Raw genomic sequence first — 72,089 nt, forward strand, 5'->3', positions numbered from 1 at the left:
ATATAAATATATTATTATTTGCAAAAAGTAATAACAGCGGAGAACGCTTTAAAGGGACGTTTGGGCATAGTGCCCCCTTGTGGGCTCAAATAGTTAGGGGTAATCATTTTGTGTTCAGGTTAAATTCAGTTTTGTACATATTTTTTTTATGAATGAATGCACATATTTATATATTTATTATTTATGCATGTGTGTTATATATTATTTTATATTATATAATACATATAATAAAATACAATAATATATATAATATTTTATACATAAAAGTCAATAAGTCATATGGCTTTTTGAGGTGGAAGGGCGGAGCCATGGGTGGCCATGGCTCCACTCTGCCACCCCTTGGCTCCACCCCTACCGAGGCGAGTCCACACAATTACACGAACAGCCTGTAAGTTATATTTAATGAAAAATCTGGAGAAACCAAATCGGTTGTTCATTACTCCTTTAAAGGGTTACTAGCGGGGAATTCCCTATTTCATAGGGGCAAAATAGAAAAATGCCATTTGGACACATATAATAATAAATTAGGTTACATTTTTATTAAATAAAATAACTATAACTATATTATTATGAATAATAAATAACTATAGTGGGCCCTAATTTGGTTTAGGGTTGTCAACAAGTTAGGACTAGGTAGAACCAATCTTGAAGACTTGAACCAATTATCTAATTGGGATAAAATCATATACCTGATTATATTGAAAGCAATAGTTAAAATAATACTAAATTATTCTTATTTTAATAAGTTAAACATTTGTAACTAATATTGTCTTATTTATTATTTATCAAATATACTATTTTAAACATGAAACATGATAAAAATTACAAGAAAGATAAATAATTACATATTTCATAAAATATTCGGTTTCAGGCTTGAATTTAGTTCTGGTCAGGTAAGAACTATAATTGATCCAATAATTAATCGAGACAAATTCATGGAACCAAAACCGTTATAATTATGTTAATTCAATTTAGCTCCATTAGGATAGACCCAACCCATTTGTCCAGCCCTAGTTTTTCTTAAATAAATTAATATAATAATTTATTAAATAAAATAAATAAAAAATATATATATTGGGATGAGACTTCTATGGGCTATCTCAAACTCGACCCAACCTGTTGATAGCCATAAATATTGGGCTCAAGGGGAGAGAATAATTTGTTAGTAAATTATTTCTAAATAAACAAATAATTTAGTAAAATAAATAAATATTTATTAAAATCTCCCTCTCAATGTCTAATCTCCTTTATTTTACTGATTTATTTTATTAAAATAAATAAATTATTTAATTTTATTAGATAAATAAATGTTTAGATAATAATAAAAAATGAATAAATAAAAGTTGAGATAAAGAATAGGAGGAGAAAGAGAAAATCAAGCAAACAAGAATATGAGTGGCATTTTATTTATAGGATGACATAATTGTAAATAATTATATGTGGAACTCCTGTAATTTTCGAATGACATATAATCATTTACTTAAAGAGGTTTGTCTTATATGTAACAACACTCCTGTAATTTTTGAATATCAATTACTTGGCGAGGTAAAGAGGGTGCATTTGTTTTATATGTAGCACTTTTGTAATTTTCAATTATTATAGAGTCAATTATATAGGGATGTTTGTCCTATATGTGTTATTTTTGTAATTTTTTAGTACCGTAGAGTAAAGAAAGGTGGGAGAGAGAGAGAGTGTGTGTGTGTGTAAAAGAGAAACTGGATAGAGAAACACACGCCGTTAATTAAGAATATACTTGTCAAACCAACAACATATCATGTGTCAACCACCAAATTCTGCCATACTCCTTCCTAATGCTTTAAATATATACTTATTATAGATCTGCACCAACTTCTTTACATAGCTTATATTGAGTGCTTCAAAGCAGCTATACTAATTTAGTTGAACATTTCAGCCCTCTCAAACAGGTCCATGGTGGTGAACTAGTAATGGTAGTGGTGGGCTAAGGGGGTGAATATGTTTGGTTAATGGAAGTTAGAAGTGAAAATGAAACCTAGAAAAGATTTGGGATTAAATCCTATTATCACAAGAGTTTGGGGTTGGGGGACACACTACTCTCATTATGTTGCCCTATGAAACTACATAAGGCTATTATTATTATTAGCCCTACATGTAGCCCTAATAATAATAATAATAATAATAATAATAATAATAATAATAATAATAATAAACCAATGAATTCAGATCTTTAATGCTTCTTTTAGATACCTGATTTCATATTGTATATCTTAAATATCTTTCTATAAACTAGTAAGCGTGCATGTGGCAATTGTAGATGATGATAATGATAGTAATAATGTATCTAAAAATTATATATCTATATATATTAATTGGATGCAAATTGCAAAATCTAAGTCATTTTTGTTTATTTTCATCATTAAGTTCTATTAATTAAATTTATGCTTAATAAATTAATAATTCTAATAACATAAAAGCTTATACTTTTAAAATTTACCTACCAAAAGTGTTTTCATCTAGGTGGCGGTAAGAAATTAAATCATTTTAGGTCAAATGGGTTATCCATGTTGTCACAATTAAATAATAAAATCAAAAGAATAGAAATTAAAAAAAATTGGAAACATTTTTAACATACATATTAAACAATAATAAGTATGATAAATAAGATGTGTTTTTATTAATGTTGGAATTTAATGTAAAATTTAAAACCAATTGGAAACAAAATTATTTTCCTATTCTCTCTTATTTAATCCTATATTTAAGATATATTTTTATCATCATTAAATTCTTATAATTAAATCCACAATACTAGTTTTAATAGTATAAAATAAATATTTTGAAAATTAATTTAAAAACAAAACCATTTTCTTCCCTCCCGATGGTGGGCATGCAATTCAACCACTTAGGATCAAATGGGCTAGTAAATAATGTCATAGTTAAATAATAAAAAATTAAAATAAATAATTATTAAATGTAAGAAATATTTTTATTAATGATAAAAATGGAATGCCAAATTTAAAACCTACTTAGAAATGAAATGATGTCATAATCAAATAATAAAATTTTTAATAAAAAAATACAAAGAATCACAAAAATAAAAAAATAGAGAAAATTTTGGGCACATATCTAATGCTATATGTTTATAAAAAAATCAAATATTGGGTACATCTCTGATATTATGCATTCATTATATTGAACAAAAATAAGTTTTATACATAAGTAATAATTTTATCAACGATAAAAATGTAATACAAAATTTAGTGTCAACCTAGAAATCAAACTATTTTTTTAGATGGTGAGTTAGTGGTTTGAGTCAAATGACACCATAGACAAACAAAAATTAAGTGTGGTAAGTAAAAAATATTTTATATAATGTAAATGAAATATATAATTTAAAGAAAAAAAATTACCATAAATATATAATTTAATCCATGTTGGATACAATAAAAAGTCTATGCTGAAACTAGGTTTTCATTTTTCTCTCACACTCCATGTATCTCTTGAACTCACTTCCTCTCTCTCACTTTCACAATCACCTCTTGACCTCCTGCTCTCTCAGCTTCAGTCTGTAGCCAAATCAAAACCTCTCATTCTCTTTCTCTCTCTATTGTTCTTTCTCAATTTCTCTCATTCTTCTCCCTCACTCCCCCTCTTGACTAATATCTCTTTCTCCAATCTCTTTTGTCCTCTGGTTGGTGTAAATTTCATAGCCAAGATTTTCTTGTGAATTTTTATCAAATTAGTGTAATGATTTTTTAACAATACCAATTTGGTTTTATGTTCTTTTATACGATTTGATTAATACCATACAAGTGTGTAAGAAAATAAAAAAAAGAATGAAAGATGGAGCATGAGAGGAACTGAAGGAGAACAATAAAATTAAGGGAGAAGGAGAGATCGATCGAGAATGAGAATGAGAATGAGAGAGGTTGAGGGAGAACGATAGAGAGAGAGAGGGAGAATGAGAGAATTTGATATAGAGAACGTAAATACAAAACCAAAAACTTTTTTTTGTTTATTTTCAAATTACACAATCGTTGAGTAGATAAAGATGACTATGAGAGTGAGAGAGTGTGAGGGATAAGCTTTTGTTGTGTTCAACATGGATTAAGAGTCCCATGTTGGCAACATCCACATAAGCCTCTGATGACTTGGCAATGGTTTTTATAATTTGAAATGTAGAGCCTATTGTCAAAGTTTTGTTGGTTTATGGACCAACTCGTAGACTAATTTTAAATGTATAGCCAACTCCAACTATAATTTTTCCTAATTTAAAACTAATCTAAAAGCAAAGCTATTTTCTTATTTAGATGGTGGGTCAATGGTCAAACTTTTCAAAGAAATCCATGATGTCATAATTGAATAATAAATATTAAGAAAAGATAGAACACTAAAAATAAAAATCTATAGAATTTTATCAAAAACATTTGAGAACATTCTGATGTTATATATTTATCATATTAAATAAAAATAATTGTTAAAATAAAAGTTATTTATATTTATGATAAAAATGCAATACAAAATTTAATAATAATAATAATAATAATAATTGTTATTTGCTAAAGCATTTAAGTTTATTTTTAATTATATTATTACTTTTGCTGTTTTTAATTTCTATCTTAATTATGATATATCTAAAATTTAAATAATTAAAATAAAAAACATTTCTCATATATAACACACTAGGAAATTTAACATGTACGAAATATACCCATACTACTAAATATCCTATTTTCGGGATATTTACACGCTTTTTTTGCTTTCGGCTGATCTAAGGCTAAGATATCGATATATTGGTGCACATTGACTCCATCGACGTCTTTGCAAAAGATGTCAATGACCGAGTCGTGGGCTCGTGGCAGTGCTAGATGTCGAAGTCGCGTTTGGTAAAATATGAATCGGTCGTGGTCCAGGTTGAGAAATTTGGCGTATTGACTGAACTGTGTAAAGAAGACTGTGTTAAGGGTAAGCATAAGTTTGAATTTTCTTCTACTCCATTAATTTCGCTCCGACATAGGGAGATAACGCGGTGTGTGCAGACTATCAGTGTCTAGGAGTTTGGACCGAGTCCGGATCTGCTAATATCAACAATTGATTAATTTGTTCCACCCGACCCATTACATGAGATGAGATTACATGAGAAGGAAAGTGGCGAGACACATGATATGATAGTGATAGTGGTGGAACCCACATCTCAAGGCGCAGATGCTCATAAAGGTCCTTCAAAATGGAGGACTTGGAGCAACGGAGCAAGGTTTTAAAAATAGGATTAGATACGGAATCGTATTGGGGATTAGTTTTTGGGTCGAATTGTCTGATCGTTGGATTTGAATGAATGATCTATTTTGATTTATTAAATAAAAATAATTACAATAAAATTGATCAAATTAATGATTGTTGGCTTAGGAGTGGTTTTGGAGTAAAACAAAATAGATTATTTGATTGATTGTCAAATCAATTGGTCTGATCATCCAATCTGGTCCGGTTTTCAAAATCATAACTTGAAGACTATTTTAAGAGAAAAATAAGCAAGTATTTAAGTCTTTTCATTTTTTTTTTCGTTTCTTCTTTTTTTTTTCTTGAATGAAAGTAATGTAATGGAGTTTTTTTTTTTTTTTTTTCTGTTTATTCAGAGTGTCTTAGGCTTTTGTTATTGGATTTGGGTTTGTGTTGATTATAATGTAAAACTCTATTGTGCTAGTTCTGCAATAACTCGTAGATATTCTTATAGTAATATATAGGAATGAGGTAACACCATACTCTCAGGTCTCAATCACAATACATATATCTCTATACTCACGTAAAAAAAAAGTGAATTTTTTATCAATTGATAATAGCTCAATTGGTAAGATTTCTGGCTAGCTAGCTATAGCATAAAATATTTGAGATCAAATCTGAAATGCTGTTGCTAATTGCTACTAGGTTTGGGGGGTGGGTGGCTGTGGTGGATGGACTACCTCCAATTGTATAGTTTTATGAAGAAGAAGTGAAATATACTGCCTTTACTAAAATCATTCTACCAAATATGGGGCACTCATGTTATTCCTGTTACAGTTAATTATGTATTCTTTATTATTAAAGTACATCAACATGAAAGGGTTCTTTTTTTTTTTTGGAAACCTAGGTAACCTAACTTTTGCCAATTGTTAATTATCAAAAAAGTAGCTTAGCTTTTGCAAGTTCAAATCAGCCCCCCAAAATGTTCCACAGCACATCTCCTCCCTGTATTGAGAACATCTTCCAATGATAACATCATCATTTCTAGGATTACCATCGGGAGATGTTCCCAATACATGATAAGGATGTACTGTGGGCCATTGTGGGGTGCTGATTTGGTCTGAGCTTTTGCATTTTTAGGTTGTGAAAACATTTTATTTTATACCAACATTATCATTTCTCTTTCATATATAATTCAACTTGTCACCTTTTATCACTTCCCACAAATATTATTCTATCAAGTATCAATAACACCCTCAAACTAGACATATTTTTTTTTGTCAATATATCCTTCAAACTTCTAATTCAACTATATAAATATAATTACTTTAAACAGCTGTTCAATCAGCAGGGAAAGACAGAAGCTGTCCTTTTTCAATTCTCTTCATGTGCATGACAAACTTTACAAGCTGTGAAAGGAACCCATGCCATTTTAATTTATTTTTGTTTCTATTAAGATAACAAGTTTTTTGGGAGAATGACTATTCAATACATCTTAAGAATTTTTAATTTTATCATACAGTTGGGGTAGGTGTCAGCTCGAAATTGATATTAATATACGGGCAGGTATTAGTGTTTTAGGGTGAATATATTTATCATTTTGAATTGTATAAAATTATAGTAGAATTCAAAATTTCACGGTGTGATGCAATGTAATTTTTCGAAGTTGTTTTATATACCTTATTCTTTTGAGTAATTCCTTTTATTCACTTAGAGCCTTAGAGGTTCTATTTTTACCTACAATAGGATTTGGGTAGGAGAATGCTCCGAACCAGACATCTTATTCTTTGGAAGCACCCAAGCATATTTTAATCAATCTTTTGCCGTAGAGTTTACTTTGACAGTTTGCAGTCAAAAAAATAAAATAAAATAAAAAGAGTCTACTTTGACAGTTTTGACCGAGAGTGGTCAAATTATTTATTCTAAAAACTGAGTTAGTTACTTATCTATATTATTTTTTGTTTAATTTATTCGGATAAATGTATCTTTTGGGACTTTTTTACCATTTCTATATATATATATTTCAAATACCCACTACCTAAAAAACTTACCCAAGTCCGAAAATATGTAAAAAATCAATTTTACAATGGATTCTACATGTTTATGAAATAAAATGGGTAAATTAATTAAGGGAATCACAATCCCATTGAACAGGGCCTAAATTATAGTGTTGTTTTATTGTATTGATATTATACAATCGCAGAAAATAAATATATTATACAAATAATAACCGGAATATACTGAAATCAGGTACAGGAGGCGAGTCGAAAAGCATGGATACTATACCACCAGACTCAAATTAATTGTCCGTATCATCCGTGTGGGCTAGAGAGCATTAATATAAGCAGATTGATATGGTGTCCAGGGGCTCCTAAAAGAGTCCGGATTTAGTCTTTACAAAATTTGTTTTCACATTATAACCTTTTTCATTTTTCATTTATAAGGAGATGTTTTCAATGCATGGTTATAAAACGTTGTGAGCACAGTTTTGTCTCTCAAGCCCAGCCATTCATGCCATTTGAATTTGATGTCATTAATTAATATGAGGAATAATTAATAGGCTTCAAAAAATTATAATGTATTATGGTAGATGGAAGCAATTTTTACCTTTTATTAGTTTGTGTTTGTTTTGAGGGCTCAAGTGCAGTGGCTTGTGTTTTTCCGAGCTGGGCCTCTATGGACAGCCTATAAGATACGTTTGATGAAAAATCCAGAGACCCAACTCAGTACTTAAAGGGCTCCTCACAAGTTTGTTCTAGTCTCTTTGAATAGTTTATCTAGAGTGCTTCAAATCAATGATCAAAGTATTGATATTGGACAATTTAGATACGAATGTATTATGGAAATGTATGGATGAAAGATGTCAAAATGCTTGAATACCTTAGGAAATTTATACACGCCACGTAAGTACATTAATAATAGTAAATCTAAAGTTTAATTATCTGTAATTAAGGTATAAATACATGAGAATGTAGACTTTAATAGGTTATATGAAGAGAAAAAATACAATCAACAATACACAACTTTAATATATTATTTTTATAACTTAAAGTTTTTATTTTTTGGGAAAATGAAATCTTACATTATTTATTTAAGTTTTTATAATTATGATTTTTATTTTTTATTAAAGTTCAAAAATATCTAATAATGGTCAATACACAAATTTGTCAAACTAGGCATTGATACACTTCCATATCAATGTGTATTGGATTATATCCATTGATACAGTGCGATATGACCTGATATAAAGTCGTATTGTATCGATACACACAACATAATTGTAGTGTATTTCACATATACAAATATGATATGCCATGTATGAAAGTAACATATCAATACTTTAAACCTTGTTTCAAAGTTGAAAGTAATTAAACCAACATAGCTGAATTTTTAGCTCAGCCCTCCCAAATGGGCCCTTAGGAGGTAGGGCACAAATACACATTTGAAAAGTTAATAAAGAAGAAAATATTTACGCTTAGTTTGGGACAAAATATAAATCCAATGCAAAAATATAGTATACAAAGTTTTGCATTGTAGATATTTTATATTTGTACTCTTCTCAAATTGAGACTTAGAAATACAAATACAAATATGAAATCTTGTATTTTGAAATGTTTTATATGTATTTATACTTATATATATATATATATACCTGCAGTGTACGGTGTACATATTTGTATTTGTATTTTCACTCTTCATTGACCTTGTACAAAGAGGTCAAAGGGACAAGCCCAACAAAAATCTTTCAACGCTAACGAACGTCCGCTATGGGGGGGAGCAATGTTACCATATTAGCACAAGCAAAATCATGTGTCTGAACCGTCTGGTGTTGCTGAAATTGGGACCCGGTGACCGGTGTCGCTGACAATAATAAATGGGGACGGGTTCGAGTGTTATCAGTCAGAGTTCGATGATAATGATGCTCGGTTATACTATGAATCTCCCTTTTTCACCCATAATTCACGGTAAAAGGCTTTTGCGCGAATAACGTGTGCAACTGCTCTTTGCTTGTTTGCCCTTCGCATCCAAAGTCTGGTGGAAAAAAACAGCCTACAAAAATAAAATACTCAATGCTTCCTTTTGTTCTCACTCTCTCTCTCCGGATTGGTCTGGATGGCGTGTTATTCGTTCCACCAAAGTCATCGCTTCGAGTAGCAGCTCTTCTGGTCCAAATTTACTGTTGTTTTTGTTATTTTCTAACAAAATTCTGACTGAAGGTTCATCGAGATTTTTTCTTACTTTGCAATTTTTCATGGATATTTTTGCATTAGCAGGTTAGTTTCTTGTGCTTCTTTATTTATTTATTTTTTCTGAGCTCGAAGTAGCAAAAATCACTCCTATATCCCGATTAATTGCAATCTTGGTCGAGTTTCGAAGTGAATCTCGAATACTTCTCTCACCTGAATTGCTTAATTTTCTTGCCACAAAAAGGGTCAATTGCTTATTCCGTCAATTTAGAGTCTTCTTTTTTGCTTGTTAGGCTTTAATTTTTTGTTGATTCTTCCGCCGAGCTATTGTAGTGATTCTCCTTGAATTGTCAACTGTAAGATAGGATTCTCGCTAGGTGTCATCCGTCTCTGTGGTATTTTAAACTTCACATCAGTCTTGTGATGGTAGTCTGGTAGATAGTTGAGAGCCTCTCTCTCTGGTAGAATCTTCTCCGTGATGGATTGTCGAGTTTCACGTGGGCATTATGATATTAGGGTCTGAAGGCTTTTGTTTAGTCTCAATTTTGGATGCCATTAATAAAAAGAAATGAATGCTGGTTACTAGCTTATTTTTCCTGCTAAAAGAGATGGCAACAAATACCATGATTAATGTTTCACTTGTTCCGGCTTCAGAATTACTTGATCGGATAATAGAGACGATAGCCGAGACTGCAGAGTCTGCTAAGGATGTGCTTGTTGAGAAGGAAGGTTTTGCAAAGCTGTCGAGTTTCTTGGAAAAGGTTGTTCCTATCCTAAAAGAATTGACCAAGAAGAACATCAGTAACTCTGAGAGCCTAAATAATGCCATTGAAAATTTCGATCGGGAGGTCAAAGCTGCGAAGCAGCTAGTTCTGGAGTGCAGAAAGAGAAACAAAGTCTATCTCTTGCTCAATTGCCGGAGAGTAGTGAAGCGTTTAGAGAAAACTACGAGAGAGATCAGCCGGGCTCTGAGCCTTATCCCTTTGGCATCACTAGATCTCTCATCTAGTATAAATGAGGATATCAGCAACCTATGTGACAACATGCAGAGGGCAGAGTTTAAGGCAGCTGTAGCAGAGGAAGAGATATTGGAGAAAATTGAATTGGGTATATTAGAGAAAAATGTTGATCGTACTTACGCAAACAATTTGATGGTTCTCATTGCTGAAGCTGTTGGGATATCAACTGAACGCTCAGCACTGAAGAAGGAATTTGAAGATTTCAAAAGGGAAATAGAAGACACGCAGGTGAGGAAAGACCAGGCCGAGGCTATACAAATGGATCAGATCGTTGCATTGCTTGAAAGAGCTGATGCCACTTCATCCCCTAGGGAAAAAGAGATGAAATACTTCACCAAGAGGAAGTCTTTAGGTAATCAGCCATTGGAACCTCTCCAGTCATTTTATTGCCCAATCACTCGAGATGTTATGGTGGACCCTGTTGAGACCTCCTCTGGACAGACATTCGAGAGAGATGCAATTCAGAAGTGGTTTGCAGATGGGAACACCATTTGCCCCCTAACCATGATCCCCTTAGACACAGCAATTTTACGGCCCAACAAAACTCTACGGCAATCAATTGAAGAATGGAGGGATAGAAACATCATGATTACAATTGCTTCCATGAAACCCAAACTCCATTCAGATGATGAACATGAAATTCTTCATTCCTTGGAACAACTGCAGGATCTTTGCATGGAGAGAGACTTGCACCGAGAATGGGTGACACTGGAGAACTACATACCAATTCTTATTGGATTGTTATCCACAAAAAATCGTGAGATAAGGAACCATGTTTTAGACATCCTTTGCATACTGGCAAAGGATAGTGATGACACTAAGGTACTTATACTTCATCCTTGACTAGACTAGATTGTCTCTTTTTTCATTATCAAGGAAGAAGAGAAGAAATGGCCCTTCTTTTTGCATCCTCGTATAGTACACAATTTGGACACATTTTCTCTGAAAAAAACCAATCAGTACACATATTATATACAGATTTGTTAACTATGGTCATTCTAACTGGAAGTTTCAACGTCGTTAAGTTATCATGAATTGAAGGAACAATTGATTTTCCTTATCTTTACGTGTTTTTGTCAACTAAATATGTGTTTTGCAGGAAAGAATTGCTGAAGTGGAAAATGCAATTGAAGCTATTGTGCGATCCCTTGCTCGTCGTATTAGTGAAAGTAAGCTTGCTGTGGCATTGCTTTTGGAACTTTCAAAAAGTAATATGGTACGTAACTACATTGGGAAAGTACAGGGATGTATACTCCTCCTGGTGACTATGTCAACGAGTGATGACACTCAAGCTGCCAAAGATGCAAAGGAACTCTTGGAGAATCTTTCATTCCTTGATGAAAATGTTGTACAAATGGCCAAGGCAAATTATTTCAGGCCTTTGTTGGAGCGCCTTTCTTCAGGTACTCTTATTTATCATGCTGTTCCTTTCAGAATTTAAATAGAAGATTATAGTACTCTATTAAAGAGGCCACTGCTTAGGTTGACAAGTGTGAGAGAGAGCTTCCACTTTGTTCTAAAATGCCAAAGGTTGGGTCTGTATCCGGTCAACCCCTCCTAAAACCCTTGATAGCTGGGATTAGCATTGGGTAACTTTTTTTCATAGTACTCTGACATGCTATAGTGGCTATAATACATCCTGAAACATTTGGTGCAGTTGGAAGAGGACATTATTTCCCTTCTCTTTTTTTTTTTTTTTTTTTTTTTATTGTTCTTTTTCCTTTCCTTTAATGGTGAAGTGGAGTAAAAGTTATCCATCCTCTTTATCTAGTTATATTTTGATTTTTGAATAAATCCTTTGATGATGGTTAAGAAAAAGAATAAATCAACAACATTGATGGATGCTGCTGAGCAATCTTTAAAAGACAGGAAATTTTCAGGAAACACATAATTGTTACTGATAGTGAATTAATGATCAATTGAGATGATTTGATGACATACAACAGAGACCAATGATGGAACCATTAGAACTTCTGAGTCGGCTTGTAGGCTGTAAGATAAAGGTAAAGTGAAGATAGTGTGGATTAAATAAGAGAGGGGAACTCTAATGATGTGGTCCCCAACAGAAATAACTGAAGAACAAGGTTTGTCTAGCTAATCTCCAACAATCAAGATAGGGCTCTTATGATAACGGTAGTGGTTACTTCTTACTTTTTATTTTTTTTTCAATATGCTTAGGGATGTCAGTGGATCAGATTGAATGGTAAAACTGCATTGTCCTGACCCTATCGGGTTAGGTTGAGTTGGCTTTAATCAGGTTTTAGGTTGGGTTCAGGTTGATGTCAGCCCATGCCAAGCCCGACCCATTGACATAGTAACATTGAAATATTTGTAAATATAGCCTTGGTTCAATATGGGTACACTATTTGTGGGACGGGTCAGGATGGGTTTGGCATCCCATTTCCTTTAGTGAGTTCAGAGTAATTTTTGGTCAGGTGGGTTGAGGTGGACCATACCGAACCTGATCTGTTGACATTATCTATATCAAATATTCCTGTATTTCCTAAATATGAATAATAAGCCAATTAATCTTTGAACTTTACTTGTTAACATTCAAATTCTCTTATATCATCATTTCTTCCTACAATACCTCCATTGCTTAGTGCCATGTTGACTTCTTGGGATGATGAGCATGAAAATGTGGGTTGAAGTCTGAGAGCCATGTATCTTCATTAATAATGAAGCACTATCAACCAAACCATTCAATAAAGAATTAATTCAAATCAACATGATGTTAGGATAGTGTGTGTGGGTGGGTGGGAGGCTATCACAACCTGGTTCCAACTATATGAGGTTGGCTACATTAATTATCTTCAACCATTCCTCTGTCCATTCGTTGCCATATCTATTGTTAAATTTATGGGGTGCCAAATTATTTCTCACTACTTTGCCCAACGTCATTTTTGTCTGCTCCTACCTCTTCTAGATTTTTTCAACTTGCAACAGCATCTCTTCTTGTGCCATAGATGGTTTTATATACACATGACAGAACCATCTTAGTGTACTTTCCCTTGTCTTATCTACTTACCTAGTTCTTTTTTTTTCCACTCATCCATCCGAACTTTAGCATTGTAGACATTTTGGCTATGTTTGGCTGCATGTAAAATGGAGGAAAATGATTGGTTTTCTAAAAATTACCATTTTATGGTGTTTGATTGCATGTAAAATGGCCAAAGAAAAAATTAGGTAGTATATGTAGCATTACTTTTAGCTTTCCTTGAGTCATCTTTCAAATAGAGGGTTGGTTCTCTTAATTGAAATGCAATAGCACCCATATATTTCTCACCCATTCACACTTATTTTCCATATTGAAACCAAACACCAGGAAAAATAGGAAAATTATTTGGTTTCCTATTGAATATAATTTTTCCTAGAAATTGTTCATTTTCCTTTGTTCTATGTGCAACCAAATGCATCCATTGTTCTTAAAAAAATGGAGCAATAAATATTTATGATGTTTTCCCCCATCCTCATACATACAGATGCACAAAAAAAAGGCCTTTATTATTTCTAGTGGTGTTATTCATGTCTCTTGATGATGCAGTGTCTGCGATACACCTTCTCCTACATTGAAATCTTTTTTGTTGACAAGTAATTGAAATGAATTTATTAGTAGATATCTGTGAAGATGTAGGATCCATATTATGAGAGTTTGGAAAAAGTTTTAGTGGCAGCTGCCAACCTGATGCACTCTCCTTTATCCAGGCTTGTGACCAGCTGTGTAAGACAAGTTCACACTGGCGGATTTTTTTTTCACTGTAACCCTTTTGTGTATCTTCACAGATATGATGATGATATCTGTGAAGATGCACAAAAGGGGTACATTGAAAAAAGGAAAAAAAAGGCAAAATCTCTTAGATCTAAAGACAAAATCCACAAGGAGGTACCTACACCTAGCTTTTCTAGCCAAGCCAATTGTAACCAAATATCTATTCCTCTAGAACCTATTGAGAAGGAAGGCCATAATTGATGGTACTACGAATTAATGAAGCAGGTGCCTAATGCAGATATCAACAGGAATTTTTCATACTTTTTTTCTGGGTCTAGTAGGCACAAATAGATGGTAGCTCCAGGGAGCATCATGGACATGCTAATATGCTATGTTGGGAAAATTATAATCTTGGAATTGGAGGCAAATTATACTTCAACATAATAATATCATGCATTCCTGTCTCTGCTGCAATTTTATTGTTTAAATAGATGTTAGGGGCATTGCCTTGCTTTTTGTTTTTAATTACTACAGGATACTTGGCAGAACTGCAGAAGTACCAAGAAACCTTTTATCACTTAGCAGAAGAGTTTAGCTGTATTTGTTTTTTGTCCAATACCTATTCTTTAACTAATTCAATTGTAGTATCTTACCATAAAAACTTGTTATTAGCATCAAGCACATGAATCTTTGGACAGTTTTTTTTTTTTTGTTTCATCTACAATATTATATCCATATTGAATTTATTCATTTCTTCCTATATGATCTTTTGTTTATGCCATGTCAATGCATGAACAGTAAAGCTTTCTGATTCCCTAAACTTGTATGAAATTTAAATCAGCAGTCATGGACATGTTGGTGCAGGGCCAGAAGATGTCAAGATGATCATGTTGACCACTCTGGCAGAAATGGAGTTGAGTGACCACAATAAATTGACTTTGTTTGAGAATGGAGTACTGAAGCCACTTCTTCACTTGGTCAAAAATGGCAACGAGGAGATGAAGAGAGTTTCTGTTAAAGCTATTCAGAATCTTTCCACTTTACCAAGGAATGCCTTGCAGATGATTCAAGAAGGTGCAGTGGGTCCACTACTTGACCTACTCTACCGTCATAATGCATCCATGATTTTGCGAGAACAAGTAGCATCAACCATCATGAACCTTGCGATATCAACAGCGAAACAAGAAGCCAAACAAACAGAAGTGACACTACTTGAATATGATGAAGACATTTTCAAACTCTTCTCCTTGGTCAACTTGACAGCACCTACTATACAACAGAAGATACTGAGGACCTTTCATGCTATGTGCCGATGCCCATCTACAATAGACATAAGGTCTAAACTTAGACAGGTATGCACCCTTACTTGGTCCTCTCTCTCTCTCTCTCTCCCCCCCCCCTCGACCTTATGCTTACCCAATTCTACAAAAACAAAAACGTGAGATTTTGGACAACTTCCTCTCTTGTGCAACTGCTTTTAGTCTGAAACATTTTGTTCTGGTCATCTTTAACTGCTATTCAATTATGCATTTCCACTCTGTAACTCAAACATCCATGAAGAAAAAGCATTAGACCGATCTGAAAAAGTGAGATTTTGGACTTTGCTATAATGCAACAGCAGCTACATACCCATTTGTTTTTGGTGGTTGGTTTGTGGCTTCAGTTTATGGACATTTTGTTCAATTTTTTTTTTTAAAGCAACATTTTGGTCTATTGAAACTTTATATGTTATTTCCATTGAATCAAAACATTTTTGATTGGCCAAGAAAATGAAAAGCATTATATATATATATATATATATATATATATATATAACTAATTATTTTGATGATTCTGATTTCACAGTGCTCGGCCATTCAAATATTGGTTCAATTTTGTGAGGTTGATGATATTTCTCTACGAGCAAATGCTTTAAAGCTGTTCTTCTGCTTGACGGAAGATGGAGATGATGGCTCGTTGTCAGAATATGTGGACCAGAGGTGCATTGGGACCTTGATCAGGATCATCAGAGATTGTCATGATGAGGAAGAAATTACTGCTGCTATGGGTATTATCTCCAACCTTCCAATGAAGAACATCCAAATCACCCAGTGGCTTCTAGATGCTGAGGCACTTCCAGTAATTTTCAGGTTCCTAACTAATGGAAAATTTAATGGATCCTATAAAAACGATCTAATAGAGAATGCAGTTGGAGCGACATGCCGCTTCACCGTTTCAACAAATCTGGAGTGGCAGAAGAGAGCAGCTGAAGCTGGCATTATCCCAGTGCTAGTACAACTGCTAAGCTCTGGAACTGCTTTGACAAAACAACATGCAGCCACTTCCCTTGCCCAGTTCTCAGAGAGTTCAGTTAGGTTGAGTGGGCCAATCAAGAGACATAGGGGGCTCTGGTGCTGCTCACCACCACCTGAAGTTGGCTGCCCAGTGCACATGGGCATATGTACAGTTGAGTTATCATTTTGCCTTGTCGAGGCTGGAGCTGTGCAACCCCTAGTAACTGTACTTGGAGAATCAGATTTTGGAGCCTCCAAGGCTTCTTTACAGGCATTATTGACACTGATTGATGGTGAAAGACTGCAGAGTGGTAGTAAGGTGCTTGCTGAAGCAAATGCCATTCCACCAATTATTAAGTTATTAGGCTCCCCCTCTACTGAATTGCAGGAAATGGCTCTTCTTGCTTTGGAAAGAATATTCCGGTTGATAGAATTCAAACAAAAGTACGGAGCATCAGCTCAGATGCCTTTAGTTGACTTAACTCAGAGGGGAAACAGTACTACAAAACCTTTGGCAGCACGGATTCTTGCACACTTGAATGTACTTCACGAGTCATCATCTTATTTTTAGGAGTGTGGAAAATGAAAAGTTTCAGCCAATTTAAGTTGAAAAGGGAATTCAAGGAATGAAGCATATGCAGTGATATGGGAATTAACCTTTGGAGTCAGCAACGAATTAGGTGGGTGTTTCTACTTTAAGTGATTGGTACAAACTTCCCATCCTAAAGAAGCATGGAAAAGGATACATTTCTTATACTAAAAATAGGGATGCTCTTCTCTTATTAGTTAATTATGTAAGGCCATTGATTTTTTTGGCTTGTAAAGAAAATCAATAAGAGGTCAGATAACCAAAATATTCATAATAAGGCCAAGGGTCGAGGCTGTATAGGCGGATTTGTGAGTGCAATCAAGGTTCTGATCACTGGAGTTGAATTAGTTTCTTTTCTTTTTTTTGGGTGATTTATGAGAGAATATCTTTTAATCTCATTAAAGACAGCAGCGTGCTGTTTTTATTTTAGTGATAAGGTCTCAACTTTCCGTCTAATTTAGGACTTATTTGTTGATGTGAAGTTGTACAATTTTGAAAGAAGAAATATCATAATTTCTTCGACTTGGGTTGATCAAAATCCCTAGGCTGCTCGAACAAGATCACATTTGGAAAAATTTCTTGAACAAACTGTTAAGGAATCAATTCCCTACAATAGTAGTTTACATCAAATTGACTTGCAGGTTTTTCCAAATATCTAACTTTTGTATAGACCAACTATGAATTCATTCCATGCAACAGGCGCCTGATTCTGTACGAGGTCCTATCTTGCTTACTGCTTTCTCATGGCAAAATGCCATGGGTTAGCAGGACTAGGTAAGAAAAAGGTCGCCATTTGATTCATCAAATCTTCCAAACAAATATAGGCATTATTTACAGTAATAACCCAACCGTTTCAGATATTTCCAAACCTATGTTCAGATTCTTTTGTTTAGCTAGAAAACTGGGCAGTGATCAACCACAACCCCTTTAGCTGTTGGGCAAGAAGCCAAGGGGCACCCATCTGGACTGGCTCCCCACCAATCAATGCTGATATTCTTCGAGCCCAAGCACAGAAACAATAGCACTCCCATGAAGGCAAGACCAGCATCGAGAGCTCCAGAAAGGACATAATTGTGGTGCTGCCACCAACCTTGTCGATACCTGTAGATGACAAAGCCAGAGAGGAACCCGATGACGATCCAAACAGTGAAGTTGACAGCGGTGGCTGGAGGCATCATTCCTGTAGCACCTATCAGGATAGGCATGTTGATGAGACGGATCCACTTTTGGTTAGGGAAGGCCTTATGGGCAGCCCAGACAAGGAGAGGGGCAACCGCCCCACCTAGGAAAAACCAATTGACAGCCGGATAGGTACCCAGATCCCCAAAAATTCTGCGTGGCCCAATAAGCCCCCAAATGACAGAAGCATCATAGAATACACGGTCCATTGGGCAAGTCCATGGGCTATTGTCGGGGAGCAAATTTGTGTCACAGAGGTTGGGAATGGTCTTCATAAGCCACCATGCAGTTGCCAAGTATACAAACCCAGCTATCAAGGTCCCTATCATCTGAGCCGCAGGGTTAATAGTTGACTCATCATCAGTATACAGTAGTTAAAAATTGGCAACAAATAAACGAATTGCTTAGTTGCTAGATGGCGAAGAATTTGTCCCATACAGTGGACGAAATAACAAAAATACTAACAGAGAATATGCAGAAACTCCTGAATAACATGTTAAGAATTTCAGTGGGATTTATTAGTATGCACTATGCAGAGAAAATGTTTTGAATAAAAGCAACTGGGAATAGCTGGGTTTCTTGTCATTTTTTTTTTGTGCAAGGAATGGTGGAGCTTTCAATTATATAGCTATGACCTATGAGGTATTAAAATAGGTTGTTAAGTAGAATAGCACTCTGTTTTTTGAGTGAAAGTATTTGGGAATAGCACTCTGTGAAGAGATATGTCTTCTTTGGAAAATTTAAGTCCTTGGGTAATTTCTTACTATTTCATCCCGGTCTTCCTTTGGCTTTCTCCTTGCTCATTAGAGCACTTTTATTTGCATGAATTCACTTCTCACTCTATAGTTATTGACCACAACATTAAGACACTTTGCTTCGTCTTGTCACCTAGTAGGGCTTACTCCTAGGGGGGGTACAAGAATCTCATGTTCTTTTTTTAGATTCATGTGGGAAATGGGAAAAGCTTATTTTACCTAGGTAAGTGATGCCCATCTCTTAGGTGGGTAAATAACTTTCACACCTAGAGGAAAAGTTGAAATCACTTGAATGGTTATTGTCTTATTTACTTGGAAAATAAAAAAACATGGGTAAATGCACTCCAGGTAAGTGATTCCAAGAAAAACTTACCTAGATAATTACACTTACCCGGATAAGTAACTTGTCCAAAAGTGAACAAGGCCCAAGTCTTTTCTAATGAAATTGTTTCCGAAAACTATTCTTCCTAGTATAGCTACTCATCCATCTAGGCATCCTCATCTAGCTATGCTTATTTTCTGAATGCAGCATTTCTTAAACTACTCAACATTCTGTTCCACATTACATATTGTTCATTTATTTGTCCTGTAAAACATTCATTCTAGTCTCATGGTTAACATATGGATTGAACAATATGCCAGATGCAGTTCTTCACTTATGAGCAACATCTTTTCTATTTGTCCAACATTAAATGGTCGGAGTAGGGTTTGTAACTTGATCATCATTCTCGATTACACCCCTAACAATGAAGTTTCCTCATTTCTGTTAATGAGGAATTTTACATTAACAATGAAGGGTTTGTTGGACTTTGCACTACTAACATAATAAATAAGCCACTTCTAGTGCAGCTGGACTAGCTAATTATTATTCCAAATCATGAAAATTAGCTAAGAGAATAAAAAATATAAGCAATTGTTTATCTTCAGTTCTAGAATAAATAATAGAGGTGTGTTCTGACAAACTTTGAGATCAAATATAATGGTTTGAAAACATCCACTAATTCGCTTCTTTGGGTTTCTGAATCTTCTTATTGATATTCACTGAATCATGAATTACTCAGTAGAAAATTATAATAGGTACTCCTCATCTCTCGTAGCATTTATTTGGGCAAATAACTGCATAGATAACCTTATTGACCATGAAATAACTGAAGGGTGAGTGTGTTAAATTATACATTACTTCTGATTAAAGTAAGGTTGTTTTTGGATAAACTCCAAGGTTCTTGCTTTCAAAGCCCCAAAGCACAGAGTCCCAGTTTTAGGCTGTGTTTTGGTGCTTTAAGTGATATGGCTTTAGATTATTTTGTATTCAGAAACAATTCTTATCAAACGCTAAAAACACTTTTTAGCTCATTTGTGTTTCCCACAGTCCAAAGTTCAAAAGCAAAAACGTATCCAAACAGAAGCTAATAAATCAATCTCTGATACCCAATTTATGTTGAAAAGGATGACTCGTTCCAGGCATTTTATCAAGAAGGCAGAGTTTTACTGTTTAGTCTGATTACAAAGCTATTCAGAACGGAAAATCTTGGAGAACACACTTAGTAGACTCGTCATGGAGAACCTAAGATTTCTTTTCCAGGTTTAGTAGATACAACAAATCACATTCATTATTTGGATCAGGATTAAAGCTTGCTCACTGTAGATAATTATCAAGTAATCTCTTTTATAAGCTTTCTCTTTCTCTTGTAACCTACTAGATGCACATTTCCCATAATTGAAATAGCTAATATGGAAATAAACCAACCTGTGCCATGAACATTGCTCTAGGAGGAATCTTCATGTAGTGGCCTAGCTTAAAATCTGATATAAAGGTGAGAGCCTGGGTCATACTGATGTACCCATACACCTTGAAGCATATGTTAGCAACTGGACGCCCTGGGTACAAGTACCCCATGATATACTCAGTTATGATGTTCAAACCTGGTGACTGCATTGCATTTCAATTTTCAAGAAAAAAAAATCAGAGGCCCATTTACCATAGAACCCAAGTATAGATTTTCAAACAATGAACATCATCTAATAAGAACTCTGGCACTGTCCAGAAAATCTACAAAAGGAAAAGAAAAGAAGTGAAAAATGACAAACCTGATTTGTGGTGGCAGCAATGATACCAATCGGAAGAGTGAAGAGAATGGCTAGGAAGCATGCCAACAAGACACCCCACCATGGCAACTGAAGTTGGTCGTTGTAATACCCACAAGCAAAGAAGGTGGTGGCAATGATGACCACCAGGACGCAGATGAACCACCACTGAGGGACTTGCTTGTACCTTCTCATAAGCCTTGTATGGACGTCCATCTTGCTCTCCTTCAATGCTGATCTGCTCAGTTGCCATATCTCTCTGTACCATAGACAATGTGGGGATCATGCATGGCTTTAATAACGGGATCTCTCATATAACAGTTGAAAGCCTATGGGATAATTTCATTAGGGCCTCCTTTGTTTTTTGTACCCAGGTAATGCATTTATCTGGGAAAAAATTGCTCGAGTAAATTTCAAAGAACCATTCAACTTAAAAGCTTAACCTGTTAGGTGAGGTCTTCGAATAAATTGATATTCTCTAACACGTCCCCTCACATGAAAGCCCATTGGGCTTGAAGCATGAACAGGCACAGGCTCATCCATACCTTGTGCTGAAACTTATTTAATTATAATGGGAGTAACGAGGAGAACACTAGACCACTTGGTCAAAATGGCTTTGACACCATCTCAAATAACCATTCAACCTAAAAGCTTAACCTGTTAGGTGAGGTCCTTAAATAGGTTCTAACACTAAATGAGACCAGAATCATCATCCATCAGATATCAACTCTACTACTACTACTACTAGTTATAGTTACCTTCCATGAAAGACCAGGACATGGACAACAGTAGCAGTAAGTGCAGCAAAACCGGCACCATAGCTGATGGCAAAGAATGTGCTGAGGTGGAGGGGTCCATTATGCTCATAAGCATTCATGTCGATGTGGAATTTGGAGTTGATGATGCTGGAGATGTTGTATTCCTGACCGGTTCGTGTGAAGAGTCCGGATGAGAAAAGTGGGAAGGTCTTGGCTTGGTAGAAGTCGAACCAGTAGCTGATAGGGGTTATGACATACATGAGGATGGCAAACCCAACGGCTATGTTAGCAGTGGCGAACCAAGGGCTAGCAAGTGGGCTCCCAAGGTAGGAGGAGACAGTAGACCAGTCCAGTCCAATTGCACCAAATCCAAGCCCCTCAAGGCCCGACCCAAGTTGTTGGGCCAAGATGGACTTGGGAAATATCCAACAGACCCATGACAAGGATGTTAGCATGGGGAAGAGGTAGCCCGGGAACACATAGTAGGCGAAGCTGCACACCAACACAATCAGGAAGAATTGGGTTCGCGTCACTCCACCTTTGGGCCTCTTTTCTTTCTCGTGTAAAGCCCTGCAAATCAACACCATCCAAAAACACTACTAGTTAATTATAACCAAAGGGAAGGTGCCTCTGTTAATTACTTTTTTATCCATTTTTGGGTAATTGTAATTATCTCTCATAAACTTTTTGACATAATTGCAAGTAGATTCTTTCTTATACAATCCTCTAATAAAAAGCAGAAAAATGTCAAAATATTCATGCAGTTGCTATTGAGGTTGGTTTTCACAACAAAAAACAATACAAATATTATAAATAGCAAAAAAATAAAAGATAAAATAAAAGGGTTTAAGGTTGTAGCTTTACCTTTTAGCGATTGATATAAAGTAAAAATTGAATAATAAATCATTTTCAGAACAGAGATTGAAAGAGTTTGGGGCAACTATTCATATGAGGAGAAAATTTAAAAAAGAAACATTTTGATCAAAATTAACTGCATGATTATTTTGGACATTTTCATGCCTCTTGCTAGAAGATTCTAACCAGGGCCGAATCCACTAAAACTTTGACAAAAGCCAAACTCGAACCCGTCCCAAATTGCAACTACCAATCTTCAAGGGAGGTTTCTACAACTTACCCTTTTATAAAATTATATTAAAAATTATATTAAAAAGAAAATAGTTATATATTTTTAGATCCACTATTCGAATATTATATTATACGTTTTCTATAATAAAATAAATGCATTATTTTGTATTCTAAAATAGTAAGTATAGTCAAGTCAATATCTATGAGCTTGGAAGAGCATTATTGGTTTCAAAGCTTCGACATCGTTAACAGTAGAAAGCACGTGTATCCACAGGCTTTTATGAACTCAAGTGCGCTGTTCCCGTTCTCATGAGTCATGATCATGAATGATTGAATTCAGAAAATGGGCTATGGGCCTCCATCCAAGATTCCTCTCAAGCTTGCGCTTGCAGACAATTCATCAAAACATCACCAGCGGCCCACTTTCTTTGTCAAATATGACCAAAAGAAAATTGCCTTTGTAAAATAGTTTTTATTTATTTTTATATGGTTGAAAGAACAACATTTTTCATTTGACTCCAATCAGATAATGTAATATTTTTCTTTTTCTTTTTAGAAAAAATCTATGGAGCAGATAAAAAATGTGAATTAGTAATAAAACAAAATTCATATATTACAATCTACATCTTAAAGTCTTATTCGTAAATATACCTTGTAAATATGAACCTATGAAAGTTAAATTGATCATATGACATTTTTAATGTGACTAGGTGAAATCTTGATTTAATATAAATAATATAATAATGAATGCATCGGTGCATCCTAGTCTAATATAAATAACTTTTTTTTTTTTTTTTAAAACCCCCCACCTACCACACACATACCCATTTGTATCGTGTAGATCGATGATGCATCGGTGCATCCTAGTCTAATGGATGGTGGACTGAGCACTGCTTCATTTTAGGGCCCAGGGCCTTAATTTATCTAACCCCGCTCTCATTGTGTGTGCAGATAGATATACGCGGCCTGAAAGCCACCAACAGCAATAGGGATTCAACATTAATCTTATCTATGTTCTATCCCTGTTTTCTAATAGAACTGATATCAAGAAACTCACACAGACATTCAACAGCCTAAGGAAAGACTACTGTTGTCTTAGATACCTGAAAAGGGAGACTTGAACGAGATTGTTGGGCCACCACATCTCCGCCGGCTCTACTAGGTATCTCCTGAAAAGCCCAGCCCATCCGAACCCTAACATCTGCAACTCGAAACATCCAAAATCCATAGTAACAGGGGAGAGGGGGAGAGAGAGAGAGAGAGAGAGAGAGAGAGAGAGAGAGAGTACCTGGGTTGTTAGAATAACGAGGAGGGCAGGAATGAAGGTGAGCTTCCTCTTGTAGAAGAGCTTAACAGCACTGAGAATATGGGTGGCGTAAACAGTGCCAGCTCCAGCGTTGGCAAAAATGGTGATGAGAACGTGCTCTTTGACATTGAAGGGACCGGGGTTCATACTGAACTCCCAGCGGGTGCCCTTGAAGAACACACGCTTTGTGACAGTGGACGCCATCAGGTGGCCAAGAGGAACCACGGCTATCTGGGCTGACAGCCCAGTGATGGATATCGGCTCCGTCCGGTACCAGAAAAACTGGTTGAGGAAGGATAGCAGTACGCAAGAGACTATTCCCAGGACCCACATTCTGAATGTTAGAACTGGCTGGTTTGGGTCGTCCGTCGTCGGTACCGTCAGAGCCACCTGCTTGATCGACGAGTTTTCAGATTCCGGAGGCTCCATCGCCGGAGACGTTGTGTTACCGGCCATGAACGAAGGAAGAGTACGCCTTGTTTCTCTTTCTTGGAAATGAAGACGGATTCCTGTCCCCCACCAGAAAAGAAATAAATAAAATAAATAAAACCCACCGTTAGAGATCTAGAGAGAGAGAGAGGTAGGTGTTCTCTCCTCTGCACTACGGTGGTGTAATTACTACTTAGGAGAGGGAATCCTTTTTTCCCATTTTATAACTGGATCTGGAAGAGTTGGAGATTCCTGAAAGAGATCTCTTGGCCATTCAAAATCTATTGGACCAGAGAAGAATCCACAAGATACCCATCAACGGAGTTTGTCAAGTCTACATCATGTCTTGACTCAAGAGAAGAAGATGAATTAATGCTATGGCAGTTGATCCACAGTATTAAGGCGGGTAGTGGATCCACGCCCGCCTTGGGTCTGGGTCTATCTGGATGAGGTGAAGACAAGAATTTACGCCTTGTAAGCTGTAACAAGCCTCCTGTTTCTTCTCCTTTATTTATTAGCATATAAAAGTAACGGGAGAGTAGATAATTCTCCGTTGCTTTTTTGGATTTTAATTAAAAATGGAAAAAATCATTGTTACATTTTGAATATCAGATTTATTTGGAGATGATAAGATGATATAATTGTAAAATATCAGGGAGATTATTGATCGGATTGCAAAGATGCCCGGGAGATTGTAGTCAGAGAAAGCAAATGGACTTAGCAGGTTAAAAAGGGTTTTGTTTTTTTGTCTTTGGAGGTAGCCATGGAAGCATTTTTGAAGAATTATTCTTCCCTAAGGCTTAACACTAGCAACTATAGCAAGGTTAGAGATATCTCCTCATTCTATTCAATAGATTCTCTACTTTTACCAATTTCAGACCACCCTGAAGAAGGCGATTCCTTTGGGTTCTGCATTCTCTTCAATTAATCATTCTTGGAGACAGGAAGATGTATTTGTGATATAACTAAGGGAGTGATGCCGAGATTATTCTGCCCTTCCTCCATTTACTATTGTTTCTACAATAAAGGGGAAAAAAAAAAAAACAAAACTTTGAAACAATATGTTTAGTTTTGTTGCTAATAAAACATATATATTGGGAATTTGGATGAACATCAATTTGATATCACGACCCTTCCCATTAAAGCCTCATTAGCTATTTTCCCTTTTCTTCTTGTTAGATATTGTAATAGAGGACGGAAAAAAATTGCTCGGAAATCAGAATAGGACTTGTTGGGGGGCCTCTACTTCTACCTCCCATTTGATTTGCTAGTTTCTTTGAGAGAGAGATAGAAGGTTAACAAATTATATTATTTGACTTTTATAAAAATAAATTTAAAAACTAAAGGAGATGTAACAGAATTTAACCCTTCAAAAACTAATACGTGTTAGAAAGCGGTTCGGTGCCTAGCCCGCGTTGTAAATTCTTGTCTTTAACTCATCCAGACCCCTTGGATCTAGGGTTTGTAACTTTGTATCACCATTGGCGGGGTCTCTCTCTCTACTCTTAGTTATCCTTTTTCTCTGACTTCTATAAACAAAAGGGAATAGTGGATTAGAAGAACATAAGTGGAGATTGCATTTTTTTGGGGATGACCAAATCCAAGTGATGCCGCCAAAAATTGTCTGAGTCTTTAGAGCAGCTCGGTATCTATATGCAAAAGAAGGAAGGTTAGAGAGTTTGGGGTGATATCCTGGGCTTGTAACTTCAACGATTAAGCCAATGCATCGAGCTATTTAAAGGGGAAGGTGAGAATTCAATGAAGCATTCTGACTTTTATATAGGTTTTGGTTACACATTGAGATTACATGTGTCGGAAAGTGTGGGATATCTATTATATCTCGAGACACTTGGTAATTGGCCTTAAACACCTGGGGCCCGGTCAGGATACCCTGAGCTCGGCTTTGAGACACTTGTGGTCCAGTCAGGCCACTTGGGGCTCAACCAGGGCCACTTGTTAAACGATCTGGCCATGTGGTGCTCGGTGTAGCATGCTTGGTTGAGCAGTGTGCCACATTATGAAGGCATCTTGTGGGTCTGAGACCCACTGATTGATGGGATGTCTTATGTGTTGATTACTCTGCCACACGAGTTGCCAAATGGTCACTCTCTGAACACATGGTGAGGTTCTATTCTTGCCTTTGACAACAATCTGTCTTGGTAGGAGTTGCCTCCTTGGACTTTGGTTCAACAGTTGCCTCGGTTGTCCATTCGTTAGAACCTCGCCGGAGCTCAGGGCACTTCGTTTCTCAGGTTACATATCTCTTAACAAGATGGACTCACAAACCCGAGGTGACTCTTCTCAGCTTGAGATCAGGCTAGGCCTCCGATGCTCAGCTTGCAAGTCGATTGACAACTCTCCTGTACATGCCACGTGTCCAATTGACCAGAGGTCGGTTTTACCCATCACCAAGTAAAGAATAATTTAATAATAAAGACAATTAATGAAAATAATAGAAAGGAATCAATACTGGTAGCTAGGCAGAGGTTTATGAAACTCTTACATTTCATTTTGCAATCAATAAATAACTGAATAGAAAAATGGGATTCATGAAAAAGACATGTTCAACTTTGTGTTCAAGTGTTTCTTTTCGTGACTGTATAACTTTACTGTTAAGCATCCTGCAAACAAGGAGGCAACGTTTTTTTACTGAGGAAAGTTTTGCAAGGTGGTTGAGTATCGGCATCATTCTTGGTATCAGAAGAAATTATCATTGTAACATTGAAGAATAGAGATGGGCCTCGACCCTGGTGTCAAATTTGTTGGTTGGAATGTCGTCATTTTTTAATGCGGCTCGGTCGTCATTATGGTGGATGATACAAACAAGGAAAACTGTATCCGATGCTTATGCTTTTGAGTTTTTGAATTAAAAATTATAACAGCCAGCATTGTCAAAAGTAAAGCTGAACATAATTGCACCGAACTCACTATAAATATGTTTGGCCAGAATGAAATCAAGTCCCACCATTGTCATTTGTCATCCTTTCACAATAAGATAAGAAAAGGATCACTAATCAGTAATCACTTTGACTTCCCTTCTGCGTTTTATGAAATGGGCTTATATTTCCCATCGCTTTATTAGATTTAGGCTGTATTTGGTTTGAAGAGAAAGAAGGGAAGGGAAAGGAAGAGGACTAGAACAGTTTTTCCTTCCCTTCAATTTTTTTTTTTTTTTTTTTTTTACTTTCAAACAAAATACAGCCTTAATTTTTGTTAGCTTTTTATGTTTTGGAGAATATTAACTTATTTTAAGAAGTTCCCGATTGATGATTTTGGCTTTCTTGACAAAAAAGATTTAAAATTAATTACCTCTAGATGTTAGGAATGAGTAACCATATGATAATAAAATCCGATTGAATTTTCTATGGAATTTACATAAATAATAATTAAATAATTTAATTTACAATAATTATTAATAACCAATTTTACTCTATTTAAATTTAAAGTAAAGTGAGTGTAAATACTAAAGCTTAAATTAACCTTAGGGCCTATTCAAATTTTGGATTTTGAGAGGAAGGAAAGTTGGTCAATGGGAAACAGCCCCACTCAAGTTCTTTTTTCAGATTTATGTGGGGTTTATGGAAATTTATTTTCCCTAAATATCACTTACTTAACATCTCCAAGCCGGGTAACTTTTCCACCTTGAGGGGGTGGGGGTTGCCAATACTTGAATGAGACAACATTGTCCGTTTTAATAATGAATTTTTATGACTAAAATGGTCATTGTCTTATTTACCTAGGAAATAAAAGAACATAAATGCACTTACCCAGTTAAGTATTTTCCAAAACACTTACCCAAGTAATTAACTTCCCAAAAACTGAGTGAAGCCATAATGTAATTATTTTTCTATTTTACTTATCTTAGCTTAACCTATTTAGATTAATTGTAATTTTTATTCCCAAGTGATAAGTTAATATTGATATTTTTAATAATACACCTTATCATATATTAATTGTGACTTAATTAATATTAAGTTATTTAAATACTAACATTATTAATCATTGTGGTGGTGATCTCCTGATCACTGATAGGATGTACACAAATTGTACATCTTTCATCATCTTGAACAACTATAAGAACCAATGTTTAGAAAATTTGGTTGAACTAGAAAACCGGTGAACCAGTCTTGGTTTTAGAAAGCGATAAGTTTTTAATATTTTTTAGCACATAAATGCAAATTTTTGAAGGCTATACCTTTATGCTCAGATGTTCGATCCGGGTGATCTTTTTTTATTTTCATTTTTTGTAACTTTTTGAGATCTACATGTTCCCACGGCTCTCCCACTATTTTTGCCAGAAAATGCCTTTTTTGGCCTAAAATATTAATTTTTAATATAAAAATTGAAACTAAAGTAAAAATATGTTATAGAAAAAGATAATTATATATTTTGAATATATTATAATCTAATATGTAATTTATAATTATTGCATATATATATACACACACATATACATATATATATATATATATATATATATATATATATATATATATATATAATTACATCATTATAGTTAGATTAATTAAAGTGGTTGAATTTGAATTTCAAATCTATATTGTATGTAAAATAATGTTGTCCATGTCACCCATCCTCTCCTTACTCCTTTTTCCCTTTCCCTGCATTCTCCTTCCTCCTTTTCTCCTTTCCAACTCTTCCTAGGCCATGTCTGTAACCCTTCACATTAAATTTACACCCTCTCTAAATTTCTTCCTTCATCTCTCTCTCTCTCTCTCTCTCTCTCTCTCTCTCTCTCCAAACAAGTAACAAGACAACTCCCTCCCATTTCTCTCTCGTCCCTCTCTAATCCCATGTCACAAGTAGGGGTGAGCAAAAAGAACCGAAAAACCGAACCGGCTGAAACCGAACCAAAAAAATGGTTAACCAAACTAACTGGTTTGGTTTCGGTTAACCATTACAAAAATGGCGGATAACCGAACTGACTGGTATATACTAATAATATATATTATATATAATATATTATTTGATATATAATTTATATATTAATTTTTAAAATCAAATAAAGGATTCAATTTTAAGTTTTAACCTAATTGGCCTTTCCCCTTTCCCTCTCTCAGTTCTCTTCTCTCATCTCTCTTCTTCCCCAATGGACTAACGGTCTCCGCTCCCCGATCGAGTCATCGACGTCCGATGACCTTCGAGTTCCGAGCCTCTGATCGACACGCCAACTATCTCAATGTCTCTCACTCCGAATTCTCTCTCTCACATAGTCATTTTCTCTCATCTATCTTTTTCTTCTTCCCCAACGGGCTAGACTAGCCGATGTGTAGATCCATGGAGGGAAGAGGAAATACTTGCACTCTATTAAGTTTTTCCCCTTTAAAATGAAGAGCAAGAAGAAGAGAGGGAGATGACTCAAAATATGGAGCTCCCAGGACTCAAATCCACTTCTGAACTGGTAGATCCATGAAGGGAAGAGGAAATACTTGCACTCTTGAGAGCTAGATCTAGCATGGAAACTATGACTTCATTTTGAACATGTTTCCAGGTATGTAGCTTATTATTCCCATGATTCCTTCTTGTTTAAACTGTTATGATTCAGTGTATTTAATGTCTCCACTTCAAATTCTGCCACTGTTTTCAAAACTGAGATAATATTGAAGTCTTTTAGGGTTTTTTTTTTTTTTCTATTTTTCTTCTCTCTTCAGAGCTGAATGATGAAAATTTTAGGAAATGCTTGAAAAACCAAATAACGATCAAATTTTAGTCCTTGACAATTTCTATTAAAAGAAATGCTTAATGAAAAATTTAGGAAATGCTTCAAGGTTTTTTTCCCTTTTTCTTAATTTCAAATGCATAAAAACCAAAAAATTGAATTGCAATTAAACCGGTTGCATCAGTTCGAATAAGTAAAAAACCAAACAGATTGGTTCGGTTCAAAAAATGTGCTCTACCGAATTGTAAGCACCCCTAGTCACAAGCAAACCACTTCTGCTATGCTAAAACAATGAAATCAAAGCCTTTTATGTATCGTCATGGCCCCACCTTGTATTAGATGAAGTGTTGTCTTGGTGGGGCCACAACAATACATGCAAAAGTGAATTATGTCATAAACCCTCTTTTCTCTCCTGGACCCCATTAAATTTTTTCCTTCTTCATAACAAGTAACAACATGAAAGCCTATCACAAGCATCTCCCATTCATGCACGTTACTTAATTAACAGAAATAAAGTATGTGTTTGGCATCAATGTTGCATATACAACACTGTTTTCCTGGGGCAACCCCAACGCCTTCTGTTTGGTACTAGTGCTCCATATTTATTTTCAGCACTGCTACTCATTATCCAGTGCTTCTACTATGTATATATTATCTTACATCTAACAGTTTCATCCTATAGTCTCAATTGTTGAATAGACTATAAAAAAAGAAATTCAGAAAATCATGAGAAAATGACAAAAAAAATCTGAAAATTACATGGGGGAAAAACATAATATTTCATAAATTAATATCGAAAAATTCTAAACAAATAGAAAAATATAGAACAAAGTATGAAAATCAGAAAAAATTATGAAATTGCATGGAAAAACCAGAATATATCACAAAAAAAAGAAGAAATCACCAAAAAAATCTGATAAAAAGCCATAGAATAGAATGCTGAAAAAGAAGATAAGCATTTTATGATATGGTGCATTGTGACGCACCATGTCAATTCAAATATAATACATGTTGGATGCCACGTCACTGACACATCATGTTACCGTTGGCAACAATGAGCTCCAAAATGAGAAAACATCAAATTCAGCGTTTCCCTAGACCATGCATTCTCGATTTCCAAGGCATGGCTTGGGGCAACGTTTTTTAATGAAAAAACAGTTTCAAACATGAGACCGTTTTCTAGAGAATCGATTTTTCTGACATGGCACTAATGTGTCACTATTTTCTGGAGCAACGATGCCAAACATTGTCAAAATGGTTAAATAATAGAAAAGGATTAAACAATTCAAAAATGGTTGATTAAATAATAAGATAATTAAATACGTAGTAAAATTGTTAGATAAAAAATGAATAAATAATTAATCAATAGATAAAAGCAATATAATTAATAAAAATAATAAATAACTTAGCATAATAATAGGAATGAAAATGATTAAACCATTAAAAATTGATTATATGATTAAAAATGATTAATAACTAATGCAATAATTAAATAACAAATAAAATGGTTAAAAATAAAAATGACAAATCTATATTAAGACATTAAATAAAAGAATTTCAAACATTGAATTGGGATTAAGGATGTAGGTGTTGGTCTCATCGGAACAGTATCATCAAGGTCAAAAGGGTCACAATCAAATTGGATCTCAATGAGGATGCAATTAGTTTCATCATTGAGGTTTTTGTGGTATGGCTGTGTGAAATGATGAAAGTATAGTTTGTGTAGATCTTGTTGGTGATTAGGAGATCATTACCACTTGAATTAATAATAATATTAATTTCTATATGAAAGTTATAATTAATTGTACTTGTTTGTGGGGTGGGATAGCCCGCTGGGCTTGGGTTGTAAGTATCTGGTCCAATTATTTTTTAGGCTGAGCTCAGGTTTTTGTAAATAAGTCTGGCCTAAGCCCGAGCCGGTAATATTATATATAGTAAAATATATATTAATAATAGATAATTAATTTTGCTTTGGTCTCAAATTTAGTTTTACATCCTATTCAGACTGGGCTTTGGGCTTCTGTTTAAGGTCCGAGCTCAGGCTCGGTCCTAGATATTTTCTATGGAAGTGTGGATAAGTGGTAAAATTAACCTGGCCCATAAATAGGTGTACAATTAATATATAATAAGGTGCATTATTAAAAAATATTTGTACTTAATTAACTTTTAACTTGGGAAATTAAAATTATAATTACTTAATCAGAAAATTTTAAGTTAAAATTAATAAAATAGAAAAATAATTAGAAAAAAGTAATCATTAATAATTATTGTTAATTAAATTACTTAATTATTATTTATGTAAATATTTATAGAAAATTCAATAGGACTTTTACTATCATATGGTTATTCATTCCTAACATATAGATGTAATTAATTTTAATTTTTTGTCAAAAAAATCATAAAACATTATTTATAGGCTCCTCTTCAAAAATTTAATATTCTGAAAAGATAATGAACATTAGAGGGTTCCTTCTATTTTGAAAGACAATACTATATGATCCATCCCCTTTGATATGTTGGTGTATTGGCCAAGCTTTTCTGGACACACGTGGAACAATGCTACAGGGGCGTTCTTTTTATGGATTTTGAGTGAGGGGAAAGTTGGTTAATGGGATTTTGATTCCCTTTGACTGAAAAACCCATGTTCATTTTTCAGATTTATGTGGGGACCAGTGATACCCAGGAAAATATGCTTTCACCGGTCCTGTCTAGGGGAAATTAACTTTCCCATCTCCTAGGTTTTGCCAATGCTTGGGACAAAAATGCCCCTTTTAATAATGGAACTTTTATGTCTAGGATGGTCATTGCCTTATTTACATGGGGAATAAAAAGAACATGGGTATATCCACTTTCCCAAGTAAGTCTTTCCTACAAAACACTTACCCATGTAAGTGCATTTCCCGTATAATTGATTTACCGAAAAACCAACAGGGCATAAATAGAACGTGTTAATAATTCCTAAATGTGACATGTATTAGCTGATATAGTATACTAAGCCTTGTATAAAATGTCACAAAATGATGATAGAGACATGTTCTTCTCAACAATGGTCCCCCGACAACATCCACTCTCTATAAACCGATTTCCATGTTAGCAGTTTGACGGTCTGGGTTGAATGGTTTAATTGTGTGGGTATATGCATCATTAGAGACTGGATTTGCTCTTTATAGAGGGTGCCTCACATGCGCATCCTACCATGCACGGAGAACATCTCCTGTACTTTTAAGTTATTCTTCATGGAAGATGTTCCCAATGCACGGTGGATGTGCATGTGAGGCGCCCAAGTGTGAGGAGCAGATCCCATCTCGTATCATTAATCTAAAAGGGAAGAAAGAAGAAAAGAAACAGTAGCAATGGTGTCTCTCTCTCTGGTCTCAGTGATCTCATATCTTGGACTTCGTCTCAGAATAAATTAAAATATATCTATTATCTTTTTTCTATTATTATTATGCTTGTTTTGAATCACGTGTAGATTATAAAAGTTAAATCCAAGTATGTAGGTGCTATGCACGGCTCTTATGCTATTATATCTTAAATGAGAATACCCAAAAATCAATTCAAGACTTTTTTTTTGCAATAATTTTTTTTTTCAGTAAAATGGGGCATGACAAACTATAACCTCATATAAAATCATATATTAAAACATTTTAATACTGAGGATTTATAGTATATCAATAATAACTCCTTACAACACATAAAAATTTATAATTAATCCTATACTAAATTCATTTTATAAACAATTTTTTATTTCTTTAGAAACATGTGGAAACTAGATTGATTTTGTTAAAACAATTACATTTTACAAAAAGAAATGCATAAGAGTCACGCTAGTATGCTACAATATCGAAGGGGTCCTCATCATAACAGCAATGTGGTGCCTCTTAAGCTGCCACTTGTCTAAGTTGGATAGATGCAACCATGGTTTTTAAAATCGAACAGGTGATCAAATCGGTCAGGGCACCGCTTTCCGCTTTGGCGGTTCAACCGTTAAAGTCGAGCAGTAGAGTAACACACCCATAAACGCAAGGCCAGCGTCAAGAGCCCCAGATAGAACATAGTTATGGCGCTGCACCATTGCTGGCGGTACCTATACACAACAAAGCCGGAGAGAAAACCGACGATAATCCAACTGCTGTAATTTACGGCAGTAGCCGGGGGCATCGATGATGTTGCCCCTATTAGGACAGGCATGTTAATGAGTCCGATCCACTTGTGCTGTGGGAAGACCTTGTGAGCAAACCAAACTAGGAGAGGGGAGATGGCCCCTGCTAGGAAGAACCAGCTGATGGCCTTATAGGTGCCAAGCTCACCGAAGATCCTTCGTGGCCCAATTAATCCCCAGATGACGGAGGCGTCGTAGAACACATGGTCGCTTGGGCAGGTCCATGGGCTGTTTCGGGGTAGCAATGAAGTATCACAGATGTCTGGGATAGTGGCCATGAGCCACCATGCGGTTCCCAAGTACACTAGACCTGCTATAAGTGTTCCAACTACCTGTTGGAATCAAGAAAAGCAAATGATAATTCGGTGGGTGAAGGCCAGCTAACTGTAGTAGTCCTCCGGATCTGGATCAGAAACTAATTTGCCTGTGCCATGAACATTGTCCTGGGCGGAATTTTCATGTAGTGACCGAGCTTGAAGTCTTGTAGAAAGGTGATGGCCTGTGTCATGCTGATATATCCATAAACCTTGAAGCATATATTAGCAACGGGACGACCTGGATACAAGTATCCAATGATATACTCTGTGATGATGTTCAGGCCTGGTGTCTGTATTCCAAAATGAAGTTAATTATCAAGGTTTTAAAAAGTATAAACGTATCTGGAACCGAACCGTTCTGGCCACCGGTTTTTGGTTCGATGGTTTGACTGTTTCTTCCAATGGACGGTTATTCCAAAACTGTTGAATGGGTTGATGGGTCGACCATCTAGGTCAGCAGGTCATTGATCAAATCAGCGGTTTTTGGCCAAGAACTGAATTAAGGGTGAAATGGAATTTTTTCCTGGACGGTTCCTGGATCGAACAGTCCAATCATCCAGGTCAACGGAGGTTTGAAAACACGGTTGGTTCAAACAAAAGATTTGTAACGCAATGAGCTAGATGAACTTGATCATCAAATACTCTTTCAGCTTCTCATTGAAGGGAGAGAACTGTGAGAGAAGAATCAAATTATTTACCTGGTTTGTGGTGGCAGTAATGACGCCCATGGGGAGAGTAAAGAAAATAGCAAGGCCACAAGCTAGTAAGACGCCCCACCACGGCAATTGCACCTGGTCGTTGTAATACTCACAAGCAAAGATGGTGGCTGCAACGTTAGCCGCGAGGAGGCACACAAACCACCACTCGGGGACTTGATTGTACCTGCTCATAAGCCTTGTGTGTATATCTATCTTCTTTTCTCGGAAGGCCGACTTGCTTTGCTGCCATATTTCCCTGCACACAGAGCACCATCACATGGTTTTGCACTCTGCCTTATAAATTGACTTGTTTTCAAAACAAATGTTTACATTTTGATGGGTGAAGACTGAATGCCTGTTTGGTTCATGGGAATAGTGGTTCGGAATTGCCCATTCCGATTCCAACTGTTTGGTTCGATGAAATTGGAATCATATTGCCATTCCACCTTTTCCTATTTAAAGGATGGCCATTCGCCCTTTCTTGGGAATAAAATCATATTCCAGTTGATTCTAATTCTCATTCAGATTCCCGTTTGAACCAAACTGACTATAAGAATAAACTATTCTGATTCTAATTTCGATTGCAAATCAAACAGACCCTGAAAGGCAAGGTCGTGATGCTAGCATTGGCCAGTGTCTTGTCAGTGATATATACCTGCCGTGAAAGAGAAGGACGTGAACAACCGTAGCTGTAAGCGCTGCAAAGCCAACACCATAGGTCATAGCAAAGAAAGTGCTGAGGTAGAGCGGCCCGTTCTTCTCGTAGGCATTGATGTCAAGATGGAAATTGGAGTCTATGATGCTTGAGATGTTGTAGGTGTGCCCCGAGGAGGTGAAGAGGCCATCAGAGAATATGGGGAATGTTTTGGCTTTGAAAACATTGAGCCAGTAGAAGATCGGAGTTAGGATATACATTATGATAAAAAAACCAGCAGCCACATTATCAGTGGCAAACCATGGGCTCGCAAGTGGGCTCCCAAGGTAGGACGAAACTGTTGACCAATCAAGCCCAATAGCACCGAGGCCAAGCCCGTTAAGACCCGAGCCCAATTGTTGGGCTACGTTTGAATTTGGAAATGTCCAGCAGACCCATGACAGTGAGGTTAACAATGGGAAAAGATAGCCCGGGAAAACGTAGTAAGCGAAACTGCAGATGAAGGCAATCAAGAAGAACTGAGTTCGTGTTAGCCCACCTTTGGATCTCTCTTCTTTTTCGTGTAGGGCCCTGTAACAGCAAATTCTACACCTGGTTAGTTTACTTCAATAATAAACAAATTTTTATTGTAACCTTAGAAGGGAGATATGAAATTGATTGAAGCCAAATAATAATAATAATAATAATAATAACCATATGAAAAAAAATTTAGTGAAACAAAAATCCCCACAAAAGCCCAACCAATTCAAATGAATAATAGATTATTAGAAATCTATAAAAGAGAAATCCAAGAATTATTGGAAAAAGGGTCTAATAAGACCCAGCAAATCTCCCTTGGAGTTGCCCTACTTTCTAGGGTAAAATACAAAAACCTCTATTGAAGTTTCTGACAATCATAAAAACATCCCCTATAGTTTCATTTTAGCAAAAACCTCCTCTTTATTTTTGAAAAAAATCAACAAAATAGAGAGGGAAGAGATAAAGAGAAACCCAGGGAGGCAAGAAACTCTGGTTTAACGAGAAGGGTCTGCAATAAAGAGGAAGGGATGACATTTTCTGGCACTTTTCCATGAGAACCTACTGATTTCTTGAGTGGATTATGGAATGCACCGCTATTCTGCCGCTAGGTGTTGTAAGGAAGAAGATGAATAGTGTTTAAGCAGCGACAATGCTATTCTAGTAAAAATAGATGCACATTAATCTATAAAAGGGTAAAAATAGGTATTTTGAAAAAAAAAATATCATCTCTTTAACATTTTCCATCTTAGTCATTGATGGAATGAAAGAATTTATTGATTTTTTCAAAAATAAAGGGGAGGTTTTTGCTAAAAGAAAACTTTAGGGGAGGTTTTTGTATTTTACCCTACTTTCTATGTAGAAAATGCAGCAGAAATAGAAAGGGGAATACTAAGATTAGTAATAAATTATAAGCCCCTCAATAAGGCTCTGAGATGGATCAGATGTCCTATTCCTAATAAACAAGATCTAATAAACCGTCTATACGATGCATAAATATTCTCCAAATTTAACCTAAAATCAGGTTATTGGCAGATTATAATGAAAGAAAATGATAGATATAAGACGTCATTCACAATGCCCTTCAGACACTATGAATGGAATGTAGTGCCTTTTGGGCTAAAAAACGCCCCATTTGAGGTTCAAAGAATTATGAATTAGATCTTCACCCCATACACTCTATTCATAATAGTGTATGTAGATGATGTGTTAATTTATCCCCCATTATAAAGTCCCACTAGAAACACTTGAATATACTCCTAAGGGTAATGAAGGTTACTTCAATACCTTCCCAAATTTCTCCGTATCACTAATGGATCCCAGGATTCATGTAGCCTTAACCCTCTGGCTTTAAACCCAAGGTTTTGACATGAAACCAGGATCATAGAATATAGCGTTAGTGTATAGAGTCTACTTTAAGACCATGAATACTATCTGTCCTAATACCAGGATAATAGGAATTAGGGGAATGACTACCCTATTCCAAACCAATGCTAGGAATAATGTTACAATTCCTAGGCAAATCACCTAGAAGGAAGTGAAATTGTCAGATAATACAAAGCTCCCCAAAAGGTCCACCAAACATATGTCAGTCAGGATATGAGCCTTGAAAATCTTCAGAGAATCAAATGAACCATGTGTGTCTAAAGATGGAATTCTGCAACAGGAAGTCTCTGTACTAAGCATCTTGATAATCCCAGTAGTTGAATATATTGGGTCTTCGGTCAATAGGCTTAGTGATAAATTTTGGCTTGCTAGCGTCACCCCAAGCGGATAAAGATATAAACTTAACTATTACTAGCTTGGAATAAGCTAGTTCGGATTTGTTTGGGTCTCTGGAATAATGCCGAATTCGTAAGTGAAATTGTTAGATAGTTGGTCACTCACGAAAGCAGAACATCTCAGACCTATCGAATCCACTGAATTGGCATCTATATTCCATGGATCGGTAGAATTAAGGTTTAGAAGAGCCTCGACATCTTCGCAGCCTTCGTACGCCAAATCAATGGATACAAGATCCAGAAGATCAATAGATTTAACAGAATCTGCACATCCTCCTCCCGGCATCATTTATGCCACTTATGAAACATCAATGATGGATACCCCTTCTTCAGACTATCATACAACTCGAAGAGAAAATCAATCAACTAAATCCTATGAGCCTATAGAGGCAGACTTTGAAATTAATATGTTGGAAATAGAAGAAGATTTCCAAATAGGCAAAAACCTTATTAGGTTAGACTTTAATGCACAACCTTTAAAGAAGAAATGGTTCTTTGGAAAACTCTCTAAAAAAGAAAGAGATCGTATTAGAGAGTTATGGTACAGTGATATGAATGAATTAAAAGAAAATATCCCATTTTGGGAATGGTTTGCAAAACAAAAACAGTTCAAGAAAATGAAATCTCCCTCTGAAGAATTAGATTTGTGTGTTACCGGAAAAACTATGTAAAGCCTGGAAGACAATAACAATCGAAAAAATTGTGGAACCAATACATCTACCTTTAGAAGCAATAAAAATAGGAAAAATGAGATCATAGCCAGCCCAATAAAAAATTCGATGATAATAAAAGAATTTGAAAAGAACAATAATTAAAAAAGAAAAACCAATGGACATTCACAGTGCCCTCCGGACACTATGAATGGAATGTAATGCCTTCTAGGCTAAAAAATGCCACATCTGAGTTTCAAAGAATTATGAATGAGATCTTCACCCCATACATTCAATTCATAATAGTGTATATAGATGGTGTGTTAATTTATTCCCTATCTATAAAGTCCCACTGAAAACACCTGAATATATTCCTAAGGGTAATGAAGGAGAACGGACTAGCAACACCTATTAAAAAAATGAAACTTTTTCAAACAAAAATCAGATTTTTAGGATATCAAATATCCAAAGGAAAAATAGCGCCATACAAAGAGCAATAGATTTTGCCAATAAATTCCCTGTTGAAATTAAAGACAACACCCAGCTCCAGAGATTTTTAGGCTGTCTAAATTATGTAGCAGACTATTATAAAGGATTAGTTCAAGACCGCCGGCTGCTCCAAAAGAGGTTGAAGGAGAAACCTCCAGAATGGAACGAACAATCCACAAAAACAATGAAAAAAATTAAGCAACAAGTAAATACTCTTCCTTGTCTCAATATTCCTCACCCAAAAATACCAAAGATAGTGGAAACTAATGCCAGCGAATTAGGATATGGAGGAGTCATAAAACAAAGAAGGGACTAGAGAGATGAAATTGTTCAGTTTACCTCTAGAACTTGGAATGATACCTTGAAGAAATATTCCATTGTAAAAAAGGAAATGCTCAACATAGTTCTCTGCATTACTAAATTTCAAAGTGATTTGACAAACCAGCATTTTACCCTTCAAATTGATTATAAATCTACCAAAGAAATTTTGGAAAAAGATGTAAAAAACCTGGTTTCAAAACAAATTTTTGCTAGATGGCAAGCTATTTTATTAGTTTTTTATTTTGATATTAAAATATATTAAAGGATGAGAAAATGCTCTACCAAATTTTCTAACAAGGGAATTCTTACAAGGTTATCTAATTGAAGATGACTGATAGAAGACTTTGTCTTCCTGTAAGTCCTAATTCCAGGCGCTCTAGAAGAACTAATAAGTTCAATCCAAGATCTAATCATCAGATCAAATCAAATTCTAAGACTAATTAGTCCCCATCAATATCTCCCCTAATCAGGGATCCATCTCCAACTATGGAAGAGGCTATTCGAGCCAATATATTTCTAACTCTTTAGATTTTGTGGAAACCATCTCTCAAGAAGAAGCAGCCTCTGTCTCCTCTCATGTCAACCCAGAAGGAGCACTTCAGCAGTTAGCCCTCTCCATCCTTGACGGGCATCACTTCACAGTTTGTAGTCAAAATAAAGATCAGAAATATTATGAAGAAACTCTCCTCTATACTGGATCTGCACGAATTCAGCATTATTTTAAAGACACAAACAACTCTGAACTAGCTTATTCCAAGCTAGTAATAGTCAAGTTTATATCTTTATCCGCTTGAGGTGATGCCAACAAGCCAAAATTCATCACTAAGCCTATTGACAAAAGACCCAAGATATTCAATTACTGGGATTATCAAGACGCCCGGTATAGAGTCTTCCTATTGCAGAATTTTATCTTTAGACACTCATGGGTCATTCGATTCTTTGAAGAATTCCATCTTAAATGTAAAACCCTATCTGATTTTAGATGGTACAACCAACTCTAGACATGATTTATGGAAAGAACAATTCATTTCTGGACTCCCGCCAGTATTTGCTGAAAAGGTTAGGACCTACCTGAGACAAATAGGAGGTGGTAGAATTCTTTACTCTAGTTACTCATATGGATATCTAGTCCAAGTTGTAAATCGGATATGATTAGAATTATATAATGATCTACATCTAAAGAGACAAGTTAAAAAGGAAAAAATCAACTCTAAAAGAGAGTTGGGAGATTTTTGTTACCAGTTTGAAATGGCTCCTAAATCCTCCGCTTCCAAACCAGCCCATAAGAAAAAGAAAACAAGTTTTTATAGGAAAAAATAATAGGAAATACAAGAAATCTAAAAGGTTTTCTAAAACAAGAAAACCTTCAGTCCCAACTTGTTTTAAATGCGGGTAGAAAGGCCATTATGCCAATAAGTGTTTTAAAAATAAAAACATCTCTAAGAAAATCAATGAACTAGAAGAAGAAAAAGAAGAAGTATCTCTAAGGGAATCCTCTACTTCTTCGGAAGAATGTTGTGCCAACGACATATGTACTTGTAAAAATGAAGCAAGTACCGAAGAGGAAGAATTAGGAGATTCGGCATAATCGAATCGAATTCGAATAATTTGAATATTTAATTGGTCAAATTCGGATATCCCATTCATATCGAATAGCTAATTGGATTCGGATTCGGATTCGGATTCGGATATGACCTGATTTGATTTGATAAATATTCGAATTTGATTGGTTATTTAATTCTTATATATAATATATAAAATTTATAAATGTTTTATAATTTATATATATTATAATTAAATTATATAAATAATTTATATATTTATATAAATAAAATATATAATATATAAAATTTATAAATGTTTTATAATTTATATATATTATAATTAAATTATATAAATAATTTATATATTTATATAAATAAAATATTTATTTTATATATTTATTAATTACCTAAAATAATTAATTAGTTGAATTCGAATCAAATCGAATATTCGAATATTTAATTGGATTTGAATTCAAATATTAATTTTCAATATCTGTTGGATATTGAATTGAATTCCAATATTGAATTTTCTAATTGGATTCGAATTTAGATATTTCCTTATCTGATTCGAATTCAATCCATTTACACCCCTATGTACCATATACCTACAGCTCATGCAGATGTTAATTGAGAACTCAATTAATATAAATAAATAAATAAATAAATAAATATATATATATATATATATATATATATATATATATATTTATATTTCCGGGTGATTTTCAGAAATGGAATCATTCTAGCCACTAGTTTTCGGGTCGACAGTTTGATCATCCGATTCGAACAGATGAACCATTCTGACAACAAAAGAAATTAAAAATAAAATAAATAAAAAATGGCCAAAAACCATTGAATGGATCAACGGATCGACAGTTCGACCACCCGGGTCAACGAATCGTTAACCAATTCAATAATTTTTTTGCTAGGGATCGAATTTAGGATAAAATGGAATCAATTGCTTGAATGGTTCCCAGGCCAAACGGTCCAACCATCCGGGTCAATGGCGTTCCAAAACCATGATGTATATTATAGATTTTTGAATAGCTAGCTCTTCTTACCTAAAATCACTAGTGAAGAATGTGTGGAAAACAAAAATAGAAAATATGAGAAGAGATACTAAGTTGAGAAAAAAATTCCAGTTATATTTGAAGAGTATGTTTATGTAATAATTATCAATCAAGTTTTTGACGTGTTGCTCATGGACTCCATTCGAAATAGATTCCCTGATGTCCAAAAGCAAAGAATCCTTGCTGGTTGAAAACGATGACAGGCCCAGCTCATGGGTCCACCCTCCATAAATCATAATATACCATAAATTGTGTCCATCTGGCTGGACCCCAACAGTCCTTTCAGGAAAAAAAAAGACTGATGCTAAATCGTCGGTCCCAGGGCCGTGTACATGCACCGTGGACGGGCCTTTCAGACTCCAGATTTCACTCAATATCTTGATCCTATCTGATGGTTGGGGTTCGGGGGGTTCCTCGGTCCTCACTCTTTTATATCGTTTTATAATGTTTAATTAATATGAAAATTAGAAGGATTATGACCGGATGAGGTGAGATTACCATTAAAAGATAGAGTAAATTAAATTAAGCTCTCCCTCTCAAAATAAAAGAAAGACGCAAATTAACAGGATCCAATGTTTCCACTTTGGCTCCCTTAGGTAGACAGCTTGACCAAGCAACCCAAAACAATTTGTTATTTATTTATATATTTACTTGTTTGTTATTACAATTATCAAACTCGTTCAAAAAGAAAAAAAACTGTCATAGTTAACTTATGCGCCATCCATATTATTAATTAACCATCAAAAGGTACAAAACAAATAAAGAAGAGATGACTAAAGACCTTCCATCAACACAACAGTGGGTACAAACAAGAGCTCTGCATCTTTGATGAGTACAGGGTAGCAAAAGTCAGAAGATATTTGCAAAGAAGTGTCCAGCTTTTGTCTTATGGGTCCTTTCCACCATTGGAGCATTCTCTTAGGCAAGATAGGGAAACCCATTTTCTTTTAAACCAAACACAACCTTAGTATTTTGATTTATGAAAAAAAAAATAAAACTACACTTAATAACATGCAGGTTTGACATTATTGACATTCCGAGATGATTGCATCTAAATAAGTACAACTACAACAACTATAATTTTTGTTGTTCAGTATTTCATAGAAATCAAGAAGTTTAATAACCTCTCTCCTTCCTTTACATGAATCCTGTCCTATTCATTATCGTCATCCTAACCCACCCTTGTCCCAACCATACGGAATTAGCTACATGAATATATACTGTTTTGCCCTTCCCTTTATCTATTCCCATGCCATCTATCATCATATTATGGGAGCTTAAATAATGAATCCTGTCCTACTATTAGATCATTTCTTGCCACTCTTTGGTTAATATATTTTTAATGGCATTCACTTCCCCTTTAAAATCATTTATTTGTGTTAAGTCACTCTTTATTGGTACCATCTATACCTCTAGTTTACACACCCATTATGGTTGCTACCATCTAGTTTGTGTATTATTAAAAACACCCCTATAGTCTGCAACCACTTCATCTAATCCATCTTTTATCCAGAGCTGTTTGCATTTTCATCTAAGAATGATAGGCAATCTCTTAAAATAAATGAAAACTGTGAAAGATCATGGGTCTATTGTTTTTTATTCCAAAATAGCCCCTAACAGATCTCACATTATGTGCAGTTCACGCCTTTTCCAAATCTGGGGTGATGGTTTGATTCCCTAAAAGTTGATAAGATGACTAGCAATTAAAAACCCTTGGATTTATGTTTCACAATTTTCACTTGTTTTAAAAGATAAATTTAGCCATTCTCGAAGGTATAAATGATTCCTAACAAAAGCACCAATTACATAAAGTGGTTAGTGGTTGCAAAGTATAAGAAATATCTTAGTAATACACAAACTAAAAGTCTAGGTTTTAGTAAAGTCGTGTAACTATTAGGGGTGTATAAATAATTGACCCTTGTTTTGGAGTACCCTAAAATGATCCTCATTTTTAATTTTTTTGGTAGGTATATAATATTAATAATACCTCATGGAGGGAAAATAAGCACATACCAGGTGTTGTTTGGTTCCTTTGTTGTTTCTTTGAAAAATGGTGCAAGTTCATGAGTGCCATATAAGTGTTTCTCCCAATAGAGTTTGATCAGGCGTTGTTTTGTTAGATTGTTTATAAATGTTTGTATTTATTTGTGTGAGAAACATTTGTTGGGGAAAGCTTATTTTTAATGTTGAGATTCAGTACAGCTGGGTGGTTTGTGAAAATTTGAAGTTTTGATTCTGGAGGGTGATTCGAAGGTGATGCTTAGTTGGTTGAAGACAGAGGATAGTGGTTTGTGAAACTTTAACACTGAAAAAAAAAACAGTTCTTATGGCTGGATAGGGACATTGAGATTCAGTACAGATGAGTGAAGAGGAGTGCCAACTCATTTGCGGATGGGTTGGCCAAGCAAGGAGTGAATAGGGAGGCTGTTTTTTGGGCTAGTTTTTAATATTTTTCTTTGCATTCCCTGTGTTTTTTGTTTTTGGGAAGCTAAGTTATTTTATCTCTCCCTTTATATACTTATTCCCTCTCTTCTCTTAATTTAATGAAGATGATGTTATTGATCAAAGAAAAAAAAAACGCTTATTTTTAATGTTTTTCTCAAACACCAAGTTGTTTTTTCACTATTCAGTTTATATGACACCCAACTCTCAAAAATAATCCAAAAGCGTTTTTCAATCGTTTTTCTCATTTTTCAAGATGAATGTCGTATAAAATGTTTATTAAATAAATGACAAAAAACCTGAACGGCCCCTATGCATGTCCAAATAAGGCCTTGTTTGTTTGTCTATATTTAGTGGGGTGGGGGGGAGTAAATTGGTCAACCAGTAAGTTGACCATGATACTTTTGTTTGCTTGCCACTATTGTGGTAATACCAAAGAATATCAGTTAAACCCTGTAAATAATTTAATTTATCTACACACCAATAAGCACTTTTCACCGCTCTCTTTGCTCAGTAACTTGCAATGTACAAAAAAACTAAATCTCACTTATTGGGGCAATTTTTACTTAAGAAACATGCACTTGCTGGAATAAACAAACAGGGCCTAAATGGTAAAGATATAAACTCAAATTATAAACTCAAATTTAATCTCTCCACGAGGAAAAGGGAGAAGTTCCCATCATACGGCTGCATTGGCACGTTGGAACAGTGTTGGGAGGGAGGTCTGTTGGTAGCAGATCCCTATCCCATCAAGTGCAGCTAAACTGGACTTGCTTGCCGGAAAACCGTCGGGAAAGTAGAATCTGACACACACATACACACAAATCTTGAAAGTTGAAACAGAGGTGAAGGCACAAGTACCTGAACAAGGAAACCTGAACGAGATTGGCGGGCCACCACATTACTGCCGGTTCCACTAGGTATCGCCGGAAGATCCCTGCCCAACCAAACCCCAGCACCTACCATTCAAACTATCCAACCCTATAAAAGGTGTTCCACTCAAACCCCCAAAATGTAAACAAATCATATACGTTTAGTAAGAGTCTAAAGAGAGAGAGAGAATCACCTGGGTTGTTATAACGACGATTAGGGAGACAAAGAAGGTGATATTCTTCTTATAAAACACCTTTATAGCAGAGACGATGTGTATGGCGTAAACCGTGCCGGCACCTGAATTGGCAAAGATGGTGATCAAGATGTGCTCTTTGACGTTAAATGGTCGAGGATTCAGCGAGAACTCCCATCGGGAACCCTTGAAGAACGCGCGATCGGTTATCATGGACGCCATTAGACGGCCAAGTGGGACCACGGCGATCTGAGCTGATATGGCGGTGATGGCCAAAGGTTCGGTGCGATACCAGAAGAATTGGTTGAGGAAGGAGAGGACAACGCATGAGATTGTTCCTAGGACCCACATCCGGAAGGTCAATACCGGGAGGGTGTTTTCGTCGGTGGTGGGTACCGTCAGAGCAACCTGTTTGATCGGAGAGTTTTCAGATTCTGGGCAGTCTAAAGACGGAATAAGTTCGGTAGTAGGTGAAGAAGTAGAAGAGGATGGGCGGTTATGATTTTCGTCCTTACCTCCTCCTCTATTCGTAACTGCAGGGAGAATTATAATAAACAGGAATTCAATTAAGTTAAAAAAAAAAAAAAAAAAAAAGCAAGAGCTTTAGCAGTAGGGTGAGGTAGTATGGTAGATAGAAATGGAACCAGAGGGAGATGAGGAGGCGAGAAGACTCACTAAGAGGGGTTCTGAACTGGTCTTGAGATTCCATAATTTCTCTGTGTCTCTCTTTCTCGTTCTTGCTCCGTGACTTTCTGCCTCTATCTGCAACAGAACTATAAAGGAGAATCATGATTTTATCCAACATACATTGCACAGAGAGAAACTTGAATCATCTCAAAGAAAATTGTAAGTTGGGAGTAGGGTCCAAAAACAAAGGAAAAAATTAGAATTCTTTTATGGTAAACCAAAGAAATTGGAACTCATCTTTTACATTTTCACCCGTGCACGACAATAAACCAGCTGCTACCTTATGATTGTAATGTACCCAAGACTACTCTTTCTCCATTGTTCCTGATGTAACCGTTTTCGGCCATGTTTTGTGATAATTTTTTTGGTTAAGTATCTTGTCATTTGACCCGATGGTGGTGTGCCTTAGTGATGAGCTACTTGGTGGTGAACTGCCTACTGGCGAACTGTTTGGTGGAGAACTGTCTGGGGGTGAACTGCCTAATGGCGAATTGCTCGGTGGCGAACTCTGGTGGCGAACTGCCTGGTGGCGAGCTCCCTAGTGGCGAACTGCCTGGTGGCGAAATGCCTGGTGGTGAACTGCCCGGTAGCGAATTGCCTGGTGGCAAGCTGCTCGGTGGCAAACTGCCCGGTGGCGAATTGCCTGGCAGAGAGCTACTTGGTGGCGAACTCCCTACTAGGCGGCCGGTGACTTAGAGAATGGTGGAGCTCCCTGGTGCGGCGCAATCCAACTGCCTTCAGCATGAGGTGGTCTTCTTTCCTTTGTAGGCAGTGGGAGCTGAGGGACCTGCGAGAACTCCATCTTTTCCTCCTCTTTGTAGGTGGCGAGAGCTGAGGGACCTGCGAGAACTCCATCTTTTCCTCTTCTTTGTAGGTGGCGGGAGCTGAGGGACCTGCGAGAACTGAATCAGAGGTCCCGGGGGTATTTTCCCGGCGGGGGCTCTCCGACGCTTAAGTTATCACTCTTATTGTAGAGAGTTTTGAAGATAATATGAGAGAGCTAGAGAGCAGGGGTTACTTCCCTTTTTTCATCCTCCTCCCCTTTGGGGGGTGAGGTCTTTATATACCAGAGTCCTCGCGGGTTAGGTGGGTGAAAAGCCTCCAAATGGTAAGACTCGTCACATCCTGTCAGAATCGGGGTACGGTGGTGAACTCCTCGAGGTCGTCAGGCTGGCGCTTATGTCAGGCGGCTAGGTCGGCGCCTGGGCCGGGTTGCCAGGGGGGTGCCTGCGTCAGTCGGCGGGTCGGTGTCTGGGCCAGGTCATCAGGTTGGCGCCTGTGTTAGTCGGCAGGTCAGTGTCTAGGCTAGGTCGTCAGGCAGGAGATCTTTATGCAATACGCCAAACTACTCCTGTACCGAACTTCTCTACAAGTGGCGAGCTGCCTATAGCGAGCTATCTGGGGGCGAACTCCCTGTGGCGAGCTCTATCGAGCTTCCTGGCTCTTTGGTGAGCTCCCTGGTGAGCTACTGAGCTCGAGGAGCATGTACTTCGCCAAGTTTGTCGGTGGGCACCTCATGGGCGGCTTGGTCGGATCATGTGCTAGGCTGGTCCAGGTCGGCCAGGTCGCGCAGGCCGCGTTCCAAGCTGCGCGCAGTTCGCGCAGGCCGCATTCCAGGCCGCGTGCAGGTCGTTCCAGGCCGGCTAGACTGGTGCCCGGGTAGGTCACCAACTTCGTAAGTTTGTTGGCTGGGTGTTTACCTAGTTGTCACGAGGTGCCACGTTGTGACGGTCTGACACAGGCTTAGCCTTGCCTACGTTTGGCAGGCTTACGTTAGGGACATGCCCATCATTTTCGCCTGTAAGATTTTTGGGAGAACGGATGTCATCTTCAAGCAAACCACCAAAAGCTTAACGTACTCTTTCAGGAGGGGTGGTCGACCTCCTTGGGTGCCTAACCTTGGCACTCCTAGACCATCATCCCCTTGCGGGGCGGCCCTGGTTAACGGCTAGCATGGCTACCAGGGTTCCTCATGGGCACACACTTGCTCATGGGGACAGTGTTGGACCGGCACTGCGCTGCTGATACTCAAGGGAGGCTTGGCATGCGGGCTTGGGTCAAGTACATCCCTTCACAATGCCAATCCCTTGCCCAAGCTGAATGAGCTACCCCGTTGCCCTTGGTGCACGGGTGTGTTCTGTCCCAAGCGGTTGCCTATCATCATGGCACACAGGTGCCTGTCATCATCGTCTTACAGGAGACCCATCACATCGGTGCCAAGTCACCTCATCGGCGCATGGTCGCCTTCCATTATGGTTGTCCCCCTTTAGCACGTAAGCGGCGCCTCCCATGGACCGGTCTGATCCAGGAGAGTGCCCCGGCCATTGGACTTGAGGTCATGATCCAGTGCTACTGATTTTGGTGGAGCCATCCCCTCAGGCAACTCCTAGCCTCTATGCGTACAAAGGCTTGTTCTGGCCTGCCTTGGCCAGGACGCCGCACGGGTTCTTCCGTTGTAGAGCTAACCCCGTGACAGTTGGTATCAGAGCAAGTTGTCCAATTGCAGCCGCAATTGGTTTTCAGCAGATTAGCCTAGAGCCAGTTGAAGCGGTCATTTCGACAAGCAGCATTTTGTGGGGTGCGGTCCTAGGCACTTCCACCCAGGATCGAGCAAAATTCAGATCAGGCTTGGAAAGAGGCCATTTCAGTGTTCGTGTCCCCTTTCCAATGACACTAAAACAGCTTCCCTTGTGGTTGTAGACACATTGGTTGCTGTCCTCATGCGGGGGTAGACGCGTGAGTCTTGATAGGAATGTGGGTACACTGCCCAAGCATATTGCTTATCAGGTCTAGCTAGAGGCCATTCAATGTTCGCGTTCCCATTCCAATGACCCTAAAACAACTTCCCTTGTGGGTGCAGACGCATTGGTTGTTGTCCCCATGCGGGGGCAGACACGTGGGCCTTGTTAGGAATGTGGTTACACTGGCCGTTGGAGCATGGCGGCCCAACACCGGCAATGTATCAGGTGGACATGCTCAGTTTTCAGGTTGAACACTTGCAGCAGCAGAAGCTCATCACAAGGCGAGTGCATGTTCGGCAACTCATGGGTAAAAGTTGCCACACTCGCGTTTGAAGCGGTCACATCTCCTTGAGGCAACAACAGTGGGGCCCCCTCGGAGTGAACTTGTAGCCCGAGCGAGGTGAAGCGTAGTTCGAGGGCCGTGAGTGCATAAGCCATGTCTAGGTTTTAGGGACATGCCCATCATTTTCGCCTGTAAGATTTTTGGGAGAACGGATGTCATCTTCAGGCAGACCACCAAAAGCTTAACGTACTCTTTGAGGAGGGGTGGTCGACCTCCTTGGGTACCTAACCTTGGCACTCCTAGACCATCATCCCCTTACGGGGCGGCCCTAGTTAACGGCTAGCATGGCTACCAGGGTTCCTCATGGACTCACACTTGCTCATGGGGACAGTGTTGGACCGGCACTGCGCTGCTAATACTCAAGGGAGGCTTGGCATGCGGGCTTGGGTCAAGTACGTCCCTTCACAACGCTAGTCCCTTGCCCAAGCTGAATGAGCTACCCCGTTGCCCTTGGCGCACGGGTGTGTTCCGTCCCAAGCGGTTGCCTATCATCATGGCACACAGGTGCCTGTCATCATCGTCTTATAGGAGACCCATCACATCGGTGCCAAGTCACCTCATCGGCGCATGGTCGCCTTCCATTATGGTTGTCCCCCTTTAGCACGTAAGCGGCGCCTCCCATGGACCGGTCTGAGCCAGGAGAGTGCCCCGGCCATTGGACTTGAGGTCATGATCCAGTGCTACTGACTTTGGTGGAGCCATCCCCTCGGGCAACTCCTAGCCTCTATGCATTACAAAGGCTTGTTCTGGCCTGCCTTGGCCAGGACGCTGCACGGGTTCTTCCGCTACAGAGCTACCCCCGTGACAACGTGTCACAACTTCACTGGAGGGCCAAATCCGCCCTCTTCAATAGCCCCCCACTCCCGAGCTTATAGTAACTCAATGAAGGGAGTAGATTTCTTTTGGCCCGTAAGTTGATGAGCTAGTAAGTGCTGATCCAATTACTAGTGTGGCCCGTAGGCTTTGGGAGTGACTCGTAGTCTACTCTTCTTTGACTTTTGCCCGTGCCGGAGAGGCGACCGGGCCTTAAGTAGTAATGTGGCCCGTAGGCTTTGGGAGTAACCAGTGGTCTACTCTTTTCTAACTTTGCCCGTGCCGAAGAGGTGACCGGGTCTTAAGTAGTAATGTGGCCCGTAGGCTTTGGGAGTGACCAATGGTCTACTCTTTTCTAACTTTGCCTGTGCCAGAGAGGCGACCGGGTCTTAAGTAGTAATGTGGCTCGTACGCTTTGGAGTGACTAGTGGTCTACTCTTTTCTGACATTGCCCGTGCCGGAGAGGCGACTGGGTCTTAAGTAGTAATATGGCCCGTAGGCTTTAGGAGTGACCAGTGGTCTACTCTTTTCTAACTTTGCCTGTGCCGGAGAGGCGACCGGGTCTTAGGTAGTAATGTGGCTCGTAGGCTTTGGAGTGACTAGTGGTCTACTCTTTTCTGACTTTGCCCATGCTGGAGAGACGACCGGGTCTTAAGTAGTAATGTGGCCCATAGGCTTTGGAGTGACTAGTGGTCTACTCTTTTCTGACTTTGCCCGTGCCGGAGAGGCGACCGGGTCTTAAGTAGTAATGTGGCCTGTAGGCTTGGCCTACATCAGCTTCGTAATGCCGGTCACCTACTCCTACAAGAAGCTACTAGGAGCTCGACCTTCGGGGGCAGCACTACTAACTTTAGGTTGCCAGCTCACACGGGAGCCTTGGAAGGCTCGACCGGTAAGGGTGCCTATGTAGTTAGTTGGCCGCCAACTCCGGCGGAAGCCACAAAGAGCTCATCTTTGCAGGGGGACCTTGCAGAGAGGACTGATGTGGCATTATCTGAATTGAAAGTAAGGTTGGTAGAGCTACTTAGTCCGTTAGCTCCCTGCATAGTCTTTGAGTTCATAAAAAATGTAAACTATAAAGCGATAGCTAAAAAGTGAGGACTTAGCTTTGGTAAGATGAGAACTTAGCTTTTGTAGGATGAGAACTTAACTTTTTGTAGTGTGTTCCCACAGACGGCGCCAATTGATGTAACTGTTTTTGGCCACGTACCAATGTTTTGTGATGTAAAATTTTTTGGCTAAGTACCTCGTCATTTGACCCGGTGGTGGCATGCCTTAGTGATGAGCTACTTGGTGGTGAACTGCCTACTGGCGAATTGCTTGGTGGAGAACTACCTGGGAGCGAATTGCTTGGTGGCGAACTGCCCGATGGCGAACTCTGGTGGTGAACTGCCTGGTGGCGAGCTCCCTGGTGGCGAACTGCCTGGTGGCGAACTGCCCAGTGGCGAACTGCCTAGTGGTGAACTGCCCAGTGGTGAACTGCCCAGTGGTGAACTGCCTGGTGGCAAACTGCCCGGTGCGAACTGCTTGGTGGCGAACTGCTCGGTGGCGAACTGCCTGGCGGAGAGCTACCTGGTGGCGAACTCCCTACTAGGCGGCCGGTGACTTAGAGAATGGTGGAGCTCCCTGGTGCAGCGCAATCCGACTGCCCTCAGCATGAGGTGGTCTTCTTTCCTTTGTAGGTAGTGGGAGCTGAGGGACCTGCGAGAACTCCATCTTTTCCTCCTCTTTACAGGTGGCGGGAGCTTAGGGACCTGCGAGAACTCCATCTTTTCCTCCTCTTTGTAGGCAGCAGGAGCTGAGGGACCTATGAGAACTGAATCAGAGGTCCCGGGGGTATTTTCCCGGCGGGGGCTCTCCGATGCTTAAGTTAGCACTCTTATTGTAGAGAGTTTTGAAGATAATGTGAGAGAGCTAGAGAGCAGGGGTTACTTCCCTTTTTTCATCCTCCTCCCCTTTGGAGGGTGAGGTCTTTATATACCGGAGTCCTCGCGGGTTAGGTGGGTGAAAAGCCTCCAAATGGTAAGACTCGTCACATCCTGTCAGAACCGGGGTACGGTGGTGAACTCCTTGAGGTCGTTAGGCTAGCGCTTGTGTCAGGCGGCCAGGTCGGCGCCTGGGCCGGGTTGTCAGGGGGCGCCTGCGTCAGTCGGCGGGTCGGTGTCTGGGCCAGGTCGTCAGGTTGGCGCCTGTGTTAGTCGGTGGGTCAATGTCTAGGCCATGTCGTCAGGCAAGAGATCTTTCTGCGATACGCCTAACTACTCCTGTACCGAACATCTCTACAAGTGGTGAGCTGCCTATAGCGAGCTATCTGGGGGCGAACTCCCTGTGGTGAGCTTCCTATGGCGAGCTCTGCCGAACTGTTTGTGGCGAGCTCTGCCGAGCTGCCTGTCTCTTTGGCGAGCTCCCTGGTGAGCTAGCGAGCTCGGGGGGGATGTATGCCGCCGATTTTGTCGGTGTGCGTCTTATGGGCGGCTTGTCCGGATCATGTGCTAGGCTGGTCCAGGTCGGCCAGGTCGTGCAGGCCGCGTTCCAAGCCGCGCGCAGTTCGCGCAGGCCGCGTTCTAGGCTGCGCGCAGTTCGCGCGTCAGGCCGCGTGCAGGTCACGCCAGGTTGGCCAGACTAGTGCCCGGGTGGGTCACCAACTTCGTAAGTTTGTTGGCTGGGTGTTTACCTAGTTGTTACGAGGTGCCACGTGTCACAATTTCACTGGAGGGTCAAATCTGCCCTCATCAGTTCCTGATTTCCATGTGCCTGTACTGGTTAATGATTTGGTACAATGGATCATAGAAAAAAAATACAGTACGATATATCTTATTATGAAGAGAGTTGGGATGGATTCCAACACCAACACGAGACTTGATCTTCTCCTCGTACAGGGCGCCTCACACCTACCTCACAGGCACATCCCACCATGTATTGGAAACATCTCTCGTACTTATATGTGATTATTCTCGAGAGATATTCCCAATGCATGGTGTGATGTGCATGTGAGGCACCCTACGTGAGGAATAGATCCCAATTCTTCCAACACTCGCCTAATATGATCTGACATTGCATATCTTACCATGAGACTGGGATCCACTATAAAAGTGGGACATGTTATGCATGACATAAAATGTGTCGTGTATGATCATGTTGGGAGGGTGGTGAAACATATTTTGTTGGCAGAAAGGTGGGTCCCTAGTTAAGTAAAGTCACCCACTCTAAATCTGCTATCTAGTGAATGTATATCTCCTGTGAATGAAAATGGAGATATTCCTAATGTACAATTATAATGTTCTATGGGTAGAGATGTGGGGACAACTTGTGAATAGCTAACAGATCCCAGCTCGAGTCATCCTCTTCGTTTCTTTACTGTTAGCACATCTGCTATCAACACTATTCCATATAAGTCATTACACAGCACACCGAGGATATTTCCCATGACAAAGTAGATGTTCCCAAAATCTGAGGTTGGTTGCTGGTTTATTTATTTATTAATTTTCTTTTGGCAGGAGAAGCTTTATTTGTTTATTAATTGGGTTTGGCTATGATACCGAAAAGTCATGATGCCCGAAAAACTTATGACCAATCAACCGCATAATAAAACTTATAAACAAATATGTGGGTTTTCATCATAATTCACATGGGTTTGTTTGATCAAAGTCCTTCTAGCATTATAAATTTCCATATTAAAAACAATAAATTTGTCGGTTTTGGCTTGGTATATAACTCACTCTTTCGTGTCATTCTTATAATTTTAGCAAAATTTAAGGTCATGTTTGATTCAATTCTCTTTTTTTTTTCATTCTTATTTAAGATAAAATTCTAAAATGGATAAAAATGAGTAAAAATACGTAGAATGAGAAAATATTGCTATAAACCAAATACTTTTTCTCTAAAAATGAATTTTTTCAGACTGACAAGTGTCCTATATTGCTTATTTTTAGTTTTCAAAAAAAAAAAACTATGTCAATATTCATAAACGGCCAACTTAGGTCTCAAAAACTATTGGCATAGATGTTTATTGGTGGATGGCTAGCTGTCAATGTTTGTCGATGTGAGTTTCTACTTTCTGCAGTAGTATGTTAATAAACATCTATGACAACAGTTTTATAGATAGAGTTTCCTCAAAGAATGAAAATGAGCAAAACAGGACATAATTATTTTTCATGCTGCAATATACCTCAGTTTTTATGCTATGGGCTAATTTTTCATTCTAAAAAAATATATCCCATAACAAAAATTTTATAATCAAATACTCTAATATTATTCATTCTTGTCTCGAATAAAATAAAATAAAATAAAAGGATAAGACTCACATCAATAAACCAAGTATGGCCAAAGTCTCTTTGTGAGAAAAAAAAGGTATTAATTTTCTGGAACATACAGAATCTAAATTATGGCTTTCACCCCGAATTACAGTCGCAGAAGAGTGAGATTCCGGATCCGAAATATGTTTACACGGTCGATGAAAATGACAAGTTGCAATTTATGAAGATGGGTGGGTGGGAGCTAAGGGGATCGTTTGTTAGTGATCTAATTTTGGGTAAACGTCTGTTAGTGAATTAATGTGACGTAATGTGGGCGTTTGTTATATTTTTCATTCAATTGAGAAACACAGCAATAGGAAAAAGGTCAGCGTTCCATTCACACACAGGCAAAAAGCAATCAAACAATATAACTTACTAATAGAGCCCGTGCGATGTATGGATTTTGTTAATCAAAATTCAAGTCGAGATTGGTAATATTTTTAAGTTTTTATGCTAATAAAAAATATAAATTATTTTAAAAATAATTTCTATTTAATAATTTATTACTTTTAATCGAAAACCTTTAATCATTTAGACTTATAAAGCAAGGAATCTACGATGTTGGAAAGACATGATACTGCACAGGCTTTCACCAATTAAGAAAAGAGAGAGGCCTGAAGTTTAAGTTTGTTCGACAAAGGTCGGATTGGAATTTTAGTTGCAGAGTCTTTAAGAGAGATGTATCTTCATTTCTAAAAAAAAAAAAAAATAGGGTGAGACTTCCTCCGCTGTTGCATTATATTGGTATTGTTTTCTCGAATTTATTGGCCTTTTTAATAAAAAAAAGGTTTGAATATAGCCACTCTCAATCTTCGGTGGTAAGTCAAATTATTTCTTATATTTTTCTTGCTTTTTTGTTAAAAAAATAGGTAAAAGATGTAATCCCAATAGCCCATCCCATGTCCATGAGACTTGCATATGCACTCTCCTTTCACCCAAACTTACCCCTATAGACGTTACACTTCTCAACCAACATACATTCCCCATTTCCTCTATCTTCTTCTCATTTTAGGGGTTGTATGACACCCCTGCTTTCTAAGGGGGTGTTCTATGGTGTGGATGAAAAATTGGTGGGTGTGGACCAATGGTCCACATCATACCCTATGGCAATGATCAATCCATATCACACTGCAGTCCATAGTGGTTCTGAATTATGGATAAAATGTGTGGATTGAACTAACCTATACCCATGGTGGTGTTTTGTAGGTATTACAAACCATACTTTTTTATTTCATGTATCTCATATACATTTTATGAGAGATCTACATAGTTGATAATAAATGTCTAATTTTTGCATTTTATATGGTAGTAGAAAAAAAAAGGCATCAATATGTAGACAATAATTGCATTTTTAAATAATTAAAAAATTTTATTTTAAATATTAAAAAAATTAAATATTATTTTATTGATAAAAATATCAAAAATTTAATATTTAAATAATGAAAAAAAGAGTTGAGAAGGAGAATCATCGGACTTGTGCTAGAATTAACATTAAAGATTATTTTTTTATTGATAAAATATTAAGAATTGAAATTTTAAAAATTATTAAAATATTAAATAAAATGAGAATAATTAGACTAATATAACATAAGTGTGTTACACTAAAACCTTCCCACAAACAGTCCACACCATAATATGGAACATCCACGAGAAAATATTGTGGACAATAAATTGGGGTATGATTCATCCTTGTCCACACTATTTTGTGGACGAGGACCATTCATACATAGCAGAATAAAATATCTTATCGTGAGCATGACCAATACTCCTTTTTTCCCAGGGTATTGGTTGCAAGATTTGATTATGTGCCAATTCTAGAACAAACCAGTTAATACACCAATGAGCCAGCCCTCAGTTGGTACATAAGTACCAATGTAATAATTGGACTTACAGCATATTGAAATCCACTCTATGAACTTGAAGAAGAAATATATTTGAGTTGTAAGAGTCTGAAACTTAAGAGAGTCTAGGCAATGACGAGAAAATCAGCTGATCCCATCCCTTGCTTGACTAACTTGCATCAAGGTACTTCATTGGATTGGAACTTAAAGAAGCCAGGCAAGTAGCATCCTCGAGGACCTAAACTTTCCCTAATGTCTATGGAATGTCTAGGTGCAACACTTTTGTATTAAAAGTAGTTGTGATAATGCTTTCAGCTTTGCATAGCAAGAACGCCGCACCGTACCAACGATTTAAAAGTAGTAATGGAATAATTATTTAAATAATTAAAAATTATGAATTTATATATAATATGATAGTAATTAAATAAAGGTAGGGCAATGGCATAGACCTACGCATGTGGCATAGCAAAGCACAATACGATATTGCATGGCAAGGTTTTTAAAATCGGACTGGATAGGAAATTATTATGGGGTTCGATTCCCAAGTCGAATGGTATGATCGCTCGGTCCGAACGAATGGCCTATTTTGAGAAAAAAATTTAAAAAATAAAAATAAAAATAAAAATTTTATAAAAAACAAAAAGTTATCAAAAAACCATTCTCGGATTGAACGGTTCAATGGTTTGTTGACAAAATCAACAGTTTTGAGATAAAACGAAACCGAACAAGTAATCGGTTTCCAATTTTTCCGATCTGACCATCCGGTTTTGAAAACATTGCTGCATGGCATAGAAAGTAGGCACACAAGTGTGTTAGCCCAGTTAAACCCGACTTGACACGTGCGTGTGGTGGTTTAAGTGCATTCTCTCAAGAAGCCTTAAAAACACAAACTGAAATCACAAAGTAATATATAAACCCAAGAGGAGTGCTATTTCTAGTCCATGTGGACTCCACTAGCAAACAAAACGAAAAAGAGACAAGGGACAAAAGGCAAACAACAATTAATTTGAAGCACACAAAAACCAAGAAAAAATACTAACACTAATTAACATTAATTAATTTCAGTCTTTTACCAATTACAGTTGGTTATACTATTATTATCAATTCATGTAACAAATCCCGTTTTAGTGCAATGCATAGAATTGATATGCTTTCCAACAATATGCTGGTAGGGGAAGATTAGATTTATCCTAATACCATACTCTATCCATAGGGGTAGAATTGTAGAATCCCAAGGCTCGTCCTTCAAGCAAAAAAAATTGACCATGATGGGGTGACTTGCATTTGATATGCAAAATATACACGAATCTAATACTACAAATTAACATGCATAAAGCAATACATGTAAAATTGTATATACTGAGAGTTCAATTATGATACAATAAAGATATTATACTGGAAAATTTTACAGCCAATCAACTGATATTATAAAATAGGTGACCAATCATGTGAAATTAATCAAAATTCAGGAGGTGCTTTGATTGGTTAAGAATTTTCTGGTATCATGTCGTTAGGGTATCACAGATTTGGGAAATTATTGCAAACTAAGGTTCAACTATGATATGGGAAATATATGATATCTGAAAAAATATATAAATTTAAGTAATATATATATATATATATATATAAATATGGCCAAACTAACATATATAAATATTCAAGTATTGCAACTGGCCAACTGTTAATAATTTAATATTCAGCTTTTGTATTATATGATTACATTGAAAAATATATAAATTTAATACAAAAAAAAAAAATTGTGATGAGTATGCATGAATCCTTGATTCCATATTGACCCGCATCGATTCAATACAAAGAAGAAGCTTTGATAATTGATATATTGGGATTCACAGCGGGCATACCATGCTCCTAGGCCCAAAAGCTGATACATGATAGTCCATGTCAGTTGTATCAATATTGACACTTGGAACCTTGTTATCGTATATGAAATTTGCCACACATGTTCCATAAACAAGCAACATGAAGAAAGGATCATTTTCTCCCTTGTGTATTGGACAAACTACCATTCTCCTCTGCATTCCAGTTTTATCAAGTGCCTGAAAACAAAACAAAAAGACGGTCAGCTGCTTTTTGGGTAGAATCATTTTATTTATCAATGCTTACATGAAAGCAGAAGTTAGCGTGCCATTCAAATGCTTGATTGTGTATTTCAAATGCAAGGCAATAAAATGATGGTGCTAAAATCATTTTATTTGGTCAACGTATATTAAGAAATTTGCCAATTCTAGAAGCAAGGTTCAAAGTATCAATACTGTGTCGGCCAGTATCGATCATTTTTTTTTAAGTTTAAATTTTTTTTTTTATTTTGGTTCCAAGGGACCGGTTTAAGTGCCGGCTACCCTCTGAGCCAGGACCTGACCTGATACAACCCCTGTAAGGGTGTATCGGGAAGGGCCTGATACAAGACGTATCGGCCAATACATAATGATTTTTTGAACCTCATCTAGAACCGTGATAAATCATGTTAAAGGGCTCAAGGGAACAGAAAAGGGAGTAAAGCTGTATGTATAAAAGAAAAAGACTGAAACATAATAAAAGCCTAGCGTAAAGAGTAAACCAGATGCAAGGAGGGACAAATGGGTATGATGTCATGTAACCCCAACGACCCAACCCCTGCCTATACTGTCTTAGCCAAGGTTCTAAGGCTAGTACGTTATCCTAAAAGAGAGAAAATTGCTTAACTAATATATGGAATTTTCATACGAGGATGCAGCCTCTACTAATCTGTTTTATGTACGGCATGGGCCAGGAGGGCCATGGAGAGAGAAGCAAATAAGGGGAGACGGGAAACCATGGCAACCCTTGGTCTCCCTAGACATCCATAGAGAACAAGTAACGCATTTACTTGATAATAGAAATTCCTCTTGACAAAGCTTAATGTCTTTTCTTTGAATAAAAAGCTTAATGCCTTTTTAACTACAGAAGCAATAAGATAGACGCCCCGCCATTGGTAAACTTATAATCCAAACAACTTGTCCACAGTGAAAAGCCCTTTTCAATTAACTTCATGACTTTTATCGTGGATCCTAAGCTCATCTCTCGTTCAACAATGCAAAAGAAATAAGCATCTTGTTCTTTAAGGGCGGGTGGCAGAAGGTAGTGGGGAAGTCATCTATGTATCATGTGCAAAATGCATAGCCATACCAACTTGCCAAGGTAATATTTATAATAATGTATCACCTCATTGCAGCAAATGCATGCAATCTACAATTTACTCTAATGGCATTCGATGGCAAAATAGCAAACCACAAAGTACTACTCCATCTAATTTATCCTCGGAAAAGTAAAATATACCAGATATCTCTACATTACACGAGTAAAGTTGAAGACACGATTAGTAGCATCAATCTCTCGAGGAGTAAATGCATAAAACAAAAATAAAAGACAGAAGATACGGGGCCATACTTTATGTGCTACTGGCGTGGCATTGCTAACGGTTCAGTACTCAGTTCATACGTGCTCACTATCCTAAAGTCCTAACGTAGTAACGTAGAGAGGGAAAAACAAAGCCACCAATCATCCCTCGTATATGTATGTACGGTTCGAAAAAAACAAAAACAAAAAAACAAAAAAAAAAAAAAAACATAGCGAAATCGGATAGTCCTACAAGTGCTCAGTCGTTCGTCGAATCGTATCTGTATGACTCGTTCGTTTATTCGATAACACGCACTGACGCACACCCTCACAAGTCACAATTCCAACTTTTCCCGACTCAGTAGTATTGGATTTGCACTCGGTCCTCTCGTCCTACAAAGAAGCCGTCCGTTCAGAACCATTTTAGTTTCAGCTATACTATTTTATTCCGTAATGCAGACAGTCAGTTCAGTTCAGTTCTTCAGATCCAACGTCCACCAATTAAAACAACAAACAAGTAAAAGCACTTATCACCTGAAAATCGGATTACTCAACGCCTGCCACGAGGCCCACCACCTGACCTCGGACCAGGATAGCGAGCATATTGCAACCTTAAATTTGCCGAGTCACGATCTTGCTCATCAAATTTATAACCTGCAAAATCGAATTGGACAGTTTTACCCTGCGAAACTCGCGTATGGGACTATTATTATTAGGGGCATCAAACACGCAAACATGATAGCAGACGCCGGCCGTCTTCTCTTTTCATATCAACAACCACATTCAACCCAATTCGGGTCGACTTGGCTATGGCTGAGTTTGCCACTGCCACGTCATTCGCTTTTTTCATCCACGTCACTGCTTACATCTTCTCTAAGAGCAAAGCCATCTATCTGCTATCCATTCTCAGAACCAGGTAACAAGATATCTTACCCTTCTCCATTATTCATGATTCATGCTACTTTGCCATTGCTTAGAGAGGGAAAATGCAACATATGAGGACAATAATGACAGGGAATAGAAATATATGGGCGTACTGGTTCACTTAAGTCATGAATAGAGTTACTAGGACCAAACATCCAAATGAGAGCTGAAGAGCACCTGGCTTTGTTGCTAATTTAACCAGGATTAAGCTCCCCTTACCAAGACGATGTGTAATTGTCCCATTTCAATCGTCTTCTGATGTACCAAGTTCGGTACCCTGCTGAAAACCCATATCGGGAGTCGGGACAAGAAGAAAAAACAGATAAACTACTGCTACAAGCATCAAACAGCATCGGGTTATGTTAGTGCTGGTATGTGTATGGTTTGTCAGGTTAAGAAACAGCGCCAGACGTTCATCATAGCAAACGCTCTTCAGACGGAAATTTACACCTTTAGTTCACTTAATTGGTTGGTTTTAGTAGTACCTACAGAAACGGTTGGTTTCATGGATTATAGCCTGCGTGATAGCAAAGGACATCTAAAATATTGAATAAACAGAGCTCCCACTCCCTCCTGTATTATATGTCTCACTTTCACAGTTTTACTGTCCATCAATTGCCTGCTGGGAGTGGTCCCCCTACATCCAAATATTGTCTACAGAAAGAAGTATGACTGACTCTGTCTCCAAGTCAATTATAATCAATGGCATTGGTGAACATCATTAAAGTGGTGAAACTTGTGAAAAAATGCAATCAAAAGATAATTTTAAAAGGAAAGCACAATAGATAGGTTCAAGAGAAATATTGCAAAGATGTATACCTGTATAGCTTCTACTGTAATAATTAAAAAATGGGAGCAAGATGGATACGAAATTACATATGGTGCTAATATTCCAAAAACTTGAAGGGAGAAGAATGAGCATGTTATGTTCACCTTGTAGAGCATCTAATGCAATTGCTGCCTGGCTTGGAGTAGCAAAATCAACAAAACACAGGATAAGTGGTTCTCCTCCAGGCTGCAAGAATTAAAAAGAAATGAATCTACAAATCATTGGCTTCTAAATAACAAACCGAGACAAAGTTACCTAATTCACTAGAAGAGTGCTTGATTAACTTATTTGTTACAAGTAACTATACAACATGGTTCAACAAATTTGCTTATCTCTTCTCACTTCTAACCTCTACTGATTAAGTGAATTGCCCAATTTAAGGCTAAATAGAACTCTTCCTTATCTCTTCTCAATAAAGAATGAAGATTAATTAGGGAAACTCCAAATTCTGGTAAAATATCAGTAAGTTGTTTCTACCATTTTGACTATAAAACTTAATGATGTTTACACTGTTCAATTAAATTTTTTAATTTATTTGTATACAAACTCAAATAATTCTGATATAAAGGCAAGCAAACAGAATGGAATAGACCCCAACTTGAACCAAATGAACAAGCTAACCAGTTTGGCATAGGAAAAATAACTTACATGTTTAGACTCCTTGTTCACAAGTCTCACTTCTCTATATCCCACAAAAGGTCGGAAGATATCTGCAAATTGAAGTGAAGGAGAAATAGAGAGAACTTTGGACAAAATAAATGAATTAACAGGGGAGGAACCAGGTCACTTCTAGAAGGATACGAGATACTTCCCTGCGGGTACAGTTTGCAGGCAAACCCTCCACAAATAATGTGTTTGAAGCATCTGGGGGAAGAGGCATCTCAGGCCTACCACCACCAAATCCCATATTTCGGCCTTTTCCAGCAACGGTTGAGTCCATGCTTCCAACACCTAATATACGTTGATCATCAACAGGATGACTGCTTATTGCACCCATGGATCTTCCAGATTCACCACTTTCATATGATGAAAGTTGCTGAGGCAGAGAGAACTTTGTTAGCCTCAAAAATAATTTGACTCCAAATGGATGAAAAGAAGAGAGAAATTCAATAATTCTAATATTAATCAGTAACACATACTGTGCTGCGCAAGTAACGCTCATAGGATGCTTCAATTGATTCAGTGTCTCTAACCACACGATGTGTGCCCCTTTCATCATCACGAGGATAATATCCAGGAAAGTCAAGCCCACCAGGGACATCTAAAAAAGTTCTCAGAATCAGGTCTCAGAAAATTAGTGAAAGGGAAATTATAAAAATACAAAGAGAAAAAATCAGATGGACAAAATGTAAATCAATAGGGGCGTCTATAGTAGCCAAATCTAGACCATATAGCATCTAGTGTCCTTTTTAACAACACATAACTTCAACGCTAAGGAAAATAATTGTCGGGCAGCATATGTTAAGGGAAGATGAAAACCAAGCTTTGACCATAAAACATGGAACATTGGTAAATAAAACTACTATATCATTGCCAGGAGCCAATTAACAATCATATTGAATAGAGAGCATGGGGTAGGACACAAAACAGCCAGTTGAAAAGCATCATTACTTAGAAGGATGACTAAGGTGTATAGGCCACTTGGTCCGCAAGCTTATTGGAAATTTTGTGAGAATTGATAAATATGCTTATAAAGGATTCCTGCAATTGCAGGAAATAACCCTGAGCTTGAACTAGCTGCCATGTAAGCTAAAGTAGCACAAAATACCACTTCAGCTTCAAATGGAACCCTAAAAGCAACAAAATTAAAAGACCTTCCATCGTTATGCCCAGATTTTCTTGCCCACATTTTCACCCGCAGCACCCTATTTATCATACTTTTTTTCCAATTTCCCTCGCTAAGAAACAAGGAAATTCAGATCCTAGTTGCCTAGCTCTTCGACCAGAAAGATCTCAACTGTCTCACAATCTTAAGGTCCTAAATCAATCGAGATCAAACAATACAAAATATAATTTTTCAGAACGGCTTTGCGTTGTACGACAAATTAGAAATAAATCCATCAACAGAAGAGATGCCGAGAAACTCATGAACCCTTTAGATGGTAGTTCTCAATTTAAAAAAACTAAAATTACAAAAAAAAAGAAAGAAAAACCTAAAGGTTCGAGGTCGGTGGAGCTATACATACATGGTCCTATTCATCCTAGGGATTTCAGAATCGAAAAAGGTTCTTTTACTTAAGATGAAACCCTAATTTAAAACGAAATGAGGGACAGAAACTTAAATAGGTGAATGAAGTTGCTTAAATAATAATAAGATTGGAGTGGATTGGAAGTAATAGTTTGTCACCGTAGTCGGAGCGAGATCGCTTCCCGCTGGCGAGAGGAAGCATGGCTGACTGCTGCCGTCCATCTCCATACCTCCAATAACCATCCCCCATATCTGATACGATTCGAAGACGAGACAATACAGAGTGAAGAAATGGGGAGAGAAGGAACTGAGCTTCCTTCGTGCTGATCTCTTTTGGATTGCCCTCCGTGAGCTTCCTTCGTGCTGATCTCTTTTGGATTGCCCTCCAATCTTATGTCATGAACAAGAGGTCCAAGACAGAATTCTACAGGGGAGATCAACCGGCTACAGTGGGAGTCTTGGAGAGAACGCTAAAAGCCTTTTCTGTCATTTTAGAGCATTTTTTGGTTAAGCTTGTCATTTTACTGGGGGTGCGGGTTGAGTCGGGTTGAAGGTCAACCCAGGCCCAACCTTAAAGTGGAAAAACCTCGGGTTCAGGCCAACCGTATGAAAACCTCGAGTTCAGCATAGCCCAACCCAACGTTAAGTCCGAATTTAAAAATCCAGGCCCAACTCGAGCTTAACCCCGCACAAATCCGGGCAATTAACACAACTAGCGGTGTAAACGAATCGAATTCGAATCGGATCAAGCAATATCCGAATTCGAATTTGATTTGATTCGAATTTAATTAATTAATTATTTTAGATAATTAATAAATATATAAAATAAATATTTTATTGATAAAAAGTATATAAATTATTTATATAACTTAATTATATATATATGAATTAAATAATCGATCGAATCTGAATATTTATCGAATCAAACTAGATCATAACCGAATTCAAATCCAATTAAATATTCGGTAAGAATAGGATATCCGAATTTGACTGATTAGACATTCGAATCCGATTCGATTATGTTGAATATCAAATTCGAAATTGGATTTTCGAATACCGTTGACACCCCTAAACACAACTCAAAATGGGTTCGGGGCTTTGGGCTCGTTGCTCGTGTTCAAATTGGTCTAGACTTATACGGGTTGGTTATATTTGAAATAATTTATGAATATACTTTTGCATAGTGTTTTTGAACCATCGTTTACCCAAACAATTGGATTGTCGGCCCAGAAACCGTCCAAGCAACCAGTTTTGTTTCACCCTTAACCCGTTCCTAGGCCAAAACCCATTGACTTGATCAGAGAATTGCTGACCCAGGCGATTGAAATGTCAACCCGTTTGACCCAGATAGTGGTTTGCAAGTACAATAAAAAGAGAGAAAAACAACCTTAGGTCTGAGACAAGAACGATCTCAGATCTGAGATCCAAATACAGTAGAGAGAAGAAGAAGAAGAAGAAGAAGAAGAAGAAGATTGCAAAGATTGGAGAATGAAGACAAATCAGATCTCATATCTATGTTTCTATTGTCAATTTGTCACCACAATTGCCATCACCATCACCATTGCCAATGAAAGTTGAATCCTCCTCTTCCTTCGCCCCTCCTCCACCTCTTCCTTCTTTCCTCCTTCCTTCTTTTCTTTCCTTTCTTTCCTTCATTTATTTTTTTTTCTTTTTCTTCTTCCTTTTTTTCTTTTCCTTCTTTTCTTCTTATTTTATTCTTTCTCAGCCGACAGCCACACTCTTTCTCATAAAAACTAAAAGAGACTAACCAACACTTGCCCTAAGAATATAAACCATTCAAACCTTTCGACTCAAATGGTTGAACCGTTGACCTGAAAACCGATGACCACGACGATTCCATTTCTAAGTCAATTTTTAAAACCTTACTTTTGCATAATTATCTTAAATTGGGTATTATAACCCAATTTAGGATTTATCAGGAAAAAAATTCAATTTAATAGTAGAATTGAGGGCTCAATCCAAGTCGAACCCAAATTTAGGTCAGGCCAAATTCATTAGCTTAGTATAAATCCCGTAGTCCAAAAACTCAAGTCTAATTTATATAAGAACCCAGGTTGGGTCAAGTCTAATTTGGATTACTACCCAAGTTGAACCCCTACATTTTACAACTTCAAAAGCAATCTTTTGAGTCATGATGAGCTGAAAACAAAATCACACACCAAGATAGACAACCTAACACAAGTGAATATGTATACATGGGGCTCACATGAGATTCACACTAATGCATATAGAATGTTCACTCGTGATAGGTTGCCTACCTAGCTCAATGTGTGTGATTTTTGTCTCCATCCAATCCTGACCCGACCTTTTTAACTAATTACCAAAGTTACAAAATGCCCTTAAAAAATAAAATAATCTTTTGTTTCTACTAATTAGCTAGTATTAACCAAAAAGATGATCCATTAAAGATTATAAATCATAAACAGAACATATGATAATTACCAAAGTTACTTGTTGCATTCTCCAAAAACAAATTAAAACCATTTAGTTTGAGAGCAAATCAGTTCTTAAAATAAAAACACATAAAGCATGTTATTGGTTATGCGTGTTTTTTGTTTTCAAAATTGAAACCAAACATGTGTTCTTAAAACTAGTTTGAGTAAAATGTTTTCATCTAGTTATTTAATATCAAGAGGTGGTTGTTCTCGACCAAGAATAATATGGTAGTGGTGAGGACTTGAGATTGAAAAAGAGCAATCCAATTCCAACATCTAAGATATAGGAGAAAAGTTTTGAAGACTCACCAAAAGAAATGAACAGTGATAATGGCCTCATTCTCTTGGCAATGATAACTGATAAGTTGGAGAACCCTGAGGAACCGAAGAATGACAATGCTGGCAAAAATCATGTACATTTTTGCTAATTCGGATGCAATTTGTTATAGAACCAGATGATGAAAACACATATTCGATGAAAATTTCAATGTGGAAGTAGAGAAGGAGCAATACGATCAAGAAAAGGAAAGTACTTAACAAACATAAAGAAACAAGAATACAAAAGGTATCAACTAAGCACGCCAATGAAAAAATGAATTTTGTTCTACCTATTTTTTGCTCCACTTTCTCCCAAACACCCTAATCCATACCCCCGATCAAACTGTTTTGATCTCCAAAAAAAACACTAAGAGGCCAAATCTTAGCCCAAAATCCTCTAGATCCACCGTTGAGCCCATTCAATCCTAAGCCAACAGTCTTGATCAAACCCCAACCACACTCTAACCACTAAATCAAATTCAACCATTTAATTCAAAACCCTAAAACACCCATTTAGACCAAATCCTAGCCTTGAACCCAAGATCCCACAATTTATCTATTAAAGATTACATTTTGACACACTCCTTTAAAGCTTAAAAGCTTCCTAATGATGTTTGTTTCTCCTGTAGCTATAGTAGTTCGAACCAGGAGAAGAGCAGAAGAAGAAGAAGAGAAGAAGAAGAAGAAGAAGAGAACAATCGAACTTAATATGCATTAGCCTCTAATTAGTAGTACAAAGACTAAACTACCCCCACTTATGCATGGGATAGGAAGTCTCTATTAAACTGCCATAAGCACATAACTTAATAGAAATAAAATGATTAATCTACCCTTATTCGGCTAGCTCTAACACTCCCCCTCAAGTTGGAGAATATATGTCATATAATCCTAGCTTGTTCCTTATCTCTCCAGTAAGGACCTTCTCCCTCACAAAGTGGCAATCAATCTCTATGTGCTTTGTTCTCTCATGAAAAACAAGGTTAGATGAGATGTAGAGTGCAGCTTGATTGTCATAGTAATTTCATAGGTCTATCCATGGAGAACCTGATTTCTTGTAGGAGATTCCTCAGCCATACTAATTCACATGTAGTGTGTGCCATGGCTTTGTATTCGGCTTCAACACTGCTCCTTGCCATAACCGTTTGCTTCTTACTCTTCCATGTCACAAGATTTCCTCCAATAAATGTGCAGTAACCTATAGTAGATCTTCTATCAGACATAGAGCCTATCCAATCTGTATCTGTATATCCAATTACTTCAAGTCTCCTCCTAGTTTGGACAATAACCCATGGCCTAGAGCTCCCTTCAGGTACCTTACAATTCTAAGAACTGCATCCCAGTGAGGTATCCAAGCGTTCTGCATAAATTGGCTCACCACACTAACTGCAAAGGAGATGTCTAGTCTCGTGATAGTCAAATAGTTCAGCTTCCCCACTAACCATCTATACCTTCCAGGATCATCAAATATTTCCCATGTATCACTACTTAACTTAGCATTTGGCTCCATGGGAGTTTTAGCCGGTTTTGCACCTAACAGTCCTGTTTCATCCAACAGATCAAGAACATATTTTATTTGTCACAGGTTTACACCTTGTCTTGATCTAGCAACTTCTATACTTAAGAAATACTTCAATGTCCCAAGGTCTTTTGTTTGAAAATGATTTTGCAGAAAGACCTTTAGTTTATCGATCCCCGATTTGTCACTACCAGTTATGACAATATCATTCACATAGACTACTAATAAAATCTTTCCGGCTTATGAATCATAGCTGAATACCGAGTAGTCAACCTGGCATTGTTTCACTCCAAATTCTTCACCACTTCACTAAACTTCCCAAACCAAGCACGGGGCGATTGTTTCAACCCATAAATTGCCTTTTTCAATCTACACACCTTACCATCCTCCCCCTGAGCAACAAACCTAGGCGGTTGCTCCATATATACCTCCTCCATGAGGTCACCATGAAGGAAGACATTTTTAATGTCAAGTTGAAACAAGGGCCAATCATACATAACTGTCAAGGAAATTAAGACATTGATAGAGCCAATCTTAACCACTAGAGAGAATGTCTCCATATAGTCCAACCATACAAGTGTGAATAACCTTTAGCAACAAATCTGGCATTCAAACACTCCGCACTACCATCTGGCAAGTATTTAACAGTATACACCCATTTACAACCCACAACATGCTTACTAGGAGGAAGAGTAGTGAGCTCCCACGTTTGAGTATGTTGAAGGGTAGAGAGTTCCTCCTCCATTGCTTGCCGCCACCCAAGTGAGCTAAGAACCTCTTAGACATTCTTAGGTATAGAAATAGATGACAACAGTGAAACAAACTAGAGATGTGAAGTGAAAAGGCGAGAGACTGAAACAAAATTGGAAATGGGATGGAGGGTACAACTACGTTTACCTTTCTGTAAAGCAATGGGAAGATCAAGTCCTGAAGGTTTTGAGACAAGAGAAACAATAGGATCTGCGGACAAAGTAGAAGTTGGAGGAGGACTCGATGTCTATCGATGAGTATACACATGCCGGATCAGTGGTCGCTCAGTAGGGATATGCATTGGAGGAGGTGAAGGGTCAGCCCCAACTGGAACACCCAGAACGAGATCACTAACTAGAAGAGGAAGATGAAACAAAGGTGGAGACACCGATGCTTCAGGTCCCAAGAAGAAGGGAACAAACTCAAAAAAGGTGACATTAGGACAAACATAGCACTTATGAGTAATGGGATTGTAACACTTATACCCTTTTTGAGTCCGAGAGTAGCCAAAAAAGACACACTTAATAGAGCGTGCATATAACTTATCTATCCCAACACTCAGATTGTGAACAAAGCACATACAGCCAAAGATATGGGGTGTCAATGGAAAGGGACACAAGGTGGGGAACAAAATAGAGAAGGGAGACCGATCATGAAGAATGAAGGAGGGCATCTGATTAATAAGGAAACACGCAGTAAGTACAACATCACTCCAAAATCGTTTAGAACACTCATATAATGAAGAATAGACAGAGTAGTTTCAAGGAGATAACTGTTCTTTCGTTCAGCCACCCCATTTTGTTGAGGAGTGGATGCACATGAAGTTTGATGAATGAAGCCATACTGTTCTAAATACTATTGAAAGGAAGTAAGAAAGTATTCACAACCATTATTTGAACGAAGAACTTTGATTGAAACACCAAATTGTATACATATTTCATCATGGATATTTTGAAAAATGAAAAATAATTCACTCATTTTTTTCATTAAATAAATCCATGTCATCCTTGAACAATCATCAATAAAAGTGACAAAATACTTGTAACCATTATAAGACTTTATTTTTACCGGACCCAAAACATCTGAATGAACCAAAGCAAAAGGACTCAACATATGACTATCAACTCTAGGACTAAAGGGAACACGATGATGTTTCCCATACTGACACGACTCACACTATAAAGACAACAAATGACTCAAAGATAGAACCAGTATCTTGAGTGCCTTGAGGGATGGATGTCCTAGTTGACAATGCCATTATAGAGGAGTGAGTGAAGTCTAATGTGCAACTGATGATCCACCACCATCAAGGTAATACAATCCACCAGCCTCATGCCCCTCACCAATCTTCTTCCCCGTCTTGAAATCCTAAAAACACAAAAGGAATAGAAAAATGTAATAGAGCAATTAAGAGTCTTGGTTAATTAGTAACAGACATAAGATTGAATGGAAACTTAGGGACATATAGAACATATGATAAAGAAAGAGAAGTCGTGTCAACATTGCCAACATCACAAATGGGAGAAGAGGAACGGTTGGCAAGGGTAACAACTTGAGATGTGGAAGTGTTAGTGAGGGAAGAGAACACACCTGGAGTCCCGGTCATGTGATCAGAGGCTCCAGAGTCAATAATCTAAGGAGAGGGTATGTTGTGAAGTAGCTTGGAGGAACCTCTCATACTCATCACGCGGTACACTCACCATCTCCTTCCCGAAAACAAATGTAGATGTGGAATGTGTTAGATCTACCTGTTGGTTATCATTGACATCAACCCCACCAGCTACTGCATGATTGGCCCATGTAGAAGAAGGGCCATGGATATCATAACAGAAATTCATCGAATGTCCGTCCCTACCACAATGAGTACACTTCCTTGTAGAGTTACTTTTTCCTTTATCATGGCCTCTCCCTAAGTCACGACCACCACCACGGCCAAATACGAAACCACCACGACCTCCTCGGGAGGCATGTCCTCCCCCTCTAGTACCACATCCACCTCCTCTAGCTATCACAAATGCTAATCTGTCAAACTATGTGAGATTCTTTGTAGGTTCCAAACAAATCCTACGAAGCCGTGCAAAAACTTCCTCAAGTGTAGGAAGAGTAGAACCTCCCAATATTTGGGCCCTAACTAGTTTATATTTTGATTTCAACCCGACTAAGAACCTAGTGACATCTAGTTGTTCCCTTTGTTGTTGTTGAACCTTAACATCTAAGTGAGGGGATGATAAACATTAAGTTCATTTCTGAGGTTCTTCATACTGGCATAGTACTCTTCTAGGGTTTTATTCCCTTCCTACAGATCAAAATACTCCTGATAGAGTTGATATACCCTTGTAGTATTATCCTGCCCATAATAAAGCTTCTTGGCATGTTCCCATATGTCCTTAGTTGTATTTAAGAATATAAAGTTGGCACTTATTTTGGGTTCCATACTATTCCATAACCATGTCATGATTTGGGCATCTTCCTATTCCAGTCATCAAACCTTGAAGAGTCAGCTGGTGGTTTATCTTCATTCACATGCTTCGCTTTCCTCTTTGCCTTGAGAAAAACTTTCACTGAATTGGCCCATGGTACATAGTTCTCACCATTAAGTTTAATTGAAGTCATCTGCATACCCAAATAGTCAAAGGAAATCACCACACTAGGTTTCCGATCACTACAACCATCTCCAGTTCCTACCATGATGCTCTTCCAATGCTACTTCTAATCTAAAATCCCAGTCACCAACTAAGTACTGTTGTCAGGAGTTTGATGTTCCAGACACTATAGCAGTCCCCAAACACAGATGATAGGCTCATAACCAGTCACAATCAATCACCACTGTTCACAACCAGTCACAATCAATCAGTCCCCAAACACAGTTGATAGGTACACAAACTTTTGTTCTTGTTCACACCACTACTGATTTCACAAAATCATGAATCACACTGACATTAATTCAGCAACTCATTGACCACATACAAGCCCTCTTGAAGCTGCTCAATAGAGATTGAGCATCACAAGCACCACCACACAACCATATCTGTCACACATGGTACAGATCTATCTGAC

The 72,089-nt window shown here is 37.5% G+C and overlaps 3 protein-coding genes and 1 pseudogene across 9 annotated transcripts; 1 reads left to right on the forward strand and 3 right to left on the reverse strand.

Moving 5' to 3' along the window:
* Window positions 1-9,183: 9,183 nt before the first annotated feature.
* On the forward strand, window positions 9,184-17,399 carry LOC148864369 (U-box domain-containing protein 44-like). Of its 2 annotated transcripts, XM_088979659.1 has the most exons (5): window positions 9,184-9,467; window positions 10,035-11,221; window positions 11,499-11,802; window positions 14,973-15,460; window positions 15,954-17,399. In XM_088979659.1, the coding sequence occupies exons 1-5, from the start codon at window positions 9,446-9,448 to the stop codon at window positions 16,950-16,952; spliced, it is 3,000 nt and encodes a 999-aa protein (XP_088835785.1). In that variant the 5' UTR covers window positions 9,184-9,445; the 3' UTR covers window positions 16,953-17,399. The 2 variants fall into 2 exon arrangements, with proteins under 2 accessions (XP_088835785.1, XP_088835784.1); XM_088979658.1 differs by lacking the exon at window positions 9,184-9,467 and having other exon boundaries at window positions 9,806-11,221.
* A 136-nt stretch (window positions 17,400-17,535) lies between these two features.
* On the reverse strand, window positions 17,536-26,317 carry LOC148864370 (oligopeptide transporter 7-like). The gene is made up of 6 exons (XM_088979660.1): window positions 24,122-26,317; window positions 23,937-24,034; window positions 21,748-22,317; window positions 20,993-21,248; window positions 20,652-20,834; window positions 17,536-18,478 (listed from the first exon to the last, which is right to left on the reverse strand). The coding sequence occupies exons 1-6, from the start codon at window positions 24,593-24,595 to the stop codon at window positions 17,864-17,866; spliced, it is 2,196 nt and encodes a 731-aa protein (XP_088835786.1). The 5' UTR covers window positions 24,596-26,317; the 3' UTR covers window positions 17,536-17,863.
* A 7,773-nt stretch (window positions 26,318-34,090) lies between these two features.
* On the reverse strand, window positions 34,091-46,899 carry LOC148864371 (oligopeptide transporter 7-like; annotated as a pseudogene). The gene is made up of 7 exons (XR_016108944.1): window positions 46,632-46,899; window positions 45,957-46,489; window positions 45,752-45,849; window positions 36,078-36,647; window positions 35,423-35,678; window positions 34,832-35,014; window positions 34,091-34,739 (listed from the first exon to the last, which is right to left on the reverse strand). The product of XR_016108944.1 is annotated as an oligopeptide transporter 7-like (transcript).
* An 11,423-nt stretch (window positions 46,900-58,322) lies between these two features.
* On the reverse strand, window positions 58,323-64,480 carry LOC148864372 (RNA-binding protein 1-like). 5 transcript variants are annotated; one of them, XR_016109744.1, is made up of 8 exons: window positions 64,152-64,476; window positions 62,944-63,065; window positions 62,606-62,840; window positions 62,453-62,514; window positions 61,909-61,990; window positions 60,586-60,705; window positions 60,305-60,444; window positions 58,323-58,733 (listed from the first exon to the last, which is right to left on the reverse strand). XR_016109744.1 is itself a non-coding variant. In XM_088977173.1 (7 exons), exons 1-6 carry the CDS (start codon window positions 64,240-64,242, stop codon window positions 60,602-60,604), a joined length of 696 nt encoding a protein of 231 aa, XP_088833299.1. In that variant the 5' UTR covers window positions 64,243-64,476; the 3' UTR covers window positions 58,323-58,733; window positions 60,586-60,601. The 5 variants fall into 5 exon arrangements, 4 of the variants coding, with proteins under 4 accessions (XP_088833299.1, XP_088833301.1, XP_088833298.1 ...); XM_088977173.1 differs by lacking the exon at window positions 60,305-60,444; XM_088977172.1 differs by lacking the exon at window positions 58,323-58,733 and having other exon boundaries at window positions 59,966-60,444; window positions 64,152-64,477.
* Between the last annotated feature and the right edge of the window lie 7,609 nt (window positions 64,481-72,089).

The sequence above is a fragment of the Nelumbo lutea genome, chromosome 3 (assembly GCF_056320005.1).
Source record: "Nelumbo lutea isolate HS-2025 chromosome 3, American lotus-T2T, whole genome shotgun sequence".
Lineage (NCBI taxonomy): Eukaryota > Viridiplantae > Streptophyta > Magnoliopsida > Proteales > Nelumbonaceae > Nelumbo > Nelumbo lutea.

What these genes read in the sequence shown, in the direction of transcription:
- LOC148864372 (XM_088977173.1), bottom strand. Translation starts at nt 64,242, where the DNA reads ATGGGGGATGGTTATTGGAGGTATGGAGATGGACGGCAGCAGTCAGCC. An exon ending in TGAACAAGGAGTCTAAACAT is followed by an intron (nt 61,991 to 62,452) that starts GTAAGTTATTTT and finishes TAATTCTTGCAG; the next exon opens with CCTGGAGGAGAACCACTTAT. An exon ending in TGCATTAGATGCTCTACAAG is followed by an intron (nt 60,706 to 61,908) that starts GTGAACATAACA and finishes TCGATTTTGCAG; the next exon opens with GTTATAAATTTGATGAGCAA.
- LOC148864369 (XM_088979658.1), top strand. Translation starts at nt 9,953, where the DNA reads ATGCTGGTTACTAGCTTATTTTTCCTGCTAAAAGAGATGGCAACAAAT. An exon ending in AGGATAGTGATGACACTAAG is followed by an intron (nt 11,222 to 11,498) that starts GTACTTATACTT and finishes TGTGTTTTGCAG; the next exon opens with GAAAGAATTGCTGAAGTGGA. An exon ending in GTTGGAGCGCCTTTCTTCAG is followed by an intron (nt 11,803 to 14,972) that starts GTACTCTTATTT and finishes ATGTTGGTGCAG; the next exon opens with GGCCAGAAGATGTCAAGATG.
- LOC148864370 (XM_088979660.1), bottom strand. Translation starts at nt 24,595, where the DNA reads ATGGCCGGTAACACAACGTCTCCGGCGATGGAGCCTCCGGAATCTGAA. An exon ending in GTTCAAGTCTCCCTTTTCAG is followed by an intron (nt 22,318 to 23,936) that starts GTATCTAAGACA and finishes GTTGATTTGCAG; the next exon opens with GGCTTTACACGAGAAAGAAA. An exon ending in GAGCAATGTTCATGGCACAG is followed by an intron (nt 18,479 to 20,651) that starts GTTGGTTTATTT and finishes CCTGCGGCTCAG; the next exon opens with ATGATAGGGACCTTGATAGC.